The 71,288-nt window shown below is 40.2% G+C and overlaps 5 protein-coding genes across 12 annotated transcripts in view; 4 read left to right on the top strand and 1 right to left on the bottom strand.

Annotated features, from left to right (window-relative positions):
- gtpbp2a (GTP binding protein 2a) overlaps positions 1 to 4,600 on the top strand; it is a 25,362-nt gene extending 20,762 nt beyond the window's left edge. The window contains exons 10-12 of the mRNA XM_039690517.2: positions 1,247 to 1,418; positions 1,861 to 2,025; positions 4,228 to 4,600. Of these exons, the coding sequence (XP_039546451.2) occupies positions 1,247 to 1,418; positions 1,861 to 2,025; positions 4,228 to 4,392 (502 nt within the window). The 3' untranslated portion in view covers positions 4,393 to 4,600. The remainder of the gene's footprint in view (positions 1 to 1,246; positions 1,419 to 1,860; positions 2,026 to 4,227) is intronic.
- Positions 4,601 to 9,064: 4,464 nt separating this feature from the next.
- polh (polymerase (DNA directed), eta) lies at positions 9,065 to 22,933 on the bottom strand. Of its 4 annotated transcripts, XM_089117332.1 has the most exons (11): positions 22,670 to 22,933; positions 21,853 to 21,987; positions 19,640 to 19,869; positions 17,558 to 17,718; positions 15,931 to 16,034; positions 15,738 to 15,857; positions 15,514 to 15,637; positions 14,241 to 14,306; positions 12,075 to 12,247; positions 9,581 to 10,193; positions 9,065 to 9,472 (listed from the first exon to the last, which is right to left on the bottom strand). In XM_089117332.1, exons 1-11 carry the CDS (start codon positions 22,804 to 22,806, stop codon positions 9,185 to 9,187), a joined length of 2,151 nt encoding a protein of 716 aa, XP_088973458.1. In that variant the 5' UTR covers positions 22,807 to 22,933; the 3' UTR covers positions 9,065 to 9,184. The 4 variants fall into 4 exon arrangements, with proteins under 4 accessions (XP_088973458.1, XP_039546353.2, XP_039546354.2 ...); XM_039690419.2 differs by having other exon boundaries at positions 9,065 to 10,193; XM_039690420.2 differs by having other exon boundaries at positions 9,065 to 10,193; positions 21,853 to 22,003; positions 22,670 to 22,890.
- A 4,890-nt stretch (positions 22,934 to 27,823) lies between these two features.
- Positions 27,824 to 36,043, top strand: LOC120492252 (glutathione S-transferase A1). Its single transcript, XM_039690437.2, has 6 exons — positions 27,824 to 27,984; positions 28,189 to 28,240; positions 29,152 to 29,284; positions 30,408 to 30,549; positions 30,635 to 30,760; positions 35,386 to 36,043. Exons 1-6 carry the CDS (start codon positions 27,898 to 27,900, stop codon positions 35,515 to 35,517), a joined length of 672 nt encoding a protein of 223 aa, XP_039546371.2. The 5' UTR covers positions 27,824 to 27,897; the 3' UTR covers positions 35,518 to 36,043.
- Positions 36,044 to 38,504: 2,461 nt separating this feature from the next.
- znf451 (zinc finger protein 451) lies at positions 38,505 to 64,525 on the top strand. 5 transcript variants are annotated; one of them, XM_089117330.1, is made up of 14 exons: positions 38,505 to 38,638; positions 38,889 to 38,971; positions 39,084 to 39,167; positions 49,218 to 49,331; positions 51,410 to 51,521; positions 51,608 to 51,755; positions 51,986 to 52,112; positions 54,345 to 54,504; positions 54,715 to 54,862; positions 58,803 to 60,253; positions 63,709 to 63,801; positions 63,916 to 63,990; positions 64,072 to 64,103; positions 64,357 to 64,525. In XM_089117330.1, the coding sequence occupies exons 2-13, from the start codon at positions 38,900 to 38,902 to the stop codon at positions 64,083 to 64,085; spliced, it is 2,598 nt and encodes an 865-aa protein (XP_088973456.1). In that variant the 5' UTR covers positions 38,505 to 38,638; positions 38,889 to 38,899; the 3' UTR covers positions 64,086 to 64,103; positions 64,357 to 64,525. The 5 variants fall into 5 exon arrangements, with proteins under 5 accessions (XP_088973456.1, XP_039546424.2, XP_088973455.1 ...); XM_039690490.2 differs by having other exon boundaries at positions 63,913 to 63,990; XM_089117329.1 differs by lacking the exon at positions 64,072 to 64,103.
- Positions 64,526 to 64,814: 289 nt separating this feature from the next.
- Positions 64,815 to 67,838, top strand: bag2 (BAG cochaperone 2). The gene is made up of 3 exons (XM_039690493.2): positions 64,815 to 65,318; positions 67,240 to 67,349; positions 67,421 to 67,838. The coding sequence occupies exons 1-3, from the start codon at positions 65,203 to 65,205 to the stop codon at positions 67,813 to 67,815; spliced, it is 621 nt and encodes a 206-aa protein (XP_039546427.1). The 5' UTR covers positions 64,815 to 65,202; the 3' UTR covers positions 67,816 to 67,838.
- The last annotated feature ends 3,450 nt before the right edge of the window (positions 67,839 to 71,288 follow it).

The following is a 71,288-nucleotide window of genomic DNA, read 5'->3' as shown; positions in this document are numbered from 1 at the left end:
AGAGGTGGAGTACAGTAGAGTACAGTAGAGGCAGAGTACAGTAGAGTACAATAGAGTCAGAGTACAGTAGAGGTGGAGTACAGTAGAGGTGGAGTACGGTAGAGGTGGAGTACAGTAGAGTACAGTAGAGGTGGAGTACAGTAGAGGTGGAGTACAGTAGAGTACAGTAGAGGTGGGGTACAGTAGAGGTGGAGTACGGTAGAGGTGGAGTACAGTAGAGTACAGTAGAGGTGGAGTACAGTAGAGTACAGTAGAGGTGGAGTACAGTAGTGTACAGTAGAGGCAGAATACAGTAGAGTACAATAGAGTCAGAGTACAGTAGAGTACAGTAGAGGTGGAGTACAGCAGAGTACAGTAGAGCACAGCAGAGTACAGTAGAGTACAGTAGAGGTGGAGTACAGTAGAGGTGGAGTACAGTAGAGTACAGTAGAGGCAGAATACTGTAGAGTACAATAGAGTCAGAGTACAGTAGAGTACAGTAGAGGTGGAGTACAGTAGAGTACAGTAGAGGTGGAGTACAGTAGAGTACAGTAGAGGTGGAGTACAGTAGAGGTAGAGTACAGTAGAGGTGGAGTACAGTAGAGTACAGTAGAGGTGGAGTACAGTAGAGGTGGAGTACAGTAGAGTACAGTAGAGGCAGAATACTGTAGAGTACAATAGAGTCAGAGTACAGTAGAGTACAGTAGAGGTGGAGTACAGCAGAGTACAGTAGAGGCAGAATACAGTAGAGTACAATAGAGTCAGAGTACAGTAGAGTACAGTAGAGTACAGTAGAGTACAATAGAGTCAGAGTACAGTAGAGTACAGTAGAGTACAGTAGAGTACAATAGAGTCAGAGTACAGTAGAGTACAGTAGAGTACAATAGAGTCAGAGTACAGTAGAGTATAGTAGAGGTGGAGTACAGTAGTGTACAGTAGAGGTGGAGTACAGTAGAGGTGGAGTACAATAGAGGTGGAGTACAGTAGAGGTAGAGTACAGTAGAGTCAGAGTACTGTAGATGTAGAATACAGTAGTGTACAGAATAGGCTACAGGAGAAGAAAGTTTAACCCTTATTATACCAATATAAAAACTAAAACATCTATAGTAATTTTTGTTTATGGTGTAAATGAGTCATCGAAGGCCAGTAGCAAGTCCATTGGTCAATAAAGTGAGATTAAATGATTTGTTGTTTTCATAGTATTCTGATTCTGCATGTTACTGAATTTATTCATTTTGAGGAATATTGAATGTGCGTGTGTGCGCAGCGGGATCTGCCGTGAGGGGGAGCAGCTGGTGGTCGGACCCACGGATGACGGGGAGTTTCGGGAGCTGACGGTCCTCAGTATCCAGAGGAATCGCTCCGGGTGTCGGGTCCTCAGAGCGGGACAGGCCGCTACTCTGGCACTCGGGGATTTCGACCGCTCGTTGTTACGCAAGGTGAGCATTTCTATTGGTGGATACAGAACACACTGAATCTGAATCTGAGCTGTTACACGAGGGGAGGATTGCACACCATTAACTATTAAAGGTTACATGTATAGTTCACTTCAGAATTAAAATTTGCTGATAATTTACTCTCCCCCACGTCATCCAAGATGTTCATGTCTGTCTTTCTTCATTGGAAAAGAAATTAAAGTTTTTGAGGAATTGATTGGATGGTTGTGGTTTGCTATTGGAGGATCTCATGTTCTTGCCCCGCCCACATCATCAGAGAAGAGAAATTAACACAAATGTTGAAGTTTGGTGCAACAGAATTATCTGATAAACCTTGATTGAATCTAGATTTAAACATCGGATGGTATTTGAAGTGTTCCCGCTGAAGGTGTAAGTTGTTTTGGTGTGTGTGTGTGTGTGTGTGTGTGTGTTTGTTCTCTGGCAGGGAATGGTGATGGTGAGTCCCGAGATGAACCCCGATATCTGCTGGCGCTTTGAGGCCGAGATCGTCTTGCTCTTCCATGCCAAAACTTTCCACAAGGGCTTCCAGGTGACCGTTCATGTGGGCAACGTCAGACAGACGGCCACAGTTGAGGCTCTGCAGGGAAAGGTGAGTAGTTTTGATCCGTCTGTCTGACATATAGTTAGATCGACAGTAAAAGTCCCCCTGTAGTCAATCATTTTAGCACTTAAAACTCATCTTTGATCACCAAAATTACATTTGAAAAAAAATTCTTCATGCCTTAAAATATCTTGAATGTAACTCGACACCCTCGCCTCATTTAGTGTGCGTGGTTCTATGAATATGCAAATGAGCCCCGCCTCCACTCACTCACTCAGAGATCCACTGGTTGACGATCACACCTTGATCTGATTGGCTACAAGGTCGTTTGTGACGTCAGAAACACCAGCGATCTCAAACCGTGTTTTTGAGACTGTCTTTTGTTTTAAGGAGAAATCACACAGCAATGCTGCCGACTTATGAATAGGGTTGGGAACCGAGAACCGGTTCTTTTCCAGAACCGGTTGTGTTTTTGAAAAAATACCGGAACCGTGCAAAATTCCTAAGTTTCGGTTCCGAAAACGGTTCTGATGCCGATGCGATATCATCATGTGGGCGAAGTGCTGGGAGTAGAAGACGCCGTCTTATTCCTAAATGACAAAAACTTCACCACTGAAGTTGCGATTTGCTCTCACACGCGCTGCATTTGTCACACACAGACACACGCACGCTGCGCGCGCCGACCGTCACTCTCATACATACATTCAAATCTGTTTGCGCTGAGAGAGAGAGAGAGCAGTTGTCGATATGAAACTGCTTTACAATCACACAGTCTCAATATTTATTTGTTTCACATATTCAAATGATTTCCGTTACAGAATTAGTGAGATTATAGTTTGAGTAAACATTGACGGTAGTGGTCAAAACAGATGCAGTCCGTATATTTTTTTGTGTTCAGAATTTACAAAATATATACAATGAGCGAGTGCATCATAATGTTTTTTTTTCAAACCGTGTTTTTGTCTTATCTTGAATCACTACGTAAAGCCTGTAATAAGCGTTAATACTCGGACTTCTTTAGACTGGCCGGCGGATCGCAGCTGCTGCGGAGTAGCCCAATGCCTGCGTGACTCGTCATGGACATAAACAGAGAGAAGTAGCTCCGGCAACAATGTTCTTCCGCAAGACGCATGCAGTTCTGTTTATTAACTGCTAGAGCGCCGATTTATCCAGTAATGAAATAAGTAAAGTCTTTATGAATCAATCACTCAAACCGTTTTAAAAAATAATCTGTTCTACACACATATGTGTGTTAAAGCATATACTATTCCTTCTGAGAGGGTATTCTTCACTGTTGGATATACAATAAAGGAGAGGTCTAAATTATTATAGAGAATGCAGAATTTTTTAATTTCCTTTATATATAATTTTTTTTTTTTTGTGCAAAGATTGCTTAATAATATTTTGAGTTTGTTTACATTACCAGTCTGTTAAACTTAATTTGTCATGTACTATAAGAAATAAACACAAAAAGGATTGTGGATTTTTCTCTTACTAATATTTTTAATTGAATGGGAACCGGAACCGGAACCGGAATCGTTTGGCGGAACCGGAATCGGAACCGGAACCGGAAAATTTCTCACGATTCCCAACCCTACTTATGAACTTACACATGATTTGTGTTAAAGCGTATTAAAAACACCACATAAACAACATTGGATTTAACTATATCTGTTGGTCTGGCTGTCTATATCACTTGATGTTTGTGTATTTTGTCTCTTTCTGTATATCTAACTATATAGCGAGATCATTTGTCCATCTTGCTAAACAGAAAGATGCGTGCACATTAAGGAAATTATATTTTGTATAACAACAATTGTTTCAAAAGTTAATGCACTTTAAAAAGCGAATGTTGTTAAATTTCACTGATGCTTGATTTAGTTAGTTTGCTTGTGTCGCTCGCTTGCACCCTCTTGTGGACACAGGAGACAACACAGCACTTTTAGCCTTTAGAATTCAAATAAAATGCGACTTTTGCTAATATTTAAGAAAGCTTTTCAGCCATTTTGACAGCCCTAAAATGTTGGCCTCATGACAATCCTGACTATATTATTGTGAATTAGAATGACTAGTATCTCGATTATAAGGTTTTGTTCGCATCTCTCACCACTAGATGAAAGCAGAGATTGGTCTGTGGATCAATAAAAGTTTCGATAATCAATGCACTTTTATTTATATAGCACAATAAAAACAGCAGTGATAGATATCTAGAGAAGAGGAAAGCAGGACTGATGTTGTGATGTGCTTCAGGACGAGCTGCGCACCGGAGAGAAGGCCGTGGTCGGGTTCAGGTTCATCAAACACCCGGAGTATCTGAAGCTGGGCGCCAAGCTGCTCTTCCGAGAGGGAGTGACCAAAGGCATCGGTCAGGTGACCAAACTGCAGCCCGCCTGCCAGTACCAGCACCAGGCCTGAGCCGGCCCTCACATCAGCCGTTTCACACACACACACCCATGCTTCACAGGCACACACACGGCACTCATCTCGCACTGGTTCTGTCTAGCCTTACCGTACATATTCCTAAATCCAGATACATTCACTGGAGAAGCTAGATGATATTAAGTCTTGTTTTCGGACACAAATTAAGTGCTTAAAAAAAAGAGAAAAATCTGTCAGCAGGGTCAAAAAAAGAAAAGAAAGAAATAACCCTTTGAATTAAAACCCAGCTGGCAGATTTTGAGTACATATTGTTTTTGATGTTGAATACAAATTCAATTTTTATGATTTTTTTTTGGCACAAAACAAAAAATCTTCAGTAATTTTGCTTCTCCAGTAAATTTATTCTGATTTAAAGGAACAGTTCACTCAAAAATTGTATTTCTGTCATCATTTACTTACCCTCAAGTTGTTTCAAGTTTCTTTCACAAGATGTCGGTAACCAAACTGTTGTTGGACCCCATTGACTTGTATAGTATTTTGTTCCCCGCTATGGAAGTCAATGGGGTCCAACAACAGTTTGGTTACCGACATCTTGTGTTCGGCAGAAGAAAAGAAACTCTTAGGTTTGAAAGTAAATGATGACAGAATAAATTTTTTTTTTAAGTGCACTCTCACACACACACACACACAATCACCGTTTATGGCATTATTCAGTAACCAAAGCACAGAGATTGTGTATTTTAATGTGTCTGCCAAAGATTTTTCTCTTGTTTTAAGTGAGCATTTTTATAACCGATGTCAATGAAGAATGGTTTCTTCTCGTGGCAGCTAGAGTTTAAAGTCATCACCAAATGCCAGAAACCATCTCTGATATCTTTTAATTTATGTTATCGTTGTGTAACGAGGTTTCTTGCACTGAAGTGTTTATCATCAGTCTTTAGAGATAAATCTGCTGCTTTACCACCGTCGGTTCTGCCTTGAGAGCGCACGGCTCGTTCTGCCTTCAGTCACTCAGGAAAACTGGAGGATTGCACGCTTTCTTCCGTTCACACACACTCACACACCTCTCGAAATATGCAAATTACTCTTTTATCTGTTCTGTCTCCCTCAGCGTTTCCCACATGAACACTTGGTTTGGTGCTAATGCTTCGGGTTTACATGTTTTTAAATGTTGGAAGGGGAGGATAAAGTTAGTTCGAGACATGTTCTTGCCTAAACTCCGTTACTCCATCACTGCTCTCTCTATAATGTTTCTGAACCAAACATTTTTGGAAATTTATAATGTCAGGGGGACAAAATCTGGATGTTTTAGTTTCTTAGATTTGTAATGATTTCTATTCTAATATGCATCTGTTTTTTTGAGTGGCGTCTAATTTGTACACTGAATGTCACTTTTCTGGCAAAATGTTTTTTTGAGGTATTTTAAAATATTTTAGCCTTACTTTTTGGTGAATTGGAGTATTTATGTACAGCTTTGTTTGTATATTGTGATGTACATAAATAAAAGTTAAATATAATAAAAAAAAAAATTCTTCACAGTAGTCAATGAGGTCTGGTTACCCATATTCTTCAAAATATCTGCTTTCTCGATCGCCCCGCTGGCTGGATGCAGTATAGCTCTTAAACCTCTCCATGCAATGGAATGGGGCGTGAGACAAAATAATAATTTTTTCCAAAGACACGTTGTTTTGTAATTTTAGGCGTTTTTTAATCACTCTGGTGATTTTAAGCACCAGGTGACGAAGAGGTGAGAAGAGCACCAGGTGATGAAGAGGTTACACTTCAAGGCCTAGGTGTAGGACAGGGCTCTAGCCGAAGTGGTAGTAGTTACCTCCTGAGGTGGGACAGTACTTAAACGTGTATGTTCCAAAGATTGGGACATGGGTACCAGAGGGTGCCCTCTCTCTGAGAAAGGAGGTCCTTCCTCAGAGGAATTGGCCAGGGAGGGGCTGCCGTGAGGAGTACAAGTCCGGGAAACCAGATCCGGCTGGGCCAATATTGCGCAACCAATGAGGACCTGCTCCTCGTCCTCTCTGATCTTGCACAAGCAGGCTCAGTGGGGGGAAATGCATACTTGCGAAGGCTCCGTGGCCAGCTGTGTGCCAGAGCATACGTACCGAGGGTCCGTGCCGTTCCCAAATCAGGTGAACCATCTGGGGATGGAGTGATGTCATGAGAGCTCGTCGGTTGCACTATTCGGCTCGCCTGGGATGTGAATGGGACGAAGCGACCTCAGATGCTTCCGACTCCATAAGAGGAGATGGCAAGTGAGTTGTGACATGCAGCTGGAGCGTTGACCACCCTGACAGTTGATTGTTATTTACAATTAACATGTCACTGGAGTTAGCCCGATGCAGCATGCACCCCATCCCGTGGCAGAGTCATCTGTTGAGACAACAACATGCTTGGAAACTCGTTCTAGGGGAACACCTGTCCATAGAAATGAGAGATTGGATCACAGGGTGAAGGTTTGACAGCAGGCCGGAGTGACTGACTGACCCTGTTGCCATGTCCATCTCGGGACTCGGTCGTGAAGCGGTTTCATATGAAGCAATGTGACTGCCGCTGTGGATGCCATATGCCCCAGAAGCCTCTGAAAAAGTTTCAGTGGAACCGTCATCTTGCCCTCGAATTAACAACATACTGAGAAAGAAGATCCTCTGCACAGGGGAGAGTTTGCTCTTTTCCCAGTTGAGCACTAAGGCCCAGTCAGGAGAGGTGTCGGAGCACGAGGTCCCTGTGTTCGCATAACCGCTACCGAGAGCTAGAATCAGCCAGTCGTCGAGATGGTTGAGAATATGAACACCCTGCTTGGTGACCGGAGACGACGGGGATGAGAGCGGCAAGGGGATTTGGTCACCCACTGTCATCCGCGCCCTCTTGGGACCTGGAGGCGGAGTTTGTGTTAGTTCTTTCTTTGACAAATTGGGTACCACCAGCCGTGAGGCAGCGGCAGAAAGGAAGGAAAAGCAGAACAAAGGATTCTCCCCCGGCCCTCCTCCAGGGGAAGGAGTGGTCCTGCTACCATCTCCTGGAGAACTAAAGACTCACAGTTGCCCGTCTCAGGAGCATCGCTTTGCCTAGCAATCAACGTGTGCTACCCCTGAGTACCAATCACCCAGCCTTGAGCGTGTGGGGGACGGTGTTCGGTGCTCTCAGCTGCCTGGGCAAGCATGGCCGTCAGCTCTTCCATTCATCTCATCCGGAAGCTTCACAGTTTGCGACGCCAGAGAGGGGGGTGTGGCCCGAGGAGGTTGATTCCTCGGGAAGCCCACACCGTCACCCTCAGATCACCCTGGCCAACAGTCAAAGTAGCCCTCTCACGAGAAGAGGAACTTGATCGGGGTATGGCAGAGGGGACTCTACCTCGTGAGAAGTCATTGACTCTTGATTGCAGTCGCAATGGTCATCCTCCCGCAATGGGTACATGACTCCACAAACGCAGCCTCGGGGTGCTGATGGCCCAGACACGAGACAGCGCTCGTGACTGTCAGATAGAGTTGGAAAATGGCCGCACCCAGAAAACACACGGGTGAAGTGACATCTTTTTTTTTTATCAGCCTAACATTGAATTATATAACTTGATAATGTGTATGCTAGGTTAAAGAGATGTGTTTTAGTCTAGATTCAAAATGACATAGTGTGTCTGCTTCCCGGACAGAGTTAGGAAGATTGTTCCAGAGTTTAGGTGCTAAATAGGAAACGGATCTATTTAGCAGCTTAAAGGACAACTCCGGCGCTAAATGAACCTTAAGTCTAATTACACATTGTTACCTAGTCAACCGTTATCTGAGATTTGTTTTCATGATTGCCGAATGTAAATAGTTTTATCTCTAAAAACAGTTTAGCCTATAACGCTAGTATATAGGGCATAGAGTAATGACAAATAAAAATCGCTTGTTATTACCACTAAAAAGGCTCAAAATAGCCCCTCACTAACACGACAGCATAATTAGGGTCCCTACATTCAAACCGAAGCATTGAGAACTTTGTCAGTGTCCATACAGTTTAATAAGAAGATATTTTATACACACAGTCAACTTCGCGAATACAGGAAGAAGCCATCTTGGAAAAATAGTCTCGACCAGTCGATCTACGAACGCCGATCCAAGTGCGCTGGTGAGATGTGAATAAGGTGATACGGTGAGCGCGAACAGTAGGCTACGTGTACATATTGAAGAGAAGTAAACGGTTTGTGTTTGTGTTTCTTCTGGAAACAACAGACCATATGAGATTCTGCACAGTTCAGCGCACTTGGATCGGCGCTCGTAGATCGACTGATAGGGACTATTTTTCAAAGATGGCTTCTTCCTGTATTCGCGAAGTTGACTGTGTGTATAAAATATCTTCTTATTAAACTGTATGGACACTGACAAAGTTCTCAATGCTTCGGTTTGAATGTAGGGACTCTTGTTATGCTGCCGTGTTGGTGTGGGGCTATTTTGAGCCTTGTTAGTGGTAATAACAAGTGATTTTTATTTGTCATTACTCTATGCCCTATATACTAGCATTATACTAGCGTTATAGGCTAAACTGTTTTTAGAGATAAAACTATTTACATTCGGCAATCATGAAAACAAATCTCAGATAACGGTTGACTAGGTAGCAATGTGTAATTAGACCAAAGGTTCATTTTGCGCCGGAGTTGTCCTTTAAACGACTTAGTGTCCCAATGTTAAGTGGAAAGAAATAGCTTGTGAACATAATATTCAGTACAACAACTCTTTATTATTTACATTACAACATGAAACATTTGAAAATCCCAAATATTTCTAATCCAAACCTGTTTGTATTAAAAGGTTGTCCAGGTAAAGTGCTGTTGAATATCTCACATCTTCTTGAAGAAGGAGTCCAACGTGCCAGAGTTTCCCTGCACTCGGGCTCTCTTGGCCTGCGGGCCGGTCTGGATCCGTGTTCTGCTCTTCCCATGGGGCAACAGAGGAGCTCTGGCGGGAACGGGACTGTCACTGGAGGCCGAGGAACTGAAGGATTTCTGCAAGTCCAGAGCGAAGTGATAATCTGTGTGTTCAGGCATTTCCCAGACCAGCACCCTCTGTCCACAGCGTTCACACACCTGAAGGTCCTCAGAGGAGCTCGGCTCTACACACACCTGAAGGTCCACTGAGGAGCTCGGCTCTACACACACCTGAAGATCCTCTGAGAAGCTCGGCTCTACACACACCTGTAGATCCTTGGAGGAGCTCGGCTTTTCACACACCTGAAGATCCTCATCCTCTGAGAAGCTCGGCTCTACACACACCTGAAGATCCTTGGAGGAGCTCGGCTTTTCACACACCTGAAGATCCTTGGAGGAGCTCGGCTCTACACACACCTGAAGATCCTTGGAGGAGCTCGGCTCTACACACACCTGAAGATCCTTGGAGGAGCTCGGCTCTACACACACATGATGATCCTTGGAGGAGCTCGGCTCTACACACACATGATGATCCTTGGAGGAGCTCGGCTCTACACACACATGATGATCCTCATCTTTTGTCCGCAAATGCCCGTTTCCTTCAGAGAGCTTGAGTTTTTTCTCCAGGCTCTTTCTCTGGAAGAAGGAAGAGATTCCAGAGGCTTTCTGAGACCTGCACCGGCTGGGTGTGTTTTCCACAGGAGTGTGCGGCACGTTTTCCTCCGCTCGCCGTTTGTTCCTCTCGGCTGCCTTCTCGAACAGGGACTGGATGACCCCGGGGCTCCTGGGGGCCGGCTTTGTTTTGGGGGTTTGCGTTGAACTTGCGTCGCTGCTCAGGAAGCTGGTTATTCCTCCTGAGGAGGATGAAGGTACATCACTGAACTTACTGGCTGACAGAAGAAGGCAAGTCAAGGCAGGAGACCTACGAGAAAATAATGAAGCCTTAGTGAAGTAACTCAACTGTGGTAATATATATCTGGAAAGTATTCACAGCGCTTCACTTTTTCCACATTTGGTTAAGCCCCTTTCACACAGCACGTTGATCCTGGGAAATTGCCAGAATGCCTTCTGTGTGAACGCAAACACGACCCTGGATTGATACCGGCATCGATGCCGGGTTGGGGACCGAGTAACATTGCCGGAACCAGTCCCGGAATGCGCGCTGTGTAAACAAAAGCCAGGACCAATCCCGTAAGGGGTGTGTCATAGTGATGACACTCGTGCCGTCGCGCGACTCTATTGCTATTAGAAGAAAGTTTGTGTTCGTCATCAACAAAGAAAGGACGAACAAATGTAAACCTGGAACGACGCAGAGACCAGGAGCTCCTCACTATCCGTGATAATCGTTCACCAGCTTTGTGGAACGGTATGCGCGCGCACATGTTTTCGACCCGTACGTTACACGTCTCATCCTGACGTCATGTGTCTTCCTGGGATCTTTACGGGTTGTGTGTGAACGCACTCACAGATCCCGGCAATTCATCACGCCATTATCACATTAGTATTTTTCCGAAATCTCTGTGTGAAAGGGGCTTTTTGTTGCAAAGGCTGTGAATACTTATTTACATTTTTTTATTTTTAATACATTTCCAAAGATTTCAAACAAACTTATTTCCTATTGTCATTATGGGTTATTGTTTGTTGAATTTTGAGGAAAATAATGAATTAAATCCATTTTGGAATAAGGCTGTAACACAAATGTGGAAAAAGTGAAGCGCTGTGAATACTCCGGATGCAATGTGTGTCTGTGATTGGCTATAGTGATTAGGGATGGGCAACGATTAATCGCATCCAAAATAAAAGTCTGTGTTTACATGATATATGTGTGTGTGTGGTGTGTATAATTATTTTGTATATATAAATACTAACACATGCATGTATATATTTAAGAAAAATGTGTTCTTAACATATCAAATATTTATATTTATACATAATATTAATTATGTATAAATATTAAAGTATATACATGCAAATATTTCTTAAATATATACATGCACGTGTGTGTATTTATATATACAAAATAATTATACACACCACACACACGTATATTACGTAAACACAAACTTTTATTTTGGATGCGATTAATCGCGATTAATCGTTGCCCATCCCTAAAAAAACATGTTGTCTTCACTGAGCGCTAACACAAAGTTGTTTGAAAGCAGGCGTCATTTACCGGATCCCTAATATATCCGCATGTAGACGAATCAGCTGATAGACGCCTGCTTTCAAACCAAGCGGCAACGTTCTAATCTGAAAAATGAAGCCTACGCAGAAGTGCGAAAAACTGCAAAACATCAAAAATCCACTAGGGGCAGATCCTAAAAGTGAGCAAATGTCCATAGACCCCATGTTAAAATGTCCATTTTCATAAATGTCCGTTTCACAGCATAAACTCATGTTTTTACAGGTTGGTCCCATGGACTTTACTCTATTTTTCGATAGGTTCCGGGTGCCTGACGACTGTGAGGGGGGTGAAACTCGTTAGTTTAGATCGTATTTAGATATAAAATGTATGACAAATAAGGGCGTGGTTAACTTTGATTGACAGCTTGATTGACGGGCTGTGCCGAGTGGACTTCCTGAAATTTGACGTCTCGGCCATGATCTGACACATCACACCACCTCTGTATCCTTTCTGAACATTTGTATTGAAGATGGCGCCGCCCAATGGCCAATCAGAGGTGTTTAAGAATGGCTACAGGGAAATGCTGGCGTCGTCATATTTTTTACACTTCGGTACTTTTGACAACTCTACTCTGCATCGGTTGTTTGTTTGAGCAGACGGTTCCTGTATTTCGCTCACCACGCATCCTGGTGGCTGCCCGCAGTATTGAGGCTCTTGATGATAGCAAAGCCGTCTGAGGTCATCTTGGTGGCGTCGTATCGCACAAGCGCACAGCAGCGAGAGAAACTACTGGCTCTCTTGTCTCCCGCCTGCCGGACGCCCACCGTCAGCTGTTTGGCCACTCGCCCGTTCTGCAGAGAAACACCCGACATTACAGCATCGCTGCGGGAGATAATCACACGCCAAACGCTAGCTCATGCTAAAACTCACTGACTCAAGAAGTTTCGGACTGGTAAGGTTTTTTTGTTCTTAAAAGAACTCTTTTCTGCTCAGCAAGTCTACATTTATTTGATTAAAAATACAATAATACTGTTAAATATAACGACAATATAAACTTACTGTAGTTACTGCAAAACAATTTACTGTTCTCTTGGCTGTGATCAAAGCTGTATTTTCAGCATCATTACTCCAGTGTCACATGATCCTTCAGAAATCACTCTAATATCATGATCTGATGCTCAAGAAATGTTTTTAATATGACTTTTGACTTATTTATATATTAATATAATATATTATTTTATTCCTTTCGCCCAAAAAAACTGACCCCTAACTTTTGAACAGTAGTGTATAATGTTACAAAAGCTTTAACAACCTTGTTACACTATTGGCGTTTGGGATCAAAAATGAGCATCCAAAAAAGATAGCTTATAAATCCCTCATTATGCTATCAGGGGTGTGTAAAGCGTCAGGCGATGAAGTTCAAACAGCCTGCAGATTGTCTATTAAAATACATTAGGATATTTTAATTAGCTCTTTCCAAATACAGCGCAGCGCATGCTGAGTTTCCAATACAAACACAAATATCTTTGTGACTTTGTCACTAGTTTAAAGATATTCATATCAAATGTTATTGAATTATTAATATAGATATTTATGAAATAAAATATAAGGTGAATTACAAAAACCAATGGTTAGTTTTAATAAGAATAGTTCTAACTCAGTAAGAATGTTAAAATTTGACCCTTTGAAAATTCGGTTGTTAAAATGTATATCTGTGCCCAACTCAAGCTACTGTCAAATGTGCAAATTGATATATTATTAATATACAAATACATGTATAAATATCAGTGTTGGGGAAGCTACTCTGAAACTGTAGTTTGACAAGCTACTCATAAGTTAAAGTAGTTAAACTACAGTCAAGCTACCCTTTTGGAAAAGCTACACTACAAGTTACTATCAAAAAGTAGCTAGCTACATTGAAACTACTTTTGCTTTTTTGAACAACGTATATTATAAATAACTGAATAAGTGTCTGAGGAATGTTTTAAGTGAAATATTTGGTGTTTAAAACAATGCGATACAATTATGATTTCAAAGAGTATTGTTTTATTACACACAGCACTCGAATATCTCAGACTGTTTGTCAAAAGTGCAAAATTGCAACGAATTTTGCAAGAACAAAATATGCATCCAACGTAAATTGCAAGTAGAACATTTTCTCAAAAATACTGTTTGAACTTGGACAAATAAGGCCATGGGTAATTAACGTTAGTTGTTTCTCCATCCTCCAAATCTGCCGTCACGTCTTGCTCCATCATGGATAATCATAATATGGGTGTGTCACTGTCAAACCACTTCTGTACGTCAGTGAACCGTTAGCCGCAAGAAGCGTGATTAAACAACAGGTGGCGGTAATGGCAAAAAATGAGTTTGTAATCTAACAAGAAGAAGAATATCCTTGCATCGCGTTGATTCGCCCAGGCTCGAGAAACGCAACGTAGCTTTTCGCTACACCGCTACTTGCTGCAAAAAGTAGTTAGCTACTGGAAAAGCTACACTGTTTAAAAAGCAACTGAGCTACTGCCAAGCTACTGAAAAATGTAGTTAAGTTAGTAGCGTCGCTACTTGTAATTAACTACTCCCCAACACTGATAAATATATATTATATAAGCAGAAATGTATTGATTTTTTTATTTTTATTTAAAAGACCAGGAACACAAAATTAGGTAAAGGATTTTTAACACAACATAATACCATGTATCATGGGTAGTATTAGTAAATGTGAGTTTTACTTGGTACTTTAAACATTTAGAGTCTGCACGGCCGCTCACGCATTAACAGCATATCTCGGAGCGCGCTCGTACGATCAGGAGGCGTTAGTTCCTCCATCAGTGATGGACTCACCATGTCTCTGTCTTTATTCAGGCGTTCCTCTAACTCCAGGGCGAGCTGATGAAGCCAGTGCTGAACCTGCACACACACACACACACGAGAGCATGAGCATCACGAGCAGGAACACACACACACACACAAGCCATGTTTCCATCCACTTGTCAATCGAATTATCTGAAGTTCGGTTAAAAAACTCATGCGGATAAAGCTGGTGAAAGCGTGTTTCCATCCAACCGCTTTAAAGCGAATAAAATCCTGTACGTAATGACGTCACATGCTGTTTTGCGATCAAATTGGTATATCGAATTGATTTGAGACATTTTAAGGTGTTTCCATTTATTTTCGCACTGAATCGAACAACATTCAAGCAAACTTTTGCGAACAAAGTTTTGTTAGACAAAACGGATCGCGCCATCTACCAAAAAATGATCAATATTTCACAAGTTGAAGGCTAATAATGCTTATGTGCCAGCTGATAGCCACATATGAATGGGATAATGTATGCGAGGCGGTTGTTGGTTGTATTCGCTATAACAACCGCCTCGCTATATATATTATCCTGCTTATTACATATAAATCAACCAAATAAATCAATAATTTGACACAAAATATTGACTTAAAAACAAGTTTATTGATTTAAAAACGAGTATTGCTTCTGCTAAAGAAAATAGTCTGTTCCGTCTCTGAACTGCGTCCATGGCAACGGTGTGTTAGTTAGCAACGCCGCAGTGTGTTAACTAGAAATAACAGACCACATTCTACATTACAATTCAACCAAGCCACGTAATAACAAGCAAAACTAACCTAAGAAAACAACGACGCTATAAACATTGCTATGATGATGCCGATGCACGTATGCTTGACGACAGCGGAGGCGACTGTGGTGTGGGAATGACAACGTTCTGGGAGATCGTGGTTCACGGAAACCCTTTGGTTGAAGCATCTTTTTGCTTTGTCCACTTACATCTGCCTTTGTTGACGTCCGCCATGTGTGCGCAAACAGGCCGGAAATGAACTCGTCTTCTGACGTGTTGCAACCATAAAAGGGCCTAAAACTTAATCGCAATTCATTATTTATTCGGCAAATAACGTTTCCATCAGCTTTTATCGCATTAGCCGTATATCGATCAAGAGAAAATCCGATGAGACCGAACGTATTTCATTTGAGTCGATTTTCATGAAATTTCATCGAATTTTACTGTTTCCATAAGGCATTTTTCATTCGATATCACTTAATTCGGATAAAAACGTGTCGATGGAAACATGGCTACAAACACACACACACCTGCTGTTTTGAGACCAGAGAGGTTTTCCCAGGGAAGTTCTTGCTGCAGCCGATGGATTTGGGAAGATGTCTCGGCTTCACCGGCTCAAACTCGATCCCCCGGCACAAGTCGAACAGCCACGGCCTGAGACACACACACACACACCTTTATATCAACACCACTTTTCCCACTGGTAATGGTGACGTTACACCGATGATTAGATGAGTGTGTGTGTGTTCCTCACCCCGTCTTCTCCCCGAAGAGCTGCTCCAGCTGGACGCGGCTGACCCGCGCGAGGTCCCCCATGTTCTCCACGCCCAGAGTCTGCGTGATGGACGCCCCCAGCTTCCCTCCCAGGTTACGGCTGCGGATCGAACACACACACCCCGTCATCATCAGCGAGGACACACAGCACCAGTGCAGAATCACACACTCACATGTTCCTGATGGGCAGCGTGTGGAAGAGCTGCGGGACGGAGCCCAGGGGCAGCACGGTCTGCCGGTTCGGCTTGTTCAGACCACACGCCAGCTTGGCCAACACCTGTGAAGGACAGAAGCGTCTGATCCAAACATCATGAGCAGGTTTGTGCTTTAAAAATGAAACAAAGTCTCAAATTTATCAATTTATTATACAATTCGAACGCCATTTGGAGGGATTGCTGGAGCCACACGTGGACCGATGATCATGTGACACTGAAGACTGGTGTAATGATGCTGAATATTCAGCTTTAAAGGGATACTCCACTTTTTTTTTTTTGGAAATAGGCTCATTTTACAACCCCCCAGAGTTAAACAGTCGAGTTTTACCGTTTCTGAATCCATTCAGCCGATTTTCTGATATTTAGAAGAATATCAGTAACCAGACCGTTTCTGGTCTCATTGACTTCCATAGTATATATTTTTTCCTACTATGGAAGTCAATGAGACCAGAAACTGTCTGGTTACTGATATTCTAGTTTCAATGTTTACAAAGTAGTTTCAATGTAGCTAGCTACTTTTTGATAGTAACTTGTAGTGTAGCTTTTCCAAAAGGGTAGCTTGACTGTAGTTTAACTACTTTAAAGGGTTAGTTCAACCAAAAATGAAAATTCTGTCAGTATTTACTCACCCTCATGTTGTTCCAACCCAGTAAGACCTTCGTTCATCTTCGCAACACAAATTAAGATATTTAAGATATTAAGATCGCTCCTGTATACTAGTCCATAGGCTTCTTGAGGGAATGACTTGCTGGCCTCGAAAAGTCATTAAAGACATCGTTAAAATAGTCCAATCGTTAAAATAGTCCAAATAGGGGCTCAATTTTAACTTTATCAAACGACGAGAACACTTTTGTGCGCAAAAACAAACAAAAATAACGACTTTATTTCAACTATTCACTTCCTTCTCCATGGGCCAGTAGTCAGTTAACGTAGTGTGATTGCGTAAAGCTACGTCACACGTAGGCTCACTATTGGCCGACGCTGGTCATGTGTGTGATGCGTGTGACGTACAATAACAGAAGCTTACGCTATTAAACTAGTAACCTGACTCGCACAGAGGGAGAAATAAACGAATAGTTGAAATAAAGTCGTTATTTTTATTGTTTTTTGTGCACAAAAGGTGTTTTGATAAACTTAAGATTGAGCCACTGTAGTCACTTGGACTATTTTAACGATGTCTTTAATGACTTTTCGAGGCCAGCAAGTCATTCCCTCAAGAAGCCTATGGACTGTATGCAGGAGCGATCTTAATATCTTAAATATCTTAATTTGTGTTCAGAAGATGAACGAAGGTCTTACGGGGTTGAACAACATGAGGGAGAGTAAATACTGACAGAATTTTCATTTTTGGGTCAACTAACCCTTTAACTTACGAGTAGCTTGTCAAACTACAGTTTCAGAGTAGCTTCCCCAACACTGGCCTCATGAAAGCAACCGTTTGGCTCATGTAGCCTACGATAATTTTCTTCCAAATACGATAATTTTGAGCGTCTGTTCGATACTTGTATATTTCCAATCTGGCAACACTGACTGAACTTGAACAGTGACGCGAGAGCTTCCTGAATGGTTGTTTGGTGGGTCAGACCTTGTTGTGCGAGATGCCGGCGGAGCAGCGGAAGCCCGTGTGTTCCTCCACGGCGGCCCTCGTCTCCTCCACGATCAGCGCGCCGAGAGCCAGACGCAGATCCGCGGGAGAGCAGGACAGCTGATCCAGCCACTCATGGACACCCGCGGCCCGCAGCGCGTCTGCAGGAACAAACACACGATTAGCGGCGGCTATCGTTTGGGTTTTAAAGGTGCAGTCTGTAAGAATGACACTAGTGGTGGAAAGAGGTTCTGCAGTCCGAGGGGGGACATTTTGGGTTTATATTGTTTCTTTGCTTGTTTTTTTTCAAACAGATTTCCCGGCCCCTTCTGCAATTGACCTATGGCTAAGCCACGCCCTCAAATGCGATGAGCCAATCACAGTGCCCAGCTTAATCCAATACACTCGGACATTCTCTGCTTCCACTTCCATTGAAATGCATTGCAGTTAGTCAGTTTTCATTCGTTTTTTCTTGTCATTTTAAGTTTAAAATGGTAAAACGGTGTGCATGGGGTACATGCAACTCCGACTCTAGGTTCCCGGGAGGCTGGGCGACGGTGTGTGGTTTTTTTTTTTACCCTTTCCCAAACCACATCTCAACCGAGATAAGTGTCTGCTCTGGATTGAGTTATGCGGTAGCTAGACCACAACACCAACTAAACACGGATAAATTAAACAAGGATCTTTACATCTGATCTAAGTTAAGTCAAGAACGTATTTGAACGTTATCTTTAAAATCTCTAACGTAACATTAGGCTAATGTTAGCCTAACATTAGAAAGCGTTAACGTTAGCGTCACTTAGCTTCATTAACGTATCTGTAAATAACCGAGAAGACAAATTTTAACAATGTTGTGCTGAATGATTCATGTAAATATTGTTGCCAACGATACGCGGTTTATCAAATTTGTGTGATTACCGTGTTTACAAGTGACTACCGTGGCTCAACTATATGTTTATCAAGCGACGCGAATACTTTTTGTGCGAAAAAACAAACAAAAATAACGAGTTTATTCGACTATTCCTTTTCTTCCTTGTAGGCCAGAAACGAGACTTCCTTAGATTTCCACGACGCATGCGCGAGAACTGAACTGAAGTAGTGTAAGGAGATCGCAATTCTCGCGCATGCGTCGTGGAAATCTTGTTTCTGGCCTACAAGGAAGAAAAGGAATAGTCGAATAAATAAATTCGTTATTTTTGTTTGTTTTTTCGCACAAAAAGTATTCGCGTCGCTTGATAAACATATAGTTGAGCCACGGTAGTCACTTGGGATATTTAAACATTTTCTTCATTGACTTTTTGGGCCGTCAAGAGGCAGTCCCTTAGGAGCCAATGTGGTAGTTATACAGCTCTCAAATTTAATCAAAAATATCTTCATTTGTGCTCCGAAGACGAACGAAGGTCTTACGGGGTTGGTACAGCATGGGGGTGAGTAAATAATGACTTAATTTTCATTTTTGGGAGAACTAACCCTTTAAGGCCCTTTAGGTGACTTCCAGATGATATATAATCTTTCTGTCTCTAAAAATCACCAATTGCCTCCTGTGAAATGTCTCCTATGTGACCGCTGCCATAGCGCCCGTCCCTGAATGTTGACTGCGTGTACGGGTGAGTGGAGGGGGCGTGGCTTAGCCATAGGTCAAAATTAAAATTTAAATAAAAATTGAATAGAAACTAAACATGATCCCAGCTCTGTAAGCCACGTTCGGTGAGCTGCATTTACACGCGGGATTGAAATGGCGGCTAGCAAACAAATCAATCTCTAATGCTAATTTTAATCTTGGCTTTACTTGAAGGCGCTGTGTGAGGAGCAAGTTGTGGTTTGTTGTTGTCACACTAAGGGTTATGGGGTAGGTGTAGAGGGTTGGCTTTAAAACAGAATTAAGCCATATGAGTGGAGGGTGCGTGGCTTAGCCATAGGTCAATTGGAATATCATTTTTGGAACATTTTTGCGAATGAAGCAGAGTCTCGTGTTACTGCCACATCTCGGCGTTTGCATCCAGCATTTGTTTTCTTTATGCGATATCCCAACATTAGCACCAGAATAGACCATCCAAAAGATCATGAGTCTCAGACACACACCTTTATCCAGCACCGCGTCGCCACCGCCGGGATCACCGGTGTGTGTTTGAGGAAAGCCTTGAACGTGTGTGTTGCGGAGCAGCTGCGGCGTGACGTCCCGAGCGCTCGTGTGCTTCAGGCGCTCCTCCACGCTGGCCGTCAGGTCCATGTACGCCTCGTCGATACTCGCTCTCTCGATGACGGCGAAGCGGGACATCACCTCGATCACCTCCACACTCGCCTCACGGTAACTGACGCACACACACACACACACAAGGACTCACTCAAACTATCATAGTAGTCATAAACCCAAGTGATTAAAGGTGCAGTGTGTAATATTAATGGAAGATCTGTGACAGAAATGATCATATACATAACCACCTTATAATGAACCGTTATGTTTTTATTAGCTTAGAATAAGGCGTTTCTCTCAACACACACCACAGGTCCGCTTACATCGACATGTTTCGAGTGGACACACACATTTCATCACTATGTTGTTCTGCTAAAGTCAGCGATTAAAACACTGACACAATGAGGAACATGTCACAATAATATTTCCGATAACATATCGTTAGTAATTCCTTGATTTATCTTTGTAAAGAAACTGGCTACTCTCTGCCGTCTCAGACGACGACATCACTTCCTGTTGACTAGGCATGTGCCGGTATCAAATTTTCATGCTGCGGTTAATTGATTGAGCTTTTATCACGGTATACGGTATTATCACGATATTTTAATGAAATTATATTTTAATGCTCAAGAAAAACAGATGCATTGTGGGTCTCTAAAAAAACCTCAACTTGTATCACAATGTGTAATTGTGATTTTCGAAACATATGGTAACTAAACCAAATTGTTTAAAGTTTAGTGACAACATGTTACAATGACTGGTAGGTTACTGTTTGTATTATTCAATTAAATTCTTGGATTTGATTTCAGTCTTAATTCAATATTGACTCATTTGGATAAATATTAGGTAGGCCTCAGTCTGTTAATGTTTCTCAAGAAAAAAAAACTCACATAATGCTGTAAACATACAGAGAGAAGTTAAATATAATATTTAGCAAAATACTCCTTGATATTTTTTTCTAGTCAACTAATGTGCTGGTCATTAAATGGCTTTCCTGAGGTAAATGTAACGTTTTGTGACACAACTGTTCTCCTGCAGTGTTACTGACCTCTTTCCATGTTTGAAAACACTGATTGATCGTTATTATGTACAAGTAAATATACCTTTCGGTAAGTTATACTGTATCTTTAAATAAAAACGAAAGTAACATGATGATCGGTTTACTTGAACTGAGGAGCAACAATCTGTGATCAGAAGAGCTGATTTATCAACTTCAGTTTATCAATAACAACTTTCATATCAAAAGTAACCTGCTCTGTCTAGTCTGTCGGTGTCAGTGTCCTCTTTGCCCTGTGATTTTTCTCTGTGGGAGAGCGTGTGAAAATTGTCAATTGCGTTAAGTGCCTTTCAGACAGGACGCGGAATGCGCGACGCTGCGGCCGCTTGGTTCAACGTTGCCCTTCAGATACAACGCGATTAGCTATTTTACAAATAAAAAGTTTAACTATTTTGAACTTTAACACCGGCGTGGTCGATGCAGGTCGACGCAGCAACAAAACATCCCTGCACGTCGCGCGCGTATTCCGCGTCCTGTCTGAAAGTCTCAAGCTTGAGTCTAAAGCGGAATGTCTGAGAGTTTGGCAGCCCTGCGGGGATAAATCGTCGGGAGTATTCCGCCATGCTTGATCCATGTGAGGACTGTTTACATTAGACTAGTGCGCACTGCTGCATGCACACAGTGCAGTACATAATGGGGATTGTTTACATCAGAGTGCGCGCGTGTTCTGCGCAGCACGCAGTGTTTGAGCGGTTGAAGGAAAATAAGCAGCTAATGCGCGCTTTAAAAGTCTAAATTCGAATCTATTATTTTTCACGGTATTTTGAAGAGCCCGCGATAACAATATCGTGCATATTCATTACCGCGATTTATCGCATTACCGAATACCGGCACATTTCTACTGTTGACCATTGTAACTTCTGTTGGGTGCAATTCACAACCTCACCACTAGATGTGGCTAAAACTTACACACTGCACCTTTAAATCAGAAACATCTCCTGTATATGATAATCAGGGGTTTAGAGACTCCATTAATAACTTGTGGGTTTTTATATTGTGGCGTTTCCTCATTTTAGACACATGAAAGCAGAGATGTGCACTTACTGAGTGAGATCCGCCTTCCCGTGGGACTCTCGGACCCGAGCCACCTGTAGATCCGGGCACAGGGTCCTGGCATCGTCGGCCCACATGTTCCTGGTCACACCGTGAGCCCGGGCTTCATAACTCACCGCTATAATGCTAATGACACACATCACTGGGGGCTGAATTACCATGAAGTCAAACATATTTTTTTTTAACAAAAAAATAACTGTTGATAAAAATTACATTGTGAGTGTAAATGAACAGTCTTGGTGCTGAAACCCAAAGCACTGGAGACACCAGAATAACAGAATAATTTATGACTCTAAAGATGAAAATACACAATTATTTTAGACGAATGCTTTCACTGTCACTGCCTAGATATATTTATAATAATGTTGGCCACTTTTTACTGGTAACATCAGACATCTGACTATCAGAACACACAAATATTCCCCCATTGTATTATTATACATTATATTCAATATTATTTTAATGTAGTACTGACTCTGTAAACTTACGATTTTTTTCTCAGACAGTAATTTTAATTTTGGGATTTTTTAATTTTTGAACTATTATATACAAGATACATATTGTTGTATTTTTTGTATTGCGATTTATTGTCACACACCTAAGAAAAATAATAATAAATAATAGTTAATAATAGAAAAAGTAGTTCAACATCGCGGTCTCTGGGACCCCAAACATCATGTAGTCAACATCAACAGAACATAACTGTTAATAGACTTAATAGATTATATGCACTGCAAAATATATGTCCGGGTGTTGAGAGTAAATTTGTGACTATAATAACAGTAACAGAATGAAAGTAAAGTCTCACCCTCCGCCTTTCCATGTCTTGTACTGTGCAACAACACACGGCTTGTTTTTGAGCTCGGGATTGATTCTTTGCTCCACTTGCACATAGAAACAGTCCATGTCCACCAGCGCGATCACCCTTTCAGTCCCCAAATCCATCAGCACAATATCTGAAACTCACTTATGTTATGAAATCTGTTATGAAATACTTCGTAAACTGCGCGCTCTTATGCTTCGTTTCCTGTTGAGTAACACACGCGCGCGCTGAGCTGAGTCTGCGCACTGCCACCTGGAGGATCACTGCGCAATTACACTCGTGTCTCATATCATCAAATAGACATTTATAAAACAGGTATATAACAGCAAAATAAATAAAAACAAAGACACTGAAAAATAAAACCCCTTTGTTTTACCAGATGTATTGCATCATTAATCATGACCGAATAGACTGAATCTTCTATGCCTCTTTTATCCTGTTAATGGCCATGTTCATTGCAGCCTTAATAGTTTATGTGTAATAAATTCTGTTGAATAAAAAAATATTTCTAAATCTATTTTTTGTTACGTCTATTCAAAGCTTTTCTTGTCCTAAACAATAATGACTTTATAATCGTTTATGGGGTAATTTCTCAGCCAAAATGTATATGTGATTAATTTGCGAATCATTTCTTGACAGTCCTTCTTTAAAGCCGGATGAAAATTGTCGAAAAATTCACTAAAAGAAACTGCAGCTTATTTTAGTGTCATTGCGAAACGAGTTTTTATTAATATCTTAAGTGTTTTATATTTTTCATTTTAATATTAGTTAAAGTTTTAGTCATTTTGTTGTGTTTTTAATTTGTAATAGTAAGCCTATATGGCCTATAGCTTTCATTAATTTTAGTTTAATTTAGTTTTAGTTACTTTAGAATATCACGTTAAGCAACATTAAAATGAGAAATGTTGCTTTGACATCTACTTTATTATTATTGGTTTTTTTTTCCTTAGTCCCATTTAAATGTCTTTTCTCATTCCATGTGTGTATGTTTGCAAAGCTCCTGTAAAAACCACAACTTTGTTTGGGCACACTTGGCGAATAAAGCTTATTCTGATTCTGAAATAAACTAGATAAATAAGTTTATCGAGACCAAAGAGTTTGGTAAAGTTTGAAGCTAAAGTAGTATTTTATTTTATTTCAGGTATTTTATTTCAAGTAATTAGTTAGGGATTTTAGTTTCACATTTTGTTCATTTAAAATAAAATAAAACACTGGTAAAGTGAATGTGATATTTTGAAGAAACGTAAATGTCTCAAAAGAAAGGCAGACTGCCACATGCAGTGCCTCATTTGGATGTGCTTGAAGTCTTGGAGCTCGACTTCCCTACGTTTCTCCTACAAATGGGCCTTGAGCTTGTTTGGAGGTTCTAGCAGGGGAGTGCAGCTACTTCTATACCAACCGATGCTCGTCCGCCGGGGAACCCGTCCGCATCAACCGAGCGCGGGGCTTCGGGAGGGACACACATGGAGCGGTGAGGGAGGAAGGGGACACCCGCCTAGCCAGCCAGATCAGCCGAATCAACCCTAGCGATCAATGGGGTGACAGATGTCGCAGCCAGATCGCCCTCACATCCAAATTGTAAGACACGCGCACTGAGTATATATACCTCACACGCCACCCGTGTTTCACTTCAACGGTCACAGAAAATTCAACCTGCGATTTTTCACGTTGGATATACTCGTGCGATCAAACATAGATGTATTAAACACGACACGAACACAAATTCAACGTTTAATCGTTAATTACACTTTTTTAAATTTAAAAGAGTCAGTTTTTCCCACAATGCTTAGCTGCTATACAGCGGCTGTTGGGTACGTCATGACTACGTCGCCATAGTATGTACGTCGCGATCATAGATATTACACTAGATCTCACCTTGGCTACGGCAGTTCATTGGAACGAATGCGTCAATAGAGCCGCCATCTTGAAACAGGGGAGCCCCTCCACTTTAATGCATCAGACACAGGTCTAACGGAAATAAAATCACCATAAATCCTCATGAATGTGATTTTTCTTGTTTTTTTTTTTGGTTTGTTCCAACGGTCAGACATGTATTTATCATTGATTCCAGAAAGAAAATGTTTTTTTTTTTGTTTTTTTTTAACATTCTTTCTAGTTCAGATTTCATCCGTGAACATCATACGCTGCACAAAAGTCCGCCACCATCAATGAATTCGAAGTAACGGCAGAGATAGCAGCATTATCTAGCTACTTCCTATGACAAGACCCCTGTTCCAAGATGGCGGCGGTTTTGACGCATGCTTGGAACCCCAAGGTGAGGTCTAGTGTATATGTCTATGCGTCGCGGTGTACGTAACTTTCACGTCACGATTAGCTACTAAGCAGATAGGTGGACACAAATGTAGTTTCTAAATAAATATATTCCTAACTAGCCTAACTATAAATACCTAATTATATTCCTGAGTATCAATACAAATGTGATAGATTGCTAAAACTATATGAACGATTATTTTAGATTGCAGAGATGTTCAGGTTTAACCAGCTTTCTGTCAATATTGTTTTATTGTGTGTTTATATCTCTTGTATTGTTTCCCTAGCCTACAAATGTAAGGTACTTGCTCTTTTATTTTTATTCTATTTGTCTTCTTCATTTGTATGTTAGTGATTCTTATTAGCCCACTTTCTTTAGATATCTGACTTTACATCCAAATGTTGTTGTTTTTTACCCTTATGTTCTCCTAAATCTGTTTGTTTATTTTGCATCTGTTTCTTGAATAAAACAAAATTTATGTGGGTAATATTTGTTTTTCCCCAATTTCAAAGAAACACTGTGTTTTTGCTTTACATATTTCGACAGACAATATTGTGTGGAAACAGGTTTGGCTTATATACCTATTTAATTACAAAGAAAGTTAAGGAGGTAGCTACCATTCAAAATTAAACATAGAATTGAAAAATTACTTTGTAAAATTTAAAGATGATATTGTTTTTTGTTTTTGTTTTAAATGCAGTGTTTGTGACAGTTGCCCTGAAACTGTGGTTCATTTATTCTGGCACTGCATGTGTAAGACCGCTTCGGCAAAATGTTTGTGATATCACAAAGAACAATAATAGCCTATTTGTGTTGTTTTGGAAACATTTATTATTTGGTCTTTTGGAGAATTGTAGTGACAAGCACAGTCAGATTTATATAATAAATTGTATTCTAAATGGCAAATTCCATGTTCACAAGTGTTCTTGTGAAAAATTAACAACCCTTACATTGTTCAAAAAAGAACTTTATATTGACGATTTTTGAAGGAAGCACAAAGCAGAAAACATGTGCAAATACTGTAGCCTATTCTTATTTGTAAATATTTTTAAAAATCTTTATTATGTGTAAATCTATTAGCCCCAGTGTATCAGTTACATTTATGTTGTACGTTCTTGTATACTCTAATGCTTGTAACACACTTTTTGTGCTGTTGTTAATAATAATAATAATAATAATAATAATAATAAATTGTTTCTGTGAAGTTAGTTTAAAAAATAAGGGCACATATTTGTGCACATTCAAAAAATAAGGAATTCTTTATTTTTAAAATAACTTCACAGGAAAATAAATCTTTTTATTTATTTTTTTAATTTTAGATAGTTAAAATTGTATTTTGGAGAGTCACAATTGACCAGTCTTATTGTCCGTGAGGCATAAAGTTATAAAACAGCATGCTACTATTTCATGTAATAAACTGGGATGACAAAGCTTTTTTATTTTATTTTTTTATCTCAAGCTTCACTTTATTGTCATTCATTTAATCAGCAGAGCTTATCTAAAAAAGATTTATTTACTCTGCTGAGTGTGATGTCAGCATTTCTTAGACATGTCAGTTTGCAAACTCATGAGCCCTTTGTCCCGGTGCAGCACCACCACCCACAAGTTACACAACACTGGAGCATTGACCTTTCGCCGGCCCCTCCCCCAAAACGATCATAGTCCAATCACACATCATGGCAACTGTTACTATGTGAGCATGTCTGTCAAACACTGACTTGCATCACAAGTAAGATGGTGAAGCGCAGGGACACTACCCGAGAGATTGTCTGGAGGAGTTGTGTTCTTTCCGTTTCCAAAACCGAAAACACAACGTGAGCGGAGTCTACAATGGAGTAAACAGTGTGGACGGCCCCACTCCCATATACATGTGTTACAGGGACGGTTCATTTTGAAATTATTTTTTGGGATGTTTTAGCTTACCTCAAGGGCATCCAAGATGTGTCTTTGTTTCCGAAGTAGTTTAAATTTCTATATTTTTAGGTCAAACCATTCTTTTCTGTCAGTCATAATGCAGATCTATGGTCTAAACAAAGATCATAGAAGATCTAAACATATTTAGACGATTTCAATATATCAACAGACGAAGCGCCCGTGCACTCTCAGATCACTTGGACGTGGCTGTTGTTACAAGAGGTAAAAACGATATAAATACTGTTAGTTTTCTCACACAAACCGTTCGTTTCTTGTCTTAGGCCATCAATGTGTACTAACATTTACGAGTCATTAAATCATGTTTAATTTGGACTTCTCTGTGCATGCTCTTTGAGGTGGTGACCATAGACCTCCATTATGTGACTGACAGACAAGAACGCTTTGACCCAAAAAATATCAAAATTGAAACTACTGCGGAAACAAACCCACCTACATCGTGGATGCCCTTGAGGTAAGATAAAACATATCAAAAATTAATTTCAAAGTGAACTATCGCTTTAACTCGCGTGCAGCGTGCGTGAGACTGAGAGATTAGTAACATGGAGAAAGCAGATGAACAGGATCCACAAAGGAATTACGTTTTCTAAAGTGTTGTTGTTAACATGATATTCTCGTGGGAAATGAGCGGCGCCTGTAGACTACAGTTTAGAGGAGTGCACGCTCCCAACGGGGAAAAAGTGAAGCTTACTTGACAACATCAGTACCATTACAGTTTCCATTAAAACCAATACATTTTACTTTATAGCCATTAAAACCATTATGATTTCTGTAATGGTTTCTATTGGGTTTTTCTTTTCAGCAGGGCATAGTATCGGTTGCTATGATGTGTGGACAATTGCCGTTTTGGGGGAAGAGCCGGCGAAAGGTTATAGTGGTAGACCACACCCATTTGCAGCTGGCTCCATCCTCCGTATTCCCATCTCCATAAAACAGCCAGCAGCACAGTGCACTGCACACACACAGCAGAAAAGCGTTTTGGACTGAACTGTCGCTTTATTTTGTGAAAATGTCTGAGAAAGTTGTGTTGCATTACTTCGATGGAAGAGGGAAAATGGAGTCGATCCGATGGCTCTTGGCCGTGGCTGGAGTCGAGGTTTGTTGCTTTGGAAAACTTCTCCACCTTTGCAAAGAAATGCAGTTGCAAAAAGTGTACATCGATTAACACTTTGCATATATGTAACTTTTTCCTACGGCTGTGCACTATATATTTTTGTTTGCATATGACGATCACAATGATTTAGAAATGGAATGTGCATTGAAATGTGATCTTAAGATCAATGCGTTCTCGTGTTCACAGTTTGAGGAAGTGTTTTTGACCAAGAGGGAGCATTATGAAAAACTGGTGAATGGTAAGTTCAGTAAATTTGTCATCCATCATTTCTTGTTGTTCTATGTATATATTATTGCATTATACTGTATTTATATTATCATTAAAGGAGTAGTTCACTTTTAAAAAAAAATTAAAATTTTGCTGATAATTTACTCACCCCCATATCATCCAAGATGTCCATCCATGTCTTTCTTTTTCAGTCGAAAAGAAATTAAAGTTTTTAATAAAAAACATTCCAGGATTTTTCTCCATATAATGGACTTTATTGGGAACCACACTGTTCAAGGTTCAAATGAGAGTTTGAGTGCAAACTGTTCAAAGGGCTTTAAACGACACCAGACGATGAATAAGGGTCTTATCAAGCGAAACGATCGCTCATTCAATAACAAAGTTTAAGTTTTATAAGCTCAAATGCTCGCCTTGCTCTGTACTGTGTGACTCTCCTGTTCAAACTCGTTTATCAAAATGAACAAATCTTTTTCTGAGTCAATTCATTCGTTTCTGATTCATTCGACTCAGAAAAAGATTTGTTCATTTTGATGAACGAGTTCGAACAGGAGAGTCACGAATGCGCATCACAGAACAGAGCAAGGCGAGCATTTGAGCTTTTGAAACGTAAACTTTGTTATTTATTTATTAAATGAGTGATCGTTTCGCTTGATAAGACCCTTATTCATCGTCTGGTGTCGTTTAAAGCCCTTTGAAGCTGCACTGAAACTCTCATTTGGACCTTGAACTGCTTGGTTCCCAGTGAAGTGCATTATATGGAGAAAAATGCTGAAATGTTTTCATCAAAAACCTTAATTTCTTTTCGACTGAAGAAAGAAAGACATGGATCTCTTCGACGACATGGGGGTGAGTAAATTATCAGCAAAAGTTGTTTTTTTAAAGTGAACCACTCCTTTAATGTGATTGCTTTGTTGGTTGTAGAGGGAGCCCTGATGTTTCAGCAGGTTCCAATGGTTGAGATAGATGGGATGAAGCTTGTGCAGTCGAGGGCTATCCTGAATTACATCGCTGGAAAATACAACCTCTATGGGAAAGACCTTAAAGAACGTGCTTTGTAAATATCAACTTTTGATTGAAATTGTTTCTTAATTGTTATGAAACTAGATTCCAGTAATCAGTTCATTTAACCCTCATCCTTCCCTTGCACTAAACATATCTTTCCCTCATGGGTCAAAATGACCCGAAGCCCTAAAAGTAGCTATACTTCTTTTTTTTTCTTTTTTTTTTTGTCCAGAAAGCTTATTTTATTATTGTTATTTGTTATTTTATTTATCTTTAAATCACTAAATTTGATCAATTAATAATAAATAAATTGTAATTTAATCACATTCCTCACAATTCTTTCGACTTAAATTCATAATATCTCACAATTTCATGCATAAATGCTGATTTATATTTCTGCGTTGTTGTCCGTGTTGACGTTCAATTACACATGTAGAGGGAGGGGTTCTAGCGGACCAATCACAGCGCTTGCGTCTACGTATAGAATTGATACGTTGTTACGTTTTTGGAGAGGTGCACGACAGGTACGCCGAATGGTACGCCGCTACACAGCCTACGACAGCTAGGGTGCGATTTATAGTGTGATAAATTGGTCTTAACCCTTTTAATTCAGCTCAAAATATCTTACATTGTGTGTCTTTGATGACCTCTTGTAAAAAAAATAATAAAAATATACCATGATATTTCATGACTCTAGATCAAGAGTGCCGTACAAGCCCTGAAAAGTGAAGCCAAAGCGCCTCGATCAGTGCTGACCAATGAAAGAGAGGAAAGGGGCGTCGCGTCGTCCATCGTTTTTTACAGTCCATGCTCTAGAGGGCCTTATAGCTCCATATGGAGCAGATGAGCTGTTCCGCTAGGTCCTAAACTCAGTAAACTTCAATATGCATTCAGATACACATATTAGAAAAATTATTAGAAAAAAAAAGTTTTTCTATGTGTACTGAAGTATTTTTCACATTCCATTCAATGGGTGGTCAAACTGACTTGCCGGGGAAGGATTTGTTACTTTTTTAAATTAAATACAAAACTCCTTGAATTCATAAAATAATTTGTTTGTGTGTGTTTGTGGATACAAAAGTTCACTTTATTTAAAAAAAAAGTTTTGGGAAAAAAAAATGACCCTGGTTTTTCCACCACACCTAAGCTATTATCACTGTATTTTTGTCCTTTAGGATTGACATGTATGCAGAGGGCATTGGTGATCTAACGGATCTTATCTCGATGTATTTTCTCTCACCACCTGAAAACAAGCAGAAAAGTCTCAGTAATATCGAGGAAAAGGCAAAAGAGCGCTTCCTCCCTGTGTTTGAAAAGGTACTGATCGCTCTGACTATTCATTGCCCACATTTTTAAGCATTTATTATCCACGTAATCATGCTGTTTCTGATTACTTTTTTAGGGTCTTGCGAACTCTCATTTCCTGGTGGGAAACCAGTTGACCCGTGCAGACGTTCATCTTCTGGAAGCCTCTCTGATGCTGCAGGAGTTATTCCCTACAATACTATCAACCTTTCCCAAAGTCCAGGTAATCTGTTCCACGCTTTCCACACAACCAATCAACTCCAAAATTGGACTTAACTTGCTTAACAAAAACTTTTCTGGTCACACTTTATTAGGGGTGTAACGGTACACTCGTTAGATACGGGTTACCTACAGGAAAAAGCAACAAATCTCCAGTACTAGGTTTCTTTTCATTTAATTCGATCAGACAGTAATGCAAATCTACCTAGCGGTGTTTAGTCCCCTAGTTCTCACAGCACAGCCTCCTTTAATGTATTAAAGGGTTAGTTCACCCAAAAATGAAAATTCTGTCAGTATTTACTCACCCTCATGTTGTTCCAACCCCGTAAGACCTTCGTTCATCTTCCGAACACAAATTAAGATATTTAAGATATTAAGATCGCTCCTGCATACAGTCCATAGGCTTCTTGAGGGACTGGCTCTTGCCGTCCCCGAAAAGTCATAAAAGACATCGTTAAAATAGTCCAAGTGACTACAGGGGCTCAATCTTAAGTTTATCAAACGACGAGAACACTTTTGTGCGCAAAAAAACAACAAAAATAACGACTTTATTTCAACTATTCGTTTATTTCTCCCTCTGCGCGAGTCAGGTAACTAGTTTAATAGCGTAAGCTTCTGTTATTGTACGTCACACGCATCACACACACATGACCAGCGTCGGCCAATAGTGGGCCTACGTGTGACTTAGCTCTACGCAATCACACTACGTTAACGGACTATAGGCTTATGGAGAAGGAAGTGAATAGTTGAAATAAAGTCGTTATTTTTGTTGTTTTTTTGCGCACAAAAGTGTTCTCGTCGTTTGATAAACTTAAGATTGAGCCCCTGTAGTCACTTGGACTATTTTAACGATGTCTTCAATTACTTTTCGAGGACAGCAAGAGCCAGTCCCTCAAGAAGCCTATGGACTGTATGCAGGAGCGATTTTAAAATCCTAAATATCTTAATTTGTGTTCCGAAGATGAACGAAGGACTTACGGGGTTGGAACAACATGAGGGTGAGTAAATACTGACAGAATTTTCATTTTTGGGTGAACTAACCCTTTAAGCACTAAGCAGTCGTCTCAATCACCAGCGCCCTGCATCTCCACTGGAGCATACCCATTGCCATTCCTTCATAGACGACATTTCTCATCACCATTCCTCCAGACTCATCATACCTTATTACTTCCAGCTGTTACTCATTACCTTGTTAAGCCCAGCCTATATAAAACCTGCTCATTCAGTCATTCTTTGCAAAGTCTTGTATGTGTACCCAGAAGTTTCTTCCTCGCTGATCTAATGTCCCTGAGCCTGCTGGGCAGGAGCAGTCTCGGCCGTCTACAAGCTCCTCACCCCACAAAGTGTAAAAAAAAAAAAAAGCATCAATCAGGGGGCCTGGGTGGCAGGCGCAGTCGAAGCCTGTTAGAGGTAGATAAGATCTGAGGACTGTCATTATCTCTAAAAAGGCTTCGACGAAGAATAAGTCCTGACGCCGAGGCTATCAGGCTTCTGAGGGTGGTCCCCTGGAGGGCGACTCTCTGAGGAGGCTAGCAGTGCTGCGAGTTTGGTTGTTCCCTGCCGGTTCGCCGCTTCAGGGCACCGAGGTGTCTGCACATCTCAACGATTCTCCAAGTAGGGTCGTAGAACGGTCAGTTCGGTTCTTCCCTGCCGGTTCGCTGCTTCAGGGCACCGAGGTGTCTGCACATCTCAACAATCTTCCGAGTAGGGTCGTAGAACGGTCAGTTCGGTTCTTCACTGTCGGTTCGCCGCTTCAGGGCACCGAGGTGTCTGCACATCTCAACGATTCTCCAAGTAGGGTCGTAGAACGGTCAGTTCGGTTGTTCCCTGCCGGTTCGCCGCTTCAGGGCACCGAGGTGTCTGCACATCTCAACGATTCTCCAAGTAGGGTCGTAGAATGGTCAGTTCGGTTCTTCCCTGCCGGTTCGCCGCTTCAGGGCACCAAAGTGGCCGTTCGGCCAAATCCAGAGGCCAGTCTCGAAAGACTGGTCCCCCTAGTAGAATTTTTGGCGGAGTGGAAACTACTGCCAAATATATCTCATTGGGTCCTGCATAAAATAGAAAAGGGTTATAGAATTCAGTTTGGTTCATGCGGTGATGCCTATGTGCCTTAGTCATGTGGAAAAAACCTTGGTTCCTCGCCCAAGGCCCAGAGCTGGGGGCTTCTTGTCGGGGGTGGGGGATCATGAGTGGTCATTCGGCGAAAGGTCTTTGGCAGGACCATCTACTTTCTTGGCACATAAATCGACTAGACATTATGGCAGAGTTTCGAACTCTCAAGCACTTCCTTTCAGACCTGAGATGTCACCATGTGCTTGTCTGCACGGACCACACATCGGTGGTCTCTTATATCAATCATCAGGGGGGTCTGAGGTCACATCAAATTGGCTCATCGGATCCTTCTATTGGCCCAGGAGAATTGTTAGTAGCCCTGCACTGGCCGGCCCGAGTTTGGTTCTGGGAGCAGGTGTCCCTTCTAGACGGCTCTCTGATGGAGATTACGATCAGGAGGGACCTGCTGTCCCAAGCAGGGGGCACGATTTATCACCCTCGACTTGCAGAGTTGTGGAAACTGTGGGCTTGGCTCCTTCGTGGCACCCTAAGGCTGAGGCCTGCACTGCGCAATAGAGCACCGGCTTGATTTTGGCTGTTGTACTGGAGGACCTGGCTTTCGCTCCCTTCAAGCCCATTGAAGAGATTTCAGAAAAGTTCCCTTGTTTCTCATTGTTATTTCTTCTATTAAGAGAGTTGGAGATTTGCAAGCCTTGTTGATTGCTCCTTCATGCCTGGAATTTGCAACTGGTATGGGGAAAGCCTTTCTTCACCCCAGGCCGGGTTATATTCCTAAGGTCCTTACTAATGTTTCGGGTCCAATGATGCTGCAGCTTTTATTACACCAGATCAGGAAAAACTTCTGCTGTGTGCCTTGTTCGGGCTTTCGATGCTTATGTACACAGAGCTGCCTTGTGGTGTATTTCGAATCTGTTTCGGGTCACCAAGAAAAGGTTAATGAGGTTCCTAGCAGACAATGAGCAGGTGGGTAGTCGAGGCTATCTCACTTGCTTGTGAAGCGGCTGGTCAACCTTCACCTTTGTCTGTCCTGGCCCACTTTACTGGGAATATGGTTGCCTGTAAGGCTTTATTATGAGGGGGTTTCCCTTCTTGACATCTGCGATTTGGCAGGCTATACTTTTATACTATACTGTATACTTTTGTTCAATTTTATGATCTGGATCTTGGCTCTATTCCAGGGTCTAGGGTGCTTGCTTCTTAGTGTGTGCAATAACTTCACACAGAACAGGCATTTGCTGTTCTGGCGTTGTGGGGATGGTGTTTACACCGCGTCTCAACGCAGCTTGAGTTCCCCCGGAAGGGAATGTCTCAAGTTACGACTGTGACACTGGTTCCCTGCGTCGTCCTGCCATATTCCCTGCATGCCCGTTATCGACTTGCTTTGGCCTATCAGAAGCTGACACGGTCTGTTTTCAGGTGTGTTTTATAGTTTCCTGGTAGATGACGTTACCTGCCTATGATGTCTCGTCTTTCCATTGGACTGATTATACAGGTGCTACACAACGCAAGCCCACCGCTTCTCGACGCAGCGTCTTGTTCCCGCTCAGGGTACCAGGGTTACAAACGTAACCTGAGACTTTTTCTTTCTGTGAAGTTAGTGGAGCATGTCACATAAATGAATCGAAACTCAGCTACTAGCAGGCGCTTGCGTGCCATCTGTACGCTTGTGTTGTGTTGGTTCAGAGATCGTCTCTTGCTCTTTTTCCTGTTGTGTCGTGAAGGTTTGTGTACCCGTTACACCTTTAAACTTTATATTAGGTGTCAAAGTGCAAATTGTTTATTAAAAGGTTAGTACATAGCAGTACATTTAAAGAGGGACCCCATGTTTTAGTTGGATATTACAATTTATTGCAAAATGCACTTTTTGTGAACGTGTGTGTCTTTAAAAATTGGCATTTGAACAAACAATCAGAATAAAGTGATTTTAAGTTTCATTAAACATCTTAAATTTTTACAGAGCCGATCCTCCCTATACGCACACTACGCTAGTTGCGTAGGGCCCCGCAAATTACTCAAGGCCTCCCCCTTGTGTCAAAGCACGTCAATCAAAGTTTACAACAACGATAACCTTAGATAATTAAATAATTAAGCGGAACTATCCTTTTGGACACGAAAAGAGAGACAAACACCATGTGAGTGAATTGCGGGAACGGGTATTAATATAAAATATATCTCTGATATCAGGAATTATATTTTCATTAGTTCTTCTAACTAAACGAAGGAAGACTGTAACTGGGGTGTCAGGTGTGACTGTGTGGCAATGGCAAATGGTTTACATGGCTCGTGGGTCAGGCACGACGGCCCCTTATTTTTGCTTAGAGCCCCAGGGAGGTCAAGATCGGCTCTGAATTTATGTTTAATACAAATGAAAAACACAGTACTGATTGTTGAATATACATTAGGGATTAAGAGAGTAGTCTGTTCCCAGTTTAGTGAAGCTGTTAGTTGACTGACCAATTCTCACATTACTGAATCAAGCTGATCAGCCTATTATTTTTCATTCTTTTTCTAGCATTATGAATATACATTGTATATAATTTTACATTTATTTTGCAGGCATTTCAGGAAAGAATGAAGGCTTTACCCAAAATCAGCAAATTCCTGCAGCCGGGCAGTGCGAGAAAGCCTCCGCCCGACGAGGCGTTGATAAAAGTTGCAAAGGAGGTGTTGAGCCACGCCTTTAAGTAGAACACCGAACAGTTCTTCAAAACATTTACATGATGTTAATCACAACTAATTTACAAGCTTCTTTATTTTATTTTGTTTTAAAAAAATGTGTATTAATTGTTTTGTATGTTTTGAGTCATCTATGCAGCACTTTAGTAACTTTGTGTATGTAAAATGCGCTATGTTTGGATAAAGTGATAGTATTGTGAAATGAGCATTATATTGTCAGGAAGTGTGTGTGTCTGTTCATGAGCTAGAAGATCAAAATTCAGAAATCCATCAGGTGGAAATGAGAACACAGAGCATCAGAATAAACTCTCAGATAGATCCTCATCATGCCACGTCTGCACTTGTCAATATGATTTAGAAGTATAGTCATGGTCAGAATGATTGACACCCTTAGTAATTATGAACAAAGAAGCCTGTCACAATAAATCTGCATTGATAATTCTTTTGATATTTTATTTTTAAAAATCACAAAAATCTAACCTTTTGAAGTTAAATAATTGAAAATTGCTGCTATGAAATAAATGTTTTTTTCAATAAACCGTGCCCACAATGAATGGTTCCCTTTTTTTATACTCTAAATCTTCTCCTATATTGCCAGATGAGTTTGGAGAACACCTGACAAGAGATCAGAGATCATATGGGTTCAGGTCAGGGGACTGGGACGACCATGGCAGAACCTTCATTTTGGGCTCACCGACCCATTTTTGTGTTGATTTTGATGTTTATTTTGGATCAATGTCCTGATGGAAAATCCACCCACGGCCCAATATAAGATTAAGCTCCCCCTGCATATCACTCAATTAACAGTTAAAGGGTTTGTTGATTCAACAAGGTGCTGAAAGCATTCTTTAGAAATGTTGGCCCATATTGATAGGATAGCATCTTGCAGTTGATGGAGATTTGTGGGATGCACATCCAGGGCACGAAGCTCCCGTTCCACCACATCCCAAAGATGCTCTATTGGGTTGAGATCTGGTGACTGTGGCGGCCATTTTAGTACAGTCAACTCATTGACATGTTCAAGAAACCAATTTAAAATGATTCGAGCTTTGTGACATGGTGCATTATCCTGCTGGAAGCAGCCATCAGAGGATGGGGACATGGTGGCCATAAAGGGATGGACATGGTCAGAAACAATGCTCAGGTATGCCGTGGCATTTAAAAGATGCCCAATTGGCACTAAGGGGCCTAAAGTGTGCCAAGAAAACATCCCCCACACCATTACACCACCACCACCAGCCTGCACAGTGGGAACAAGGCATGATGATCCATGTTCTCATTCTGTTTACACCAAATTCTGACTCTACCATCTGAATGTCGAGACTCATCAGACCAGGCAACATTTTTCCAGTCTTCAACTGTCCAGTTTTGGTGAGCTCTTGCAAATTGTGGCCTCTTTTTCCTATTTGTAGTGGAGATGAGTGGTACCCGGTGGGGTCTTCTGCTGTTGTAGCCCATCCGCCTCAAGGCTGTGTGTGTTGTGGCTTCTTCACAAATGCTTTGCTGCATACCTCGGTTGTAACGAGTGGTTATTTCAGTCAAAGTCGCTCTTCTATCAGCTTGAATCAGTCGGCCCATTCTCCTCTGACCTCTCGCATCAACAAGGCATTTTGGCCCACAGGACTGCCGCATACTGGATGTTTTTCCCTTCTCACACCATTCTTTGTAAACCCTAGAAATGGTTGTGTGTGAAAATCCCAGTAACTGAGCAGGGGTGCGTTTTCCGAAAGCATCGTTAGCCAACTATGGTCGCAAGTTGGTCGCAATTTCCATTGAACTCTATTGGTAATGACGGTACTTGCGACCATAGTTGGCTAACGATGCTTTCGGGAAACGCACCCCAGATTGTGAAATACTCAGACCGGCCCGGACTTGAAGTTCAGACCTCAGTCTTCCTGAATCAGAGTGAGGGCCATAACTTTTCAGCACACTTTGGAAGGCCTCTTCTGGAAATACTTGCCTCATGTCATCAAATTTCCCTGAATTGACTAATTCTAAGAAGAGCATACTTTACAAATTTGAAAAATGTCTATGAATCTGCTCCAAGATGGGATTGCTATCAAGGATTGCCAATGTAAAGATTTGTGTTGAGCTCTTGGGGAACCTGGAATTAGGTCAGACAGCGCTTTCTCATGGGCTCATCTCGTGGGTCTGATGTGAGGTCTGCTGCTTTGGCATAAACAGCTTGGAAAGCCCCCTCTGACCTCTTCTCTTTGACAAATGCAAGAAGAGACTCAATTCATTTCCTACAGTAAAGAAGGAAACTTTCATCCATCGCCCTCTGCTGGACAATATCAAAGACCACATCAGTCTCAGAGAAGATTTGTTCATAATGTGTACAACATGGACACACACTCAAAATCCTCCAGTTTCCTCACAAAGCTTTTTCACAAATGCATTGTCGTATCCGCAATGATGTTATCAAATGTCTGCAGGAGGCCATCATAATTGTTAATTGCCACAGTGCTCAATATCTGTGTTATGAAATCCCATCGAGTAGGAGAGTTTCACCTTGGCTTGATCAGCCTGCAGACTCAAGATGTCCTCTTTCTGGATTTTGAAAAAAAAAAAATGTTGCAAACCTTTTAGCCCCCTGTGACAGCACCAGATCCAGTCTCCAGTGCTCCTTTATACATCAATTATAAATAGATTCAGATTCTGCTTGTTAAAAAAAAAATCATGTCCAGCTCCAAAATATTTTACTTTAAAAATAAGCTATATCTTTGGCCTTGAGTAATATATAAATTTTCACTGTACTGGGTAAATTATACATAGTAGAATTAAAAAATAAAATTGACGTGTTTTTACATATTAAATAAGGAATATATTTTCTTTGATAGCCATAAATTACTGTCGAGTTAATTTTCACCACAGGGTTTAATTATTATTATTATCATCATCATTATTATTATTATTAATTATGATTGTTAGTAGTATTATTATTCAAATTTAAAAAATAACACGCGTTCACATGGACGTTGGATGACTTTTATTTTGGCGACGTGTCTTCGTGTGACGTCATGACGCTCATTTCCTATCTGCTCCGCTCATGGCTCTGCTCATGGCTCTGCTCAGTTTAGGAAATGTTATGCTAATGTTTTGCTAATTTTGAGACGAGCCAGCATTGGAAGCGGTAATAATTTTGTATTTACAGTGAATTGTTTGTAAGTATTATCGCTGCAGAACTTATTGTTTGGTGAGACTTTCTCCAATTCTCCTGTCGACGAGTAACGTTAGTTGAGATTCACCCAAGCTGTTTGCAGGATTTATATACTAAATACACTTTTAATCACGTCAGTTCTAGTTACAATATCAAGACGTACGCAATAATGTTTGCATGCAGCATTGAAAATGCATTTATATCGCTGTGTTTTGATTCGCAGTGATTGATGTAATGCTCCACCGAGCACAGATGTCTGCCTCTACAGTCATTGAAGATGTGGAGGATGATGTCGAGTTTGTGTCTGTAAGTGTCACTGCCTTGATTTCTAATTTGAGTTATTAGGACCGTTGTGTGGATCTGGGTCCTCTTCTCACTTGAGTGTGTATGTAAAGCTGATTTGAGCATTTTGTTTCAGGAGGGCCCTCTCAGACCAGTGCTGGAGTGCATAGATCTGCTGAGTGATGGAGAGGATGAAGGAGGCGTTTCAGCTGCAGACACGGTGAGTTTCTTCATACGCCGTCTAGAATATAAAACTTAAAGGTTTATGAAAGTTGTTCATCATTTAAACACCACCATGTTGTTCCACAACACAAAAACACATTTGGCAGAATGTCCAGGCTGCTCTTTTCCATTATTTTTCATACAGCTGGTCTTCTGAAGCCATACGATAGCTTTGTGTGAGGAACAGGTTGAGATTTAAGTCATTATTTTTTGATTTGTATTGTAGTGTTGTGGTGCTTTTGTATCTTAAAGACCCACTGAAGTGTCTTGAAACACAGCATTATTCAATGTGCTGATGTAATGTCCACTAAAACAGGAAGAATGGCCGGGGCATATTGAACAGCTCTCAAGGCAGACGTTGCTAATTTGGAACAGTTAAAAATTAACTACCTTATTGCTCCAGATACATATTTTATGAGGTTTTTTTTACTCAGAAGTACCACTGCAGGACTTTGTTGTCCATTAGCAACAAACAGTTTCCCACTTGCTCACCTGATGTCAGTGTAGTCTCACTTCCAACATGTCTGTTTCCATGGGTGATTTTTCCGGATTAATCCAGAATTCCGGATTTTGCGACATGAAAATGTGACGTACGCAAATCATGCAGATCTGTAAAAAAAAAAAAAAAAAAAAAAAGCTGCCGGAGTGAAAAGTGGAGGATATGATGACATCTGGTTCAAGTTCACGTAAACCTTTCCCTCCGCTGCGGTCGTCAGTCATTCTCCGTTCAGCGTTCAAACAGCGCGTCGCGTTCGGTTATGGCAGTCAACAACAATGAAACTCTCCAAGATGATTCAATGTTAATATCTGATCTGTAGATAAAGCTCTATGGTTTCTTGCTGGACTGTACTGCTGTAACGTTACCATAATCATGTTCTTTTCTACCGTGTGTCTGTTAAAGCCTTGTTCACACTACATGATTTTAAAACGTCAGGTTGATCTGTGCGGTTCACACTACATGACTTGCTCTCTGTGAAATCAGGAGTGTTCAAGTTCTTGAGCTGTTCACACCACACGACACAACGTGATTGATCCACACTACACAAGTTGACAACAACCCAACAACTCCGTCACCCAACGATTCTATCTTGTCTACAAACTAGGGCTGTCGCGGTAACCGCAATATTGTAGTACCGCGCTTCTGACAAGTCAACCGCAGAGGATAGCACGTAACCGCAGCAACCGCGATATTCACGTTTTTTTTTTATAAGGCTATACCCTTCTTGTTTTGAACTTAATGCATGTGTATTGAATGTTAAACAAGTTCATAATGATAACAAGACTGTTTATCATGGTGATGTGTAGCCTACAGGCTTCACACAGACAGTGAATGAAAGAGATCGGCAGAGCGTGTGCAATTACCTGCGTCTGTCTTTGAAGTCGTGAAAAGCTTGTCGTGTCAACGGGAAGCGAAATATTTGTCGCATCATCATTTTAACGTTCTCTTCATGGGTATTTTCCCATAAATGCACGTCAGCAGCAGCGCTGGTCAACATCCCACAGCACAAGGAAACCACGGGGAAATAAAATCAGTGAGTCACGCATTGAATCAATGCTATATTGGTCTCTAATAAGTGAAGCATCAGCTTCAGCGTTGCCCATGCGATGCACTGCTGCTCAGCTGAGCCTTGAAAAGTTTAACCTCAAAGTTAAAAATAATAATTAACATCTTGTTCCTTTACATCTCTTTTAATGAATCAGCTTTTTTAAACGTGTTCGTTGAATGAACGGTTCAATGACTCGCTCAAAGTCCGTTGTCATAACAATATGCGCGCTGAGTGAAAGTCTTTCAATGCGCATATACTGTAGACGCTGTTTAGTTAGTTTCGGTTACATTGGTTACTGAAAATGTCCTCGTTTTTGTCCATCGTAAACTTTATTTATAGCAACAAAAACATATAAAAAGTAAATAAATAAATAAATGGCGGTAATACTGCATATCGCGCTATTAAGCCACTCAACATTACCGCAAGGGAAATTCCATAGCCGCGACAGCCCTACTACAAACTACATTTTGTCACGAAAAATCACACGATAAGACGAACCGGAAATGACTCAAAACAGCACGGGCATCAGTACTCGAAGAACACAACACGCGAATATGGACGTCAGACAGAAACTAGTGCTGCACACTGTTTGCGTGATGATTTGCTCTGAGAAAAATATGCAAAAAATAAGATTTACCTGGTGATCTCAGCCCATGCCTTGCTCTGATTGGCTGTAGCTCATGACATCACTGAGGTTGAGTCGCGCGACAGCTCTAGATATCTAGCATGCCAGATATTTTTCTGGCCTCGGTGACGCATCTGCGAGCGTCTTTGATGGGTTGTTGGCTCTTTGATACTAAGAGATTGGCAAACGTCCATCGTCCGCTAATCCCCTGCGATTTGCACGCGATAACACCCTGACCTCTCGGCGAGCTCAACGATTTGCAAATCGGGCTTAAAATCCTGTAGTGTGAACTTGGATCACAACACTGATTAGTACAGATCATTGTGTCAACGCATTTTTTGGCAAACTACCTTACAGAATACTCTCTATGCAGGATTGGCAGTGTGTTATGGCAAGCAGAGGAAAGATTTACTCAGCCAGGGATGTCATCGAGTACATTTGCCTTCCTGATGGTGCTTTATCTGACACAGACTCCATTCCAGACGATATATTTGCTGATCCAGATTTGGAGGAATCTCCTGAAGCATACGAGTCTGACTCCAACTTTGATGATGATAAGCCACTGGCGGCAATACCAAAAGCTAATCTCAACCACCTCGATGTTGAAATTCGTAACATACACGCAGACAGTGACACTGATGACAATGAACCTCAGCCAGGCCCAGCTCCAGTCAACAAAGAGTTTTCTTGGAGCCAGAGTAAACCCCCAGCAGCTGACATAGACTCTTCATTTCGAGGACCCGCGTTCTCACCTCCCCCAGACGAAATACCAAGTCCAAAGTGGTATTTTGATCAGTTCATGGACAAATCTGTCTTTGAACATATTTCTGACCAATCCAACTTGTATGGCGTTATGAAGAATGGCTCAGAACTGAAGACAACCCCCTCTGAAATAGAGCAATTCATTGGTTTACACATCTTGATGACCGTAGTACGTATGCCATCGTACCGCATGTACTGGCAGAAGGCAACCCGCTACGACCCAATTGCGACGGTCATGGCACGCAAGCGATTTGATAATCTGCGTGCATACGTCCACATGAACGACAACGCCAATTTGAAGCAAAAGGGTGAGCCTGGGTACGATCCATTATTCAAGGTGCGTCCAGTTCTTGAGAAAGTCCGTGCCAACTGTTTGAAGGTTGAACCGGAAGAACACCACTCCATTGGTGAGCAGATGATCCCCGTCAAAGGAAAGATTGCAATGAAACGGTACATCAAGAACAAGCCGCATAAATGGGGAATCAAGGTCTTTACTCGCACAGGAGTCTCTGGACTAGTCTATGACTTTGAAGTGTACACTGGAAAGGGGGCCGTGACCAACGAGCGTGGACTTGGTTTCGCCGGTGAAATTGTGCTTCGTCTCGTATCAGAACTTCCAAAAGGACTAAACCACAAGTGCTTCTTCGACAACTGGTTCGCTTCCCCTGAACTCATCGTGGAACTGAAGAAAATGGGAATTCTGACAGTTGCCACCATCAATCGTAACCGTCTCCGTGGATGTACCCTCAAGAGCGACGAGGAACTCTCGAAGGCCGGGCGTGGTGCGTATGAGGTGAAATACGAAAAGACAAGTGGGATGTCCATCGTCAAGTGGTATGATGACAAGGCAGTGTTGCTGGCATCATCCTTCATTGGCCCTGAACCCGTCGAGAGATGCAGAAGGTGGTCGAAAGAGAAGAAGGAATATGTGGAAGTGGACAGACCCCACATTGTCAACGTGTACAAGCACATCATGGGAGGAGTAGAGTTACCAGACATGTGTGCCGCTCTCTGTCACATTGACATCCGCCTACGTCGTTGGTATCTGCGCATCTTGTACTACTTGATTGACCTATCACTGGTCAATGGTTGGCTCCTCTATCGCCGTCATCTCACCCAGAAGCAGGAGAAGAAGTATATGCCACTGCTTGACTTCCGTGTTCAAGTTGCAGATGCCCTCATCAAGGTTGGGAAACAGGCTGACTTGAACAGTAGGAAAAGAGGACGAGCGTCGTCATTGGAAGATGATCAAGCTGCCCCACCTCCACTTCCACTTCAGAGGGTCTCTGCACCGTCGGTTGATGTCAGATTAGACCGATGCGATCATTTCCCCATCCATGCTGAGAAACGTGGACGATGCAGACTGTGCAAGAATGGCTACACGCGAATGGCCTGCCTGAAGTGCAAAGTACTTCTGTGCTTTACAAAAGAAAAAAACTGTTTCTTGGAGTACCACACGACAAAGTGACTTCGAAACTTTTTGAAAGCATGGCACCTCTTTGTAGTTTTTTTTTTTCCCATGTCATCCCAATCCAATTAAACTAAACAAACATATGTACCACGTAACATATGAGTAACACGTTACTCTAGTCTGAACACTTTTTTCAGTAACAAGTAGTCTAACGCGTTACTATTTCCAAACCAGTTGTCGGATTAAAGTTACTTATCCAATTTAATGTGCGTTACTATTTTTGTCATTTTCTTTAGTAGAAATGATGGCTGTCTGACATGCGATATGAAACCAGAAATCAGTTATCCTTCCTGTCCAGATCTAATGCTACCACATCTTTAAAGGGTAACTAAACCCCTGGTCAGAGCCTGACTCCACCCACTGGCAATATTTGAAAATGATGAAAAAGTGGGCTGACCCCAGCAGAGATAGAGGGGATGAAATAGATGCTAAAACACTATCCTGATTGTTTTCAATACTCACAATCCCAATTCCTGACTCCCTACAGTGGTTTAGACGACACAAGATGGTTTTTATACTGCCAAGGGCGTAGCTCGCGTGGTGAGCTGAAACCTGCGTACGTCACGAAGTGCTGAAAATTCAACTGCAGTAGCCACCGTTCAACCTGAAGAGGGCAGCACTAAGACGTTTTTACACCATATATTGTAGAAATAGAACACTTTATAAACAAATGTCAAAGTTACTCGAATCATTAATAAAGATCCATTCTTACAGATCATTAACTAAAAAAAGTTGGTTAAGTGTTTAGTTACTCTTTAAATTACTATAGTATTATTTTAAGTTGACATTATTAAATACGTAGACCTACACCACAAAACTAGTTGAGGATAAACTCTTTAAAAATGGGCAATTCCTGCGTGGACGTGACATTTGAGGTAAAAAAAAAAAAACTTAATGTAAATTCTCATAAAATCCATTTAATAGCAGTATATTGAAACATTTCTTATTCATACCCCCTTTAGAGATTTGAAAAATATCAGTACACTACACACATGCATTTTATATTTAAGACGCATCCGTTACGGATGTGACGCACAAAAAAAACTTTCACTTTTAGGTGGCAAAAGTACAAAAAGTTATACTACCCACTGGACAGAAGGGTTGGCTCATCTCCACAGAACATAAAATTTTGATTTGGTCTTATTTTTCGTGTACATATTTATGAAGGATAAATAAATAGTTACGTGACCGTTCCCCGTTACGGACTTGAACACTCTGAAAGCGCCTCTGAAAGACTTTTTAAAAAATTTTCACATCAAACATAAAGCATAAAGCCTTTCATTAAGAATTTTATTTTTAAAGCTACACTGTGTGATTTTTACCCCCATCTAGCTGTGAAAAGATATATGACCATCCAGTGAATATTAGTTTCTGTTCCTCTCAATTCTGATTTCGTTTTAACTCCTACGGTGGCCAATGTAGTCCAAGATTAACATGGCTTCCAGTTTGACCTTGTCCATCAGTGTTATCTCAAACGTAAACGTGAAAGGCAAAGCTTGAATTAACGGGTATGTCCCTCTTTGGCTAATGTACTTTCAAGATGGAGGGGCAACATGGCGACCGACATTAGAACCCCTTACCCGTATGTATTTTCAATGGCATATTATACACTCACGAGAATACTTTATTACTTGAACGAAGTAAATATACATTAATGAGCACATATATTTTTGAAAGAAGTGTTTTTAGCTAAGAATAAACTAAAAGAGTTACACAGTGTAGCTTTAAGTTGAAGGTTTAAGGTGAAGCTCGTCTCATGAGTCATAAATAAACCGAAACTGAGAAATACTGTATATCTATAGAAAGCTTGAAATGTGTACTTTTAAACAGAACATTTCAAAAAGAAAGAAAACAGACAATTCTCTGCTTATGTAATCCGTATGAAATGTGCATTTCTCTTTGGCGCGTTCACTACTGAAGTGATCACGAGTCAGGTCAAGAAAGACGGTCTTGTTTTATGTTGTAGAAAAACACGTATTTATGTTAAGGGAAGTAAAGAGAGACTGTCATTATTTTTATTTTTTATAAAAAAGACCATCGGTCTTCTGGGCTGACAATTCTGCTTTTCTTTTGTTTAAACCTATAAATGTGTCCATTTGTCCAGGGACCGCAGATGTAAACTAGCTATTAGCTAATTCTTGTGCAATTACTTTTAATTGTGCATTGTCCCTGTAAGAATAAACAATAGAATGAAAATGAAATTTGTCCTGTTTTGTCAATCTGCGTGAAATATAAAATTGAGTCCATTACAATAGGGTGGAGCAAGTGGGACGATTCCCTCCCGACAACCGTCCAATTAGCGGTGAATAAACATTTCAACTTTAAATGTATGTAATAATAGGATTTTTTACTAGAATTATTTTAGGCTGTTTACATTGAAAAATAAAGCTGAGATTCGGCGGCACCCCTAGCCAGTGTCATGGCACCTACTTTGGGAACCACTGCCCTACTTAACAAGGATTTGAGATATTGGATTTGAATCCCATATTGTTTTTGTTGTTGTTCTGCCACTGAAAACTACTTTGTTACATTGTTCATGTTGTATATAAAAAGTCATTGTTCATATCATATTCAGTCGTTAGTGTCTAATTATCACACTGGGCCAATGTTGCAAATCTGCAACATCCCAGAATGCCTTGCACGTCAGGATTCAATTTACTACCACATATGATAATTTTCCCCAAATATCAGATTTTTCCTGTTGCTAAAACGTAATTTGAGCCAATAGCGTTTAATTTATATCAAAACTCAGAGCTGTTGAGTTCGTTAAAGCCGCAGTTTCCTCCCGATTTCTCTTCCTAATCTCCTCCATATGTCTTTATAATACAGCTTTCTGTGCAGAACTCAAACGGGTCCGATACGTTTTCTGTTCTGTTACGACTCGATCACATGATCCGCTCTCTGTGTTTGTCTCTGAACAGTAGGTGCGGCGTTTCGCTTGACACGAACGTGAAAACAGACTTCATACGCCCCAATGGACAGCACATGAATCGTTCCCTACCCCCTATAGTGCACTATGATATTCACCATGTAGAAAACAGTAAATATGTGAAAAAGTGACTGATTTCAGCCGCAGCTTCAGCATCTGTTTATAATGAAGGGGCGGAGCTTTGAATTCTTGAGAGCATTTGATTGGACAGGAAATCTAATGAGAAGCTGAAATGTTGAAGTGAAATGCGAATTTTGTCATTGTTGTGGAGCAAACTAGCTTATAGATAACAGTTAGACTAACATATTCATACTAAAAGCCAAAAAACGTCACTTTTGATTTCATGGGGATTTCGATCTTTTTCTGTATATTCTCTATATTGTGACGTACAGTGAAATGGCCTTTGGAACAAGAACAAATGAAGGCGGGGCTTGATTTTGTCTGTGGGGAATTGGTTGGTTGATTTGGATGGTTGTGGTTTGCTATTGGTGGATCTCATGTGAGTGACAGGTTGCCCCGCCCACAACATATGGAAATGTTGTTTTGCCTTCCACAGAATAAAAAGAAAAAAACTCATGCTGGAAGATTTCCAGGAACAAGATTGAGCACCTTTGCTAATACAGGGATGGGTAGTAGTTACATGATCTTTTTTGTTGTAGTTCACTTTTAAAAAAACTTTTGCTGATAATTTACTCACCCCCATGTCATCCAAGATGTCCATATCATTCTTTCTTCAGTCGAAAAGGAATTAAGGTTTTTGATGAAAACATTCCAGGATTTTCTCCATATAATGGACTTCAATGGGGACCAAACGGTTCAAGGTCCAAAAGACAGTTTCAGTGAAAACTGTTCAAAGGGCTTTAAACGACACCATCAAGCGAAACGATCGCTCATTTAATAAAAAAAAACAAGGTTTAAGTTTTATAAGCACAAATGCTGCACGTTTGTGACTCTCCTGTTCGAACTCGTGTATCAAAATGAACAAATCTTTTTTGGAGTCTTTTGGTTCATTGAACGAACAAAATGAATGAATTGAGATTCATTCATTTTGATGGACGAGTTCGAACAGGAGAGTCACGAACGCGTATCACAGAACAAAGCAAGGCGAGCATTTGTGCTTATAAAACTTAAACTTTGTTATTTATTTATTAAATGAGTGATCGTTTCACTTGATAAGACCCTTATTCATCGTCTGGAATCGTTTAAAGCCCTTTGAACAGTTTGCACTGAAACTGTCTTTTGGACCTTGAACCGTTTGGTTCCCATTGAAGTCCATTATATGGAGAAAATCCTGGAATGTTTTCATCAAAAACCTTAAGTTCTTTTCGACTGAAGAAAGAAAGACATGGACATCTTGGATGACATGGGGGCGAGTAAATTATCAGCAAAAGGTTTTTTAAAAGTGAACCACTCCTTTAAATTGATGTTGGTTACTGATTCTGAGCTACTGAATCAATCTGAGTTAGCTTTTATTGGCCAAGTATGCAAAACACACAAGGAATTTGTCACTGGTATAAGGCGTCCCACACGTATGTGTAATGTATTATAATAGTTGCAGAGACCAAATACAGTCGTTAGCAGTCAACAACAACGGCAACAAGAAGTATTAAACATAATACAGTGCACTTAATTGTGGTACTACACAGAGAGAGAGTAAATAGAAATAACGTGTAGAAATTAGAGCTACTGGAAAAACTGCTATTCTGAAAACTCAGTTTTCGTTACGCCTTCCTGAAGGTAGGAGTCTCTGAAAAGACTGTAAGAAAGATCTAATCCATTTAATTACTCAATACACATTTAAGGTTTATGTACCTTTAGATTACGTTTGACCGAACTCATTTATCACATTGATTTGAATAGGATGATGTCATACCATATTGATATAAAAATACAAAGAGAAAGAAAATATTTTTTATTTTATTTTATTAAAAACATGACATGAAGTGTATTAATTATTACATTACATCAGGATTTTGTTTAATGAGTTTAATGAAAAGCTTATAATGAAAATTGAAAACAAAAATGAAACGCTTACTTGAAAGATTTTTTTTTAAAAATAATTTGTTTACCTGCATCATGTCATGTGACCATTAATCGACATCAGAGAATAGTGGACTTAATTTTATAATTATATTAATTATAATAATTATATTAATTAACTTAACTACTTAAAGTGCCCCTGTATCAATCATTTTATCCCTTAAAACTCATCTTTGATCACTAAAATGATGTATTTAAATGTTTTTGCCTCATTTAGTATGCGCGGCTTTATGAATATGCAAATGAGCCCCGCCTCCACTCACTCACTCACTCACTCAGAGATCCACTGGTTGACGATCACACATTGATCTGATTGGTTACAAGGACGTTTGTGACATACAGTGTACAGTTTACTGTATGTTGTTCAGTGTGTGTGTAAAAAGAGCATTAGCAATTACAGAAAAAAACAGTAAAGAAAACATGGTCAGGTCAAAGTGTTTGAATAATTTTTGATCCCATATTTTTATTAATTTTACAGGTAGTCACTATACGAGTAATTTCTGGGTATAATATGTCACAGTTTACTGTATTTTGCTCTCCTTTGTTTCATAAATGAACTATTGTGTCCTGCACACACTAGCAAAACAATATTAAACATGATATCTGTGTCTTAATAACTTTTGACTGTACTTATTTTAAAGAAATGTTTGTGTGTATGTGTGTGTTGTGCTCAGATCAAGGATCAGGTGGACCGTCAGCGAGCTCATGCGGTGTCCACGCTGGACCGACTGGCACGACAGGTCGCTGTGGAGAAACAGGAGAGGGCCGACAAATGCAAAGCATTCAGGGTTTGCCTCTTCTCTTTCCTTGAGGAACTGAAATGAATGCAGTTGTTGTATATCACATCACTTGAGATTGAATGAGCAACTCCCTACTTTGCATATTAAATAGGGCTGTCAAACGATTAATCGCATCCAAATTAAAAGTTTGTGTTTACATAATATATGTGTGTGCACTGTGTAATTATTTTATATATAAATACACACACATGCTTGTATATATTTAAGAAATAATTGCATCTATATACTGTATATAGATTTGTATATAATATATATATATATAAACATTTTATATATAAGTAATATTTTTTTCTTAAATATATACATGCATGTGTGTGTATTTATACATGTACAAAATAATTATACACAGTGCACACACATATATTATGTAAACACAAACTTTTAATTTGGATGCGATTAATCGCAATGAATCGTTTGACAGCCCTAATATATATATATAAAAATGAATCTTTAATCTGTTGGTATGTTGTTTGTATTTTTCAACAGGTATAAGTTTTCATTTATTAAATGTGTTAAATTATAAAACAAGTTCTTTAGAAAAGAATACAGTAAATCAATTAAATATATATATATATATATATATATATATATATACACACACACACACACACACACAACCGGTCAAAAGTTTTAGATTGGTAAGATTTTTTTATGTTTTTAAAAGAAGTCTCTTCTGCTCACCAAGGCTGCAATTATTTGATAAAAAATACACACAAAAAAAAACTGTATAATATTGTGAAATATTATTACAATTTAAAACGACGGTTTTCTATGTGAATATATATATAGTGAATTGTAATTTATTCCTGTGATCAAAGCTGAATTTACAGCATCATTACTCCAGTCTTCAGTGTCACATGATCCTACAGAAATTATTAAAATATGATGCTCAAGAAACATTTATGATTGTTATCCATGTTGAAAACAGTTTTTTACATTTTTATTTCAGGATTCTTTGATGAATAGAAAGTTCAAAAGAACAGAATTGATCTGAAAGGGAAAGCTTTTGTAACATTAATCATCACTACCATTCAAAAGTTTGGGGTCAGTAAGAATTTATTTTTTTATTTTGGGGGAAAGAAATTAGAAAATACTTTTATTCATCAAGGATGAGTTAAATTGATCAAAAGTTACAGTAAAGACATTTATAATGTTAGAATGTAAGATTATATTTTAAATAAATGCTGTTCTTTTAAACTTTCTTTTCATCATAGAATTTTGGGGGAAAAAATGCTACACGACTGTTTTCAACATTGAAAATAATAATTTATGTTTTTTGAGCATAAAATCAGCATATTAGAATGATTTCTGAAGGATCATGTGACACTGAAAACTGATGTGTAATCAGCAACAGTAATGATGTTAAAAATTCAGCTTTCAAATTACATTTTAAAATATATTAAAATAGAAAACAGTCATTTTAAATTGTCATAATATTTCACAATATTACTGTTTGTAATTTTTTTTTATCAAATAAAGCAGCCTTGGCGAGCAGAAGAGACTTCATTTAAAAACATAAAAAATCTTATTGATCTAAAACATTTGACCAGTAGTGTGTCCGCATATATATATATATATATATATATATATAGAAAAAAATTATGGTAAAAAAAATATATATATATATATATTTATATTTTTATTTTTTTTTACCATACTTTTTTTTCTTCTCATGGTTTAATTTGCAATGCTTCATGGGAGGAGTGGGGGAATTTCTAAAAAGTTTTGAGCCGCAGGCACTGTTTTGTGTGAATAAGCGGCTGGATCGCATTAAGGGTTTTCAGTTAGAGCGGTGTCATGTTAGCGGTTATCTAAGTTAATAACTAATGATCGTTGCGATAAGTGAATCAATCAAAACTAACTCTAGCTGGACAATAACTTTATTCTAGAGCTGCTGTAAACCCTAAATAATCTGTTACTTTAATTTCCTATAATCATCGGAAAGCTGCTTTAAAACAATCTATATTGTTAAAAATGCTATATAAGTGACTTCTTTTAAATGCTAGTGGAGATAGTAAATTGGGAAAAGTACCTCTGAAACCCATATTTTGTGATTTGTACTGTAGGAGAAGATTATTTCCCAGCAAGCACACGGACGGCACGAGCTGGCGGTCAGCCGGAGCAATAACGACAGAGACAATGCCAAGCGCTGTGTGGACATTTGGCTGAGAATGCCAGGTCTGTAGTGTTCTGTAACTCCAGCTAATATGAGCATGTGTGTGTGAGAGTTTGGTTCTGGTGCTCATGTTGTCTGGCTTGCTCAGGATTACAGCCAGGCAGCATTAACTCCTGCTCACTGTGGAGACGCAGATCGGCTCCTGGTCCGGCGATGGTTTCTCCGCAGACCTGTCCGGTCATCAACTGCGGCAGAGTCTACGACAACATGCCTTTGCTTGAGGGACATCTGAAACGGTTGCAAAAATGCTCGGATTTCTTATGTTTACAGTTGAATTGCACATTGCTTTCCTGTAGCTCAAACTGTAGAGTGATGGCGCTTGCAACGCCAAGGTCATGGGTTCGATTCCCAGGGAAAGCAAGAACTGATAAGAATGTAAAAATGTGTAGCTTGAAATGCAGTGCAAGTTGCTTTGGATAGAAGCGCCTGCCAAATGCATTCATGTAAATGTACTTTTTTTTTTTAGCTTTGATCACTCCCCCTGTGACCCCACGATCACCCTGAAGGGCAGCCCGTCCCCTGTCTACGCATGTGTGGCCTGTGAACGCCACTTCAGCTCTAAAGAGGCGTGGACACAACACCTGGAGTCAAAGGTTTTCATTTTCATTCATATTTTCAGCTTTCATGTTTTTATTGATGTTAAAGTGGTGTGACGTATTAGGTTTTCCCCAATACATTTTTGTTTAAAGTTAACGTGTTAATGCATGAATTGCCCTGAATTACACACATGATGTTTGTCAATTTAAAAGATACATTTTAAAGGAAAGAAAGTCGCAGTTTGATGTAAAACCGTTGAGGTGTAAGACTGTGAAAATACGTAATTACAAAGACTACAAACCCCAAAGGCGCACATTTTCTCTCAATGAATGAAGCTAACTTTACTGAGGCTGTCTGTCATTGTTTCTATAGTCTTACGTTATAATCGTAACGTTACGCCGTCATACCTGAGTGTTTTGTACCAGACTGCACACACACGAGCAGCGGATCTCACTCGTTGTTTCGCTTCCCGGGAGATGTAGTTCATAGAGCGATTTTCACATAAAACTAAATGTTACTCTTCTGTTTTATGACAAACTGCGACGTTTTTGACTTTCAGAATTATATTTTAAATTGGCAAAGAGCATATGTGTAAATGAGGCCACAGTTCAGCCGGAACAAAAAGATAAGTTGTCTCTCGCAATTGACTACCATTCATATTTTTTCCGAAATAAGGTCCCATGAGCCGGAAGCGGAGGGGCGGGACTTAGGCTCTCTATAATTAAACTTATTAATTTGATGGTGGATCCAGAAAAGTTCAAACGACGATCACCAGTGACAACTGGAGACTCACCCGCTGTAAAATGCAAAAGACTTCGAAGTGGCGACAGAAGTAACGATGCGAAAACAAGCATAAATATCACAAGGGCATTACATGTCAATCAGTGCTGATGTTGAACATTAACAATTTGAGAACAAAGTATAGTTTGCACGGTTTGACGCGAGATGATAATCGATCGTTAGATTTAATCAGCCTGATTTACTGCAATGCTTTTTTTCCCTTCATTGGTCAGAACAAAAGTGGATGTTACTTGTTTAGTAGGGCTGGGTAATAAATATCGATTTCTCGATATTAATCGATTCTCATTTTCACGAACCGATATCGATTCTTGAATCGATTAGTCATCCTGTTTCATTTGAATGAATGGATCATTGTATCGCGGCTGCGCGCATCCAAAAACTCGCAATAATCTTTGTCCTTTGTTACTATTGATATGAAACAAAGTCTCAATTTTCAAATTACGTCCATTTTCTTTAAAAATTCAAAAACATAAATAATGTTTTGGCGCTGTGGCGTGAGATCGCTCTGGTGTAGCTCAAGAGAAGCAGCAGCGCTGATCTCTCTTCCGGCTTAATAATACCAGTTACAGCGCGAAATAAACATGAATGAGCATCTGAAAGTGTGTTAAAGATAGAGTACATTATACAAATCCGCATAATGTCACATTGATTCGCTCAATCAGCGTTTCAACCGTGGAAAGACGTCAGTTAAACAGCTTGTAATCAATTTCATCGTCATATTTACCTCAGAAAACCCACATAAACTCATTAGTCAGCTAGAACTCCAGAGAGGAGTATTTTACTAAATATATACACCATATTACATATGCATTATAATCTTAATGTTCTTCAATATTTCATGCATGTTTGAATAAATCTGGCAAGTTTTTATGACAACCACCATTTAAATGTTTATATTTCATATAATCTTCTTATTATAAAAATAAATAAGTGTAATTTAAGTGTTTGTATAGCTACAAAACAGTTCATTATTACCTTCATATTGGGTTAATGAAGCCTATAGGCTACAACTAGACTCCCATAGTTTACAGCATTAGTTAAGAGATTTGATTTCCTTGAGAAAATTTGCCATTTATTGTAACTGATATCCAAAATAATCAGAATCGAATTGAATTGCAAGCTTGTGAATCGAATTGTGAAATGTGTCAATACCCAGCCCTATTGTTTAGATTACATTTTACATGATTATTATGTTGATCATACTTGTAAAAAGAATAATCTGTGATTCTGAATCCCAGTATCCACACCGGCGGCGACTGACACACACACTCTCCTCAAACACTGTGTTCATCCGCGCCGTGCCGAAGCACAACTCGCGTAAAGCTGATCGTTCCGCGAATAACTGCAATTGCAGATTTCGAACAGAGATGGCGACAAAGAGAAAAAACTACGGACTGCAGCTTTAATTGTCTTTATAATGGAAATGATATGAAGAAGTGGCATAACGTTTGCTTTGTCTCTTGATGTGTGCTTGATGTCATCTGTAGGTGTCCTCCTCTGAAGCGAGTGGCCACAGACGTTCCCAGACCTATCAGCTGATCGTGTGCTTTGCATGTCCTGCCTGTTACCTCCTCTTCAACATCAGGGACGAATGCCTGCAGCACATGTCTGCAAATAACCACTTCAATCAGTCCATCGCTCTCTGTGGTGTGTGTGCTCTTCAACAATCAAATCAAATCTACACATGCATCATGATCTTTCCAGGACTGTAAACAACGGACTGTACGACAGCAAAAAAAAAAAATCCATCTTGACGTTTTTGTCATGCATCTTTGATCAACTGTTTGATATCGACAATATCAGCAATTAGCTTTCTGATCAAGTTTTATCAGTCATTTATCTAATCTTGTCTTCCAGAAGCAAAAACGTCAGCCGTGCCCGTGCCAGTTCCACGCTACGCCAAGAACCGTTTAATCGCTCTATGTAAGGATGTCCGCTTCAACGTCAAGTGCACAGTCTGCTCCAAGGTGCTCGCCTCGCATATGGAGGCCAGAGCACACTTCAAGTAAGTATATATGGGTGCTTTCTTGGATTAAAAAGTGCTCCTATTTAATAACATCAGAAAAATTCACTCACCCCCACGTCATGCAAGATATTCATGTCTTCATTGGAAAAGAAATTAAGGTTTTTGAGGAAAACACTCCAGGATGTTTTTCCATATAATGGACTTCAATGGTGTCCAATGGGTCAAAGGTCCAGATGTAAGTTTCAGTGCAGATTCAAAGTCTCGAGGAATAAGGGCCCTCTCACACCTACCTTGTTTGGTCCGGACTTTCGGACTTTTCAATTTGGTCGAATCAAAATTACAAGTGTGAAACATCCCTCGGGCCACGGCCCAGACCAAACAGATGAAATTTGGTTTTGGTTCGTTGGTTCGTTTCTAGTGTGAAAGCATTTCTGTATGGTTCGGACTTTCAGACCTTTTGCAGGAAGTTCTGATGGTTTCCAAAAAGCTGAAAAAACAGATTGTGGTGGGAGAAATGAGCCTTGTAGCAATTGTTTTAATTGAAGTATGGAAGTCAACTTGCAGTCTTCTCCTCCTTTCCTGCCGGCGACGATAAAATGTTCACACGATGAGGACGTTCATTTGGCAAATGTGAACTAGCCTTGTGTACAGTTGGTGCTGCGGGTAGTTATGCCATAAAATTAACTATATAATTGCAACGATATGCGTCTGTTCGTTCATGTTGTCAAATTTACTCGCCGAATTGACAACACGCAGACGTCCGTTTACTAAACCAATCAATGTCAAGATACAGCCCACATAGATGATGACGACAGGACGCAAGTATGTCGCGTAAAGTTCTTTAGTGCGCTCACATAATTGCAGTGTGAAACCAAACCAAAACTTTCTGAAAGTATAAAATGTATCAAAATGTGAACTTCGGTTCGGACCTTGGAGCGGACTTTCAGGTGTGAAAACGCTCTAAGGCTGTGTGTCCACCAAAGCGTTTTTCTACGCGCCTGGTGTATGTTCAATTTATTTCAATGAGAGCGCCGCGTTTTTTAAACGCCATGAGCGTACCGAGGCGCTGAGCGTTTTTTTTCACACTGAAGCGTCAAGCGCCCGCGTTTTTACTGGTCGCCAACTTTGGATAAAACGCAGCGCTCATCACTGTCACTTTTTTACCCAGCCATCCAATCACAGTGGAGGAGGGGCGGCACTAATACCACACCGACCAACTGTCACAACATTCAAACTGCAGCGGATATTCTGTATCATAGCAACGAAACGTCTCAACGGAAAAAACGCTGCGCTGCCAAAACGCTCTCAAGCGCCCAAAGCACGGCGTCTTCAGCAGAGCGTCTAGCGTTTTCAGCTGGCTAAAAACGCTTTGGTGGACACACGGCCTAAAGGCCAATTTATACTTCTGCGTAGGGTGCGTGCAGTAGGTACGGCGTAGCATACGCACAGACGCGTCCCTAACCGCGTACCCTTCGCCGTCGCCTGACGCGCACCTCCTCAAAAATGTAACTACACGTCGCGACGACGCGGACCGCAAGATCGGTGATTGGTCGGCTTGGTAGCATCGCATTTCCTCCTACGCATTTACGCACGTACCTTCTCACACATTTCCACACGTACCATCTCCTCCGTCTTCTCTCATTTCTGCCTTTCAGTTTTAGTAATTTCACTAAAGTGAACTGTTTTTCCACCTCAATAAGCTCCAACTCCAACATGATCCGCTCTCTTTCAGTCGCTATCGCTTGTAGTAACCTAGCCGTTAGGAATCTAAACGCAGTGGAACATTAAACCGCCAACTAGCGTTTCGGAGCAGTACTTCAAAGCAACCAAGACCTGAACGCAGAAGTATAAATGCTCACAATGGCGTCGCCTACGTGCGTAGCCAACGCCGTACACTACGGCGTACCCTCGACGCAGAAGTATAAATTGGCCTTAAGAGTCTCATCTAGACAAACCATCTGCCATTTTATAAAAAAATAAATAAATAAACATTTATATACTTTTTAACCACAAATGCTCGTCTTGTATTAGCTGTGATGCGGCACACATTACGCAATCACGTTGAAAGTTCACGCGTGACGTAGTTGGAAGTGCCGACCCAGTACAAACGTACAAAGACGAAGTCAAACGACATATACAAAAAAAGTTGGCGTGATTACGTAATACGTGATGTCGTGGACGTTCAAGACGAGCATGTGTGGTCAGGGGCGAAAATTTCATCAAAATGTTGGGGGGGACAATAAACATAACAATTCCCAAGAGCAAATTTTGAAGGGGACACCAATAATACAGGCAAAAAAATTACTACTATTATTAGCCTTACTAGCCTATTATTAGCCTTACTACTATTGAAAGCCTTACTACTATTATTAGTGTAGCATGGAGACCATTTCATACTTCTTAAAATTTCTTTCTGGTTTAAGCCAGCGGCGAATCTATTTACATACTCTCCTCACGCAGCGCAGCGATTCATTTAATTTATTGACTCATTCATTAAATGATATAAACCAACTAAATCACAGTGAAAGCGTTAGAATCTAAATGCACAGCGCACCCGGACTTTCTCATCAGTGTATGGCCAGCAATATTGTAATGTTTAATGACATGAAGATAATGTCTGTTCTAAGTTATTATTGTACTGTACAATTAAATACAATCGTTGCTGAGTCTGCAGTCTGAAAACTTTACCTCAGAGCATCCGTTTACTGAATGAATTGAGAATCTCACCTGAAAAAAATCCAATAACATCAGCAATTGTCATTCAAGCAGCTGATTTCTGTAAATGAATGCAAAACTAAATGCATATGGTATTGCAGCATTGGGCAAAGTCAGGATCCGTCAGCACCGATTTGAGACAAAAATAATTTAAATTGTATATAAAACTATGTAAATGGCGCTCTGTGGCGCAGCAGGGTTTTGAACACGGTCCTGAGCCGTTGCTGGGCGCCGCGGACAGACGCCGAACGGCGCCGCCGGTGTGTGTACACTCATAGAGAATATAATGTGTTCGAATTTTAAAGACGTGGCGCTGCGCGACGCAACGCTTCTCGTCCGGTGTGCGACCCCCTTTACTGGAGTTTCACAACTACTCAAAAACTATGTTTTTCTCTCCCGCTACCGGAATGTGTGTGTCTGAGGTAAAAGGGACGGAGGCGGTGGACCAACCCAGACAGCAAACTGACATTGAATCAACGTGGAAATATGACATCGAAACAACGTTGATCTGACATTGTTTTGCTCATCGAATTAACGTTGAACCAACGTCAGACGCGTCATTCTTTCAAAACTAACGGAAAATCAACTTGAAATCAACGCGTTGTTTCAACGTTATGAAAGCAAACAAATTTTCGATTTTCATTTAGCTTTGAAGAATGCCGCGTCTGACGTTGGTTCAACGTTAATTCGATGAGCAAAATCAACGTTGTTTCAATGTCATGAGAGACGTTGTTTCCACGTTGATTAAATGTCAGTTTGCTATCTGGGAACGCACTGTGAGGCAAGGGAGGGGGGTCTCAAAATGTTTAGAACGCTTTTTTCGTTATTGCATTTGCATTTGTGTTATTTTATTTCTTAATTATTTTAAGAATATATCATTACATTATTTACAATACACATATTTTAATGTTTTTTTTTGGGGGGGGGGGGCAACCCTCCCCCCCGCGCGCGATTTCCGCCTATGTGTGTGGTTAAAAAGTATATAAATGTTTATTGTTTTTTATAAAATCCCAGATGTTTGTCTAGATCACTCGAGAGTCGAGAGTTTGAATCTGCACTGAAACTCACATCTGGACCTTCGACCCGTTTGACCCCATTTAAGACACTATATGGAGAAACTCCTCGAGTGTGTTCCTCAAAAACCTAGAAAGACAGACATGAACATCTTGGATGAGTGAACTATCAGGAAATTAATTTTAAAGTGAGCAAGAGCACCTTTGTTTCGTTGTGCACTAACAACTCTGCTTCTTGTTTTGTTTCCCAGTGTGCAATGCAGACATGGCTGCGCTATTGCCACTGCCGATCAAAGCGTGACTGAAATCATGAGGAAGATGGCGTTGAGGGGTCAATGCTCCTCATGCCTCAAACCTTTTCTTAGCGTGGCTCAGATGGAGGAGCACAAAGCGCTCATGAAACACGAGGTGGAGAGAGTCGGCAGCATGACCAGAGCCCTTCTTTACTACAGCAACTACTGTGAGATCAGAAATGCTCAGAAGGTCACGGCATGTGGGGCCACAGAAAGCGATTCAAATGGGCCTTTAGCCAAGCGAAGAAGACCGGCTTGCTTAGATTCCCTAGCCAAACCTGGAAAACGATCCCAGCTCGCCTGGTTCTGTGAATGCGGTCTACGCTTCACCGAGGAGGAAACCGCAAAGAAACACCTCCAAGCGGCGAATCAGATCTTCCACAAATGCGCTGTCTGTGGAATTTTAATAGGAGACTCGTCTATAATTCGCTTGCATATGAGCCGGTTCCACGGAGGCGCTCATTTATCCAACTTTCTTTTCTACTGCAGAAAGTGCAAAGTGGAAATGCCAAGGATGGAAGACATCATGGCTCATGTTGGTGTGAGCCATAGAGGACACAGCTATTACGACGAAAGAGAAGACGCGTTAGACGACCGTGTCTCGTCTAGCATGTCCCCTAAACCGTCAACGAGCGCGGGAAGCAAAATCCTCAGGCCAGCAAGTTCCACTCGCGTCTCGCCCCCGAAAGTGGAGTCTTGGCTCTGTCGGATGTGCGAGGATCTCTTCGACTCGGAGGCGTCGGTGCGAACACACTGCGGGGATTTGAGCAGCCATAGTTTCCAACGGTTCGCTTGCGGCCACTGTCCGCAGAAGTTTTTTAAAGAGTCCACTTTGCGACGCCATTGCGCCAACGAACACGGTGGCGACATCGTCCTCCGCTACTTCTGTGGACTCTGCGAAAGCATGTTGTTTGACACCGAGAACGAGTTTCAGGAGCACTATGACAGTCTGCATAGCCACGACTACTACCGCTTGGAAACGGCCGGGGATGATTCCCAGGCGAACGCCGTTGAGAGTCCGAGTCCTTCGCAGCTTTGTCCTTGCATGGGCTCTGAGAAAAGCAAAGAGGAAAGGAAAGAAATTTTCACAAAGTGCATGAAACGGTTGGCCGTCGAAAATCGATGCAGATACTGCTGCCGCCAGTGCGACAAGAACACGCCGGCCTACGCGGAGATGAAGACGCACATCCTCCTGCAGCACAAGAGCCAGGGCAGTGAGAAACGCTTCGATGTTTTCTGCACCATTTGCTCGCAGAGCCACAAAGATGTGCCCAGTTTCCATTCACACTACCATAAGCATCACTGCCAGTCAGAGCCTTGCGCTCGTTCCCGACCCAACGCCACAGACGATAAACCAGCCTCCACCGGCAGTGTTATAACCGCTGAGGAGATCTTCCCTCTGAGGAATGGTGAGGTTTATGCAGTATCAAGTTACTGGCTTGGTTTTTCCACCTTAAATGATTAGTTCACTCATTTCCTGATGATTTAGGGCCAATTTATACTTCGGTACGCTGTAGTGTACGGCGTAGGCTACCCATGTGGGCGACGCCGTTGTGCGCATTTATACTTCTGCGTTCAGGTCTTGGTTGCTCTGCAGTACTGCTCCGAAACGCTAGTTGGCGGCGGAGGGTGTTTAGATTTCTCGCCGGCTAGGTTACCACAATCAGAGCCCGTCTAACAGAGAGCCTTGGCACTTCCTATCATCTTGGTTGCAGTTCCATTAGAATTCCACTGGAGGTGATCGCGGGCGAGAGCAGAATGAATGGGAGTCTATGGGCCTTAACGGCTAAATGTGTCTCTTTCACCTGCTTGTCGTTAAATCAACATAGATTTTATTGCTGATTCCCCAAGTTCAATGTAGATTATAGGCCAAAAGTCGAATGAACGAGTACTTGTGTCCTTTTGATTTCTTACAGGTTAGGCTGTTGTTGGCCCGAACACGCTAGCATTCTGCTATTGTGTGACGTCATCACATTTTTAGAACGGATAAGTGAACTTAAAAATGCATTTTTCAGCTGAGTGTATTATCTTAGCCCTCCCTTTTTAATGCAACTTTCAAATTACTTGACAAAAAATTACATCCTGAGAAAAGTGGATTTCTGGGGGTGAAACACCATTGACTGGCATTCATTCTGCACTCGACCGCGAGCGCCCCCGCATGGACAGAGACGTGTTACTGCAGCCAGTCCAGAACCCGGAAGTAACCAGCCAGTGCCAATTCTCTTCAATGGACTAGTTGCACGACAACGGAAATGGAATTTCCGGTTTGTCTGTGGTAGGCTGGAACACTTCCGGTCACTGCTTCCGTCAATGACACTCGCTTATTTAACCGACTGTTCAGCGTAGTGTAAAAGAAAAAACACGAGTCTTTTCGGTATTAAAACAGGTGTTGTACCGAATTCCGACTCGCGGACAAATCGCACGCCCCTCATTAATACGCGCAGAAACGAGTTTGAATGCACTTGATTTGCCATATGCGTTTATCGATTGATTTTTTTTTCTCACAGCAAGCACATTCTGCATGAAAGCTTTGCACTTACAAAAGTTAACAGACAGTGAACTAGTGTGGATAAAACATGCAAACAAACAAAAATGCATGGGAGATCGATTCAAACTATAAACTTCGACGGGTAAAGGCAAGCCATAATAAAGCTACCGCCTGTCAAAACACAACATTACTGTTAATTTAACAGAACGTAACTTTTGTGTCTAAAACACGCTGTGGTTCATAGGAAAATAGTGTATTACTCTCCCCATTGCACATGAATGTCATTAAAAATAATATTTAACCTTTTTAATGAAGATAGGCTTAGTTCATAAAACACATGTCTGTATATTGTATATAGGCTAATATAGACTATAGCCTATATGAGGCAAATACCAGTTTTTATGTTTGTTAATTGATAATTATAATAATGTGATCATTGACTAAAGCTAAGGATGTAAAGAAACCTTAGACTTTTTTAATATAGTTATTGTCTGGCACATTAGGACCACAAAAAACATTATTTATTTAATTCATTCTTTCAATTTCACATTTTGCATCCTAGCTGAGAACGTTCTCAGAACTTTGGCTAACATTCCCTACAAGTTTGGTTTAAACTTGTAAAGCCATAAGGTAGCCCACTGTTTTAAAGAAAACATTTGAATGTAATGTTGAAATAATGTTTTAAGGATGTTTTAACTGTAATATTTTGAGGATGTTTTGGGAAAGTTGCTGAGATAAAACACTATAAAATGTCCTTTTTCGGAGAAAAAACAAAACAAAAACAAAACTACCCGCTGAAAACATTAGAACAAAATTTTAAGAAAAATTCTAGCTGGGATTGCTTATGGAAATTCATTGTTTTGTGTTCAGGTGCCCTTTTTTGAAGAAAACCTGCTGCAATATTACAAAAGTACATGCATAATTTGTTTATAAGCCTATCTTCATGAAAAAGGTTATTATTATTTTTAATGACATTCTTGTGCAATGGGGAGAGTAATACAATATTTTACTATGAACCACATCGTGTTTAACACGCAAAAGTTACGTTCAATTAAATTATTTGAAATTAACAGTAATGTTTTGACAGCTGGTAGCTTTATATGGTAGCTTTACCCGTGGAAGTTTATAGTTTGAATCGATCTCCCATGCATTTTTGTTTGTTTGCATGTTTTATCCACACTAGTTCACTGTCAATTTTTGTAAGTGTAGACAAAGCTTTCATGCAGAATGTGCTTGCTGTGAGAAAAAAATCAATCGATAAACGCATATGGCAAATCAAGTGCATTCAAACTCGCTTCAGCGCGTATTAGGTGAGAGGCGCGCGCACGCGAAGGGGCGTGCGATTTGTCCGCGAGTCAGAATTCGGTACAACACCTGTTTTAATACCGAAAAGACTCGTGTTTTTCTTTTACACTACGCTGAACGGTCTGTTAAGTAAGTTGGAATACACTGTAAAAATGAATATGCTTTATATAATAATAAAAAAAAATGTGGCAACAGATTACAAGCAATATTATGAATTAAATATAACAAATTAGTATTGAGTAATAATTAATCAAATTAATTCCTTAAAAGTTAACCATTTAAAATGAGAAACTTACAACAACCAAAAAAAAATGTAAAAAAAAAAAATGTTTTAAGTCACCATTATAGTGATCAGTGTTTGTTTTAGGTTCGTTTACGGTTTTCTCCTTCAGTGATTCTGCTTGTTAACATCAGGTGTCTTCAATGTTGGCAATATAAAATATATAAAGTAATATATAATATAATATATAATATAACTTTATGTAATATATAAAGTTCTTAATTAAATCTTTGACGTCTGTCTGCTAGTGAGATATTTTAGTTACTTTTTTTAATGTAAACTTTACTCATTTTAAATAGTTAACGTTTAAGGAATAATTTGATTAATTATTACTCTATTCAAATTTGTTAAATTTAATTAATAATATCTGTTGCCACAATTCTATTGATTAGATAAAGCATATTCATTTTTACAGTGTAGTGTTCAAACGTGTGGTTAACACAATAGTAGATCTCATCCTCTAGTCCCATCGAGACGCTTGTTAGCAACCTTTTTCAAGACAAGTAAAAGCTTTTTAGAAATCATAAGGGGACATTACTAATGTATTTTATAATATATCTTGAGCTTGTGTTCACCACAGACCTTATTTCTGGCAAAAACCCACTTCAGGATGATCATCCTGATGACTTCAGGATGATGGAACCGGAAGTTTCTGGGTTTTGGCCTACAAAGGCACATCATCCCTGCAGCACAGTATTGAGTTATAGATCAGTCACACCAGTTTTTCCTGATTTGAAACTGAACCCTGTTATGTGCGATCACAGTAAAAATGTGTTTTTGTTGTTCTTCAGTGGAGGAGTTTCGAGATGTGCAGAATGCCGTTACCTCGAATGCTTTCAAAGTAAAAAAAGAAGTGAGGGTTTCGCAAGATTCTGAAGATGAAGGTAGGTCCTCACCTTTCTTTTCTCTGGTTTTTCGGTACTTCTATAATATTTAATTTCAGATTTGCAATGTTCATTTGATCTCATTGCCGACCAGTTTTTATTTCTCCATAGAAGTGTTTGATCATGACATGAAACTGGCTTTGGCCTTGAGTGCGGACGAGGCCATGAAATCAAAAGAGTTGGATATTGGTGGGTCATCATCACGTTGTTCTGGTGCTACAGTTCATAGAGTTCACTGTTCATGCATTAATCAGATGTTTATTTTGCCAGCTTTGCATGCATGAAGAGTATAATCATTGTGGGTATGTTTCATTTTTATGAAACTCTGTCTCAGTGTGATATTTATTGTAATAGATGGGATTTATGAGGGTGTCAGGAGCACATATATGGTTGAAGCAAACAGATGTTGAATTTGTCAGGTTGAACACTGTCACTGCATCGGTCATGTTAGTATGAGTAATCACTGGCTGGATGAATTATAAATCTGCATACAATTTGATCAATGCATTGTAACAGTATGACTGATTTTTTTTCCCCCATTTTCTCATTTTGCAGAGTTGGAAGAAGCATTGAAAAGAAGCTTACAGGAGTTTTGATTTGGAAAGAGAAACAGACCCGTTTCCTCATGTCGTCCATGCACTGTTGCCATTAAACATGTATTTCTTTTCTTTCTGTGTTTTTCTTTTAAGTTCAAGTAATAAACATGGCGTTTGCCTGAGCAATATCTCATTGTGTTCTGCTTATTGTCTTTTCTCTGATGTCATCTTGACTCTTGACCCTAAAGCGGATCCCACCCTCCTCTGAAATCCCAGAAGTGAACTCCTACACTCGTGTCTGAAGGAGTGAATAACGGAGGGCAGTTCCTTCCAGCCCATGTTTGGAGATGTTACTCAAGAGCCTGGAAACCGCTAGAAGGTGGTCGATAGCGCTGGGGAGTCGATTCAGTTCCGAGAGTCGATTCTTTTTGGGCGATTCATTCCAACTAACGGTTTCGCGATTCGTTTGAGTCATCACAAAGTTTTCATTTGATTTAATATGGTGTTTTAATATTTTTGTTGATTTCCTATTTTGCTACTGTTTAAGCGTTATTTAAAAGATAAATTTTAATCTAGAAATGAAGGAGCGCCACTTTGTCATCTGCAAAAGCGTTACATTTCGGCGCTGTTTCTCTCTAATTTATATGTTTTGTGCCAGATTAATGTTTTACTTGCTCGAAAACAGACTGTTAAATGTCACTTTACCGTGGCACGGTGATTTGAAAGCCCCTTGCGAATCGATTCTTCTGAATCCAATTCACTCGCTGACCGGACAGCTCTATATTGCTCGGGTCGGGTGTGTTTCATATATGTCCTATAGGTCTCTGCACCCGTTAAACATTCATTAAAGCGACGAGCGGCAGATATGGCACAAGCTAAAATTAACGCGAAAATGAACGATAAAGGCAAGTTCACCCGAACCATCTCAATGGCGGACCGGTCCGGACGCTTACTGGAAAATCTGGATCAAATTGAAATGAGGTGAGATTAGTGGATTGACTCTTGGGGTCGGTTCACACGAGATCTAAAATGATCCATGAGGATTTGCTCAAATAACTGTTGTTTATTGACGAATAAACTGTGACAGTTTTTAAAAAATTGCAAATGCAAACTTTTCTGTTTTCAACACGCGCATAATGTGGAATCGCATGAAAATAGGTTTTGTAGAATGCAGAACAAAATCGAGTCCGTCTGTAAACCATAGGATCCCCACTTTAAATTAAACGTGCTAACATTTAAATACATATTTGACACAATGCACATGGTGACAAGCCGTTTTGGCTTTTATTCATTTCCAGGATATGAATTCTTGATCACTTGATATCAAGAATTGATTTTTTACTAGTAGAAATATCATTTTTGATATCAATAATTATATTGTTACTAGTAAAAATGTGAATTCCTGATATCAATAATTAAATTGTCACTAGTTGAAATGTCTATTCTTGATATCAACAATTCAATTGTTACTAGTAAAAATTACCATTTTTGATATCTGAAAATGTATTTCTGATGTATCAATATTATTTCAGATATCTAAAATGTTTTTTTTTACTAGTAACAATCACATTAATGATATCAGAAATGAACATCGTCACTAGTAAAAATGTAATTATTGATATCAAAAATGAACATTGTTACTAGTAGCAATTCAATTGTGGATATCAAGAATAGACATTTCAACTAGTAACAATTTAATTCTTGATATCAAAAATAAAGGTTTTTACTAGTAATAATTGTATTTCTGATATGTGAAATTGGAATTTCAACTAGTAAGAAATCAATTCTTGATATCAACAATTGGTTTTGAATGGCAGCCTAGTGAAAATACAATTGTTGATATCAAGAATTACATTTTTGAAATCAATTATTTAATTGTTGATATCAAGAATTAAATTCTTGATATCAAAAAATGTAATTGTTGATATCAAGAATGTAATTGTTGATATCAAGAATTCATGTCCTGGAAATGAATAAAAGCTAAAACGGCTTGCCATGTTTTCACATTGTAAAAGACATTGCACACCGAAATTTTCGCATGTTATTAAAAAAGAAAAAAAAATTCGACCTCAAGTTATGTCAGTCAATCAATCACGCTTGCACACTGCCTCCGAAACTTTCCTTCGGCAAAAAAAAAAAAAAAAAAGTTTGGATCGGGTTCGATTTTCAGCCAGCATTTTGAGAGTTTTTTTTTTTTTTTACAATTCAGGACCAGGGAGCTCGATCCGCACACATGCAGTCCTTTCAGTTTCAGTTTTCAATTCGATCAAGTGTTTATATGTTCTCTCGATCGGATTAGAAAAGGAATAAACCTCCCCTTTCAATCAGATCGAAATTTCGGATCGATTAAGATGATTGAGCAGCCAATTCGATAACTAATGTATTATTTGGGCACCGTATTTAACCTGTAGTAGCCTATACAGCTGTTCTGTCTGCCAGCGCTTCCGCCGGACGGAATCATGACTGCTTTACGATATTTCATTTAGCTTCTCCAACTTTCATTAGAAGTCAACAATAAGAGAGTGCACAATAACTCGTGGGACACGCTTGAAACCTTAATTATAATTATTGAAATACTCGTAATAATAACTGAAAAAAACTATATTCAAATGAGAGAATCCTGACTGATATACGCAACAATGTGGAAATACGGGGAAAAATCATGTATGATAAGTGTTGTATTTATCATGAAAATGGGATACTATACATTTTTTTAATAAACTCCAATATGCTTAGAGGTCAAATGGTGTTATTTATGACAAAGACAGCTTTCAAATTGAAATGGTTCAGCATTTTAAGGCGACAATCTCAGGAGTGATGTTTATATTTGCATGTTTTTCACTTTTGCTTTGTGTTTGGTAATTGATAGAGTTGTTTGTGGTACAATGTGTGTGTGTCTCAGGGTGGAGGCGTTTCGCGAGGAAGCCACTGCTATGGAGCAGGAGAGAGAGAGCTTGATCGAGATGATCCAGTCCATACAGAACAGCCAGGAGATGAGGAACATCTGTGACGGTAATCTACTCGAGTGCTTTAGCGGCTGCTAATGGATCATGCATTAGCGCTCATCTGACCGTGTGTTTCAGGGGAACGGGAAGAGCTCTCTCTGACCGCCAGCAGACTCATGAGCAGGGCTTTGACAGTGCACGTATCTGTGGACACCATCAGGAGTGGCCAACAGGAGGAGGCCCTGAAGAAGGCCATCGCCATGATCGATGAGATCGCTGGGAAACTGCTGGAGGACATGGAGGCGTCTAAGAGAAGACTTCAGTCTCTTCACGCCGCGTGTGTGACCGACGCTCCACCCGTGCCTGTGGACCAGAAGTTTCAGAGCGTCGTGATCAGCTGCGCTCTGGAGGACCAGAAGAAGATCAAGAGGCGTCTTGAGACCCTCATCAGGAACGTGGACAATGCAGAGAAAACCATTAAAGTTATGGATAACCAGACAGTTCATCAATCTAGTCTTGCCAACGGCAAATAAAGTGCCTGCACACTTTTTCTATGGCCTTGTTCCGGAAGTATTTTTCCCATTCATTTTCCCCATATGTAAAAAAAAAAAAGTGTTCAGGTGCGTCCCAAAATTGGATTCGTTCCAAATATTTATCCCATTTATTTTTCCCATTTTGTAAAAAGAAAAACATTCAAATGCGTTCCAATAATGGATACGCTAAATAATGGATGCGGTCAGGTGAGTTCCAATGATGGATACACTCAAATAATGGATGCGTTCCAATAATGAATGCGGTCAGGTGCGTTCCAATAATGGATGCGTTCCAATAATGGATACGGTCAGGTGGATACGGTCAGGTGCGTTCCAATAATGGATACGGTCAGGTGCGTTCCAATAATGGATGCGTTCCAATAATGGATACGGTCAGGTGGATACGGTCAGGTGCGTTCCAATAATGGATACGGTCAGGTGCGTTCCAATAATGGATGCGTTCCAATAATGGATACGGTCAGGTGCGTTCCAATAATGGATACGGTCAGGTGCGTTCCAATAATGGATACGGTCAGGTGCGTTCCAATAATGGATGCGTTCCAATAATGGATATGGTCAGGTGCGTTCCAATAATGGATACGGTCAGGTGCGTTCCAATAATGGATGCGTTCCAATAATGGATACGGTCAGGTGCGTTCCAATAATGGATACGGTCAGGTGCGTTCCAATAATGGATACGGTCAGGTGCGTTCCAATAATGGATGCATTACAATAATGGATACGGTCAGGTGCGTTCCAATAATGGATACGGTCAGGTGCGTTCCAATAATGGACACACTCAAATAATGGATGCGTTCCAAATATTTTTCCCATTTTTTAAAAAGAAAAGCGTTCAAATGCGTTGAAATAATGGATGCGTTCCAATAATGGATGCGTTCAAGTGCATTCCAATATGGATGTCTTCCAACTATTTTTCCCATTCATTTTTCCCATATTGGAATGCATCCATTTGGGAATGGATGCATTCTAATAATAACTGTCTAATAATGGATGTACTCAAATAATGGATACGTTCCAATAATCTTCAGGTGCGTTCAAGTTGATGGCCAAACAGATAACATGGATAACATGTTAAATGTTGATTATTAGTCACTCAAACCCCTTTAATTAAACCTCTATTTAACTGTTGGTTCATCACATCCGCTGATAGTGCAAGTTGTTGTGTATAGTAGTATTTGCAGTATTGCTGCGTTGTAGTATAAATAGTGTGTTCACAGTGAAAATTCAGAAATACCCAGATGATGCACTTAAAGCAACATCAAGTAACTTTTTCTCTGCGGTCGCCCTACAGGTTGGAAGTGGAATTTTCCATTTAGCCAAGCACATCCTACTGTCGCGCACACACTCGCTGTTTATCAGCACCAGCTGTGGAATGAACGATATCCATCGACAAGGTAGAGTATGTTGCATGATTTCATGAAAGTATGATGTATTGAGACATCAGAAATTAAGAAAAACTAAATAATGACTATTGTAACGCTTGACGTAAAGCAAGTCCAATTTGTAGTTTTCTTATGTCTCATTAGAACTACAGAAACTCTGCCCGATCTGTCAATCTTACATAGTGTGGTTATAGCAGATGTAGGACCACAAAGCGGAGGCATAAGTGCCTTTCACCCTGTTACGACTTGATGAACCACTGAAACGATTTTGGAAACATTATTTTAAGGTAAAAAAATCTTACTTAGTGTTGCTTTAATAACTGAAAGAACAAAGTGTGGAATATTGGACGCTCTTTGATCGCTGCGACTGATTGGGGGATTTTCTGTACAGCATCATGGGTAATGTAGTTTTTTAACCACAAATTCAGCTGTTAAAAACAAGGTCGTTTAAAAATTAAGCTTAAATAATAGAGATTGATGGCTTTGACAAAAACACATGCCATCGATTAACACCATCATAACTGTTTATAAGTGATCATTAAAAATCAGTTATGGAGAAAATGAATGGAGATTTTACTTCCGGAACCCAACTTTTGCTCTCTATAGACCTTATTCAGAGCAGCGCCATGACAGGTATGAAAGTGAGGCGGTGAGGGATAGACTTACCGTGTTTCCAATGGCATCCGCTGTAAAAAGCTGAATAAAGCGGCTAGATTACTTACAATTTTCCACAGCTTACATTGTCTGGAGTTTTTTGTCAACTGACATTTCTTGCAAAGATATTTTTCCAGTGTTTCATGAGCAGAACAATCCGAAAACACATTAAATAACAGTTAAGCCCATTGAAGAGATGCAAGTCTATCCCTCACAGCCTCACTTTCATTCTCATTAAAAATCAAAGATGGCGCTGCCGTGAATAAGGCGTGGCTAAGTGGAATCACCAGCATAGTACATGTGCCTTTAACACACACACACACACAGATATGTAAAGGTGTCATTACATTATTTACCACTGTTGGCCTCTTGGTCATATGCATATTTATTTTTTATTTACTTCTATGCATTTAACTTCATAAACCCTTTGTATAAATACTTATTAAATTATGTTTGATATTGACCCCAACAGTTTTTTTTCTGGTGGTGGTAGCCTAGTCTATGAAAGGTACACCCCTCTAAACTCACATAAATGGTTAGACCCAAGTCTTCAGCAGCCAATGACACCGACCCGTTGGGTGAAATACGCGTTAAAATTCGCGTGTTTTTGGCCCTAAAGGCTGGAATCATTTGAGCGTCAGGTTTATTCTCTGAGGAAACATTACAGCCGGAGTCAAACTGCCTGAGATGGTTCTCGATTTTAGATTTGTAATCACTATCAGTGATGCTTAGCCTACGACAGCATTTTCAACTACAAATGGGAAACTTTCGGTGTTTTGGACGTTTACTCAACAACGGTGCTTTTGGGCCATGAAAACGCAAACTTTTAAAAAACGTGTAACAAAGTGCAAGTTTTTGAAAACAATACTTTATCACATGCATATTACGTGTTGTCCTGTAAACAACCCTTAAAAATGAAAAATAAACTTTTTAACAGATTTAACCATGGTTCACACACATTTTGACATTTCAGTTGTTTCTTTAAAAAATTGTAAGAGATTGGATTCACAAACAGCAGTTTCTTTCTGATTACAGTCAGTAACGTATTTTAAAACCACTATTAATAACTACACTATTTCCATGATTTATGTAAACCTGCATAGAAATCACAACAGGTTTATAACTTTAGCTTTATAATTAATTAAACCAATTAACAATTTATTAGAACAACATTCCTTTGTTGAGTGAAAGTTAAATGTTGAGACGCAACACAAGGTGGCTCCAACAGCTTTATGATAAAAAGATACCAATGTTCAATCAAACAAAATACAAATAATAAATAAAATAAAAACGTGGTTTATTAGTCTGAATAGACTGTTTACAGTTTGTAGAAAAACAAGCAAACAGAATTTAGAGACAGAATAATCCAAACTTACATTAGATTGTTTCTGCTCACCTTACAGTATGTGATCAAAA

This window comes from Pimephales promelas, chromosome 11 (assembly GCF_988280905.1).
Source record: "Pimephales promelas chromosome 11, fPimPro1.hap1.1, whole genome shotgun sequence".
NCBI lineage: Eukaryota > Metazoa > Chordata > Actinopteri > Cypriniformes > Leuciscidae > Pimephales > Pimephales promelas.
This window is presented reverse-complemented; position numbering and strand designations above follow the sequence as displayed.

Bases quoted from the DNA above. Each gene is read 5' to 3' on its own strand.
- znf451 (XM_039690488.2), top strand. From the start codon at position 38,900: ATGCTCCACCGAGCACAGATGTCTGCCTCTACAGTCATTGAAGATGTG. The intron at 51,522-51,607 runs GTCTGTAGTGTT...TGGCTTGCTCAG, and splicing joins CATTTGGCTGAGAATGCCAG to GATTACAGCCAGGCAGCATT. The intron at 54,505-54,714 runs GTGTGTGTGCTC...CTTGTCTTCCAG, and splicing joins TCAGTCCATCGCTCTCTGTG to AAGCAAAAACGTCAGCCGTG.
- bag2 (XM_039690493.2), top strand. From the start codon at position 65,203: ATGGCACAAGCTAAAATTAACGCGAAAATGAACGATAAAGGCAAGTTC. The intron at 65,319-67,239 runs GTGAGATTAGTG...TGTGTGTCTCAG, and splicing joins CTGGATCAAATTGAAATGAG to GGTGGAGGCGTTTCGCGAGG. The intron at 67,350-67,420 runs GTAATCTACTCG...CGTGTGTTTCAG, and splicing joins GATGAGGAACATCTGTGACG to GGGAACGGGAAGAGCTCTCT.
- polh (XM_039690419.2), bottom strand. From the start codon at position 22,806: ATGGATTTGGGGACTGAAAGGGTGATCGCGCTGGTGGACATGGACTGT. The intron at 15,858-15,930 runs GTGAGTGTGTGA...TTCGATCCGCAG, and splicing joins ACGCTGCCCATCAGGAACAT to CCGTAACCTGGGAGGGAAGC. The intron at 15,638-15,737 runs GTGAGGAACACA...TGTGTGTCTCAG, and splicing joins CTCTTCGGGGAGAAGACGGG to GCCGTGGCTGTTCGACTTGT.
- LOC120492252 (XM_039690437.2), top strand. From the start codon at position 27,898: ATGTCTGAGAAAGTTGTGTTGCATTACTTCGATGGAAGAGGGAAAATG. The intron at 27,985-28,188 runs GTTTGTTGCTTT...TCGTGTTCACAG, and splicing joins TGGCCGTGGCTGGAGTCGAG to TTTGAGGAAGTGTTTTTGAC. The intron at 29,285-30,407 runs GTAAATATCAAC...TTTGTCCTTTAG, and splicing joins GACCTTAAAGAACGTGCTTT to GATTGACATGTATGCAGAGG.